General features: G+C 38.5%; 1 protein-coding gene and 1 pseudogene across 1 annotated transcript; both read right to left on the bottom strand.

Annotated features, from left to right (window-relative positions):
• Nucleotides 1–12723: 12723 nt before the first annotated feature.
• LOC593409 lies at nucleotides 12724–17946 on the bottom strand (annotated as a pseudogene).
• A 7305-nt stretch (nucleotides 17947–25251) lies between these two features.
• Nucleotides 25252–33521, bottom strand: LOC115920259 (NFX1-type zinc finger-containing protein 1-like). The gene is made up of 4 exons (XM_030975673.1): nucleotides 32647–33521; nucleotides 27744–32285; nucleotides 27251–27359; nucleotides 25252–26088 (listed from the first exon to the last, which is right to left on the bottom strand). Exons 1-4 carry the CDS (start codon nucleotides 33519–33521, stop codon nucleotides 25252–25254), a joined length of 6363 nt encoding a protein of 2120 aa, XP_030831533.1.
• Nucleotides 33522–72089: the final 38568 nt, after the last annotated feature.

A 72089-nucleotide genomic window follows, 5' to 3' on the forward strand; every position in this document is an offset into this window, starting at 1 on the left:
TTGCTTCGTGAATAAGAGGTGACAGTTGACAGAATATAAACAATAAAGATTCCACAGTGGTAGAATAATGTTCGGGGATAATAATCATAACAAGATTATTTATATTGTGATTCGCTACATGATTCTTAACAACAGAATAAAAACCTCGTGAGTTATATAGTCATGCGATACCATTGTACAGTCATGTTAAAACTGCCAAGGAGCAATCGGATATGATATTGAATATGCTATGAGGTTTGAAACGATCACAATTAAAAGAAAATGCTCAAAATTGTTGAAAATCACAAGCACCGCACACGAAAATGGGTACAAGGGATTGCAAACATATGGCATGAAAGTTTGGTCCAAACGAAAATTAGTGAAGAAAAAGAAGAAAATTTGTTACACTGTTCTGTTTCATGAACACTGGTGAGTTTACACCTAAGTTGAATAGATCTCCATTTTGAAATTGAATACCTATGAATTATCCGTGAGGATACAAAGTCAGTATTACACTATAATGCCAAACTTTCTTCCCGAATTCTGAAAAGAGTCATTTCTCCATATCTTAGTACCTGTCAAAACTTTTAATAAAAATCTTGATATCTATACATAGTAGAAATATTGTTATTATATTTATGTTGTAGTGCTTATATCCACCAATTAATTAGTTTTTAAGTACTAACAATGTATTGCGGTCCTATCTTATATTTTTATAGATACGATATATATTTTTCACCAGCTGGATAATGCAGGAGTATGCTTTTTTTTTTAAATATCTTAACAATATCATCGCTTATAATTAAACCTATCGATTACAAGAAAAAGCATCAGTAGTCAAATAAACTTTAAACATGAAACGTGACTGCATGAACTACTGCTCTACACAAAATACCCTTCATGTACATTTACTTTTCTATTTACATCTTGGGGATATAATGGGAAAACCGTGAATTTTAACAGTGCTTCATATTCTATATAAGTAGGATGGTGGATTATGTAATACCAACCAAGAGACAAAATTCATGTCAATTATCATAATTCGCCTTTTTAAGACACGGTAAAGAGTACACACTGTATAACCCTAATATCAACATTTCATATTAAACACAACAACATTTTCTCATGTGTGTCATCTTAAAGCAATACTGAACTGATGAACTTTCTGTCTTGGCATTCTGTTAATTGCACAGCACCATCTCACGGTCAACGTGCCAACACTAAGTAACCAAATAAGTAATTTCCACTTCGCAGACAGAGGACTAATATGGCGAATAGCAATTTTTATGAATAACCGATAATCTCGGTTGATTCGGGGTCGATTGGGAATGGGTCAATAATATGTTTCCGGTGGGGATTCCTACATCCTTGAAATCCCTACATAATTTGTTGGTGTAGTGATTCTCGGGGGCCTAATAAAGATAACCGATACCCATTCTCCTCCGCAGGCGGCGCATATTTTTTTTTACACAACTGTTTAGCCATTTTCGCGAAAAAATTCCAAGAAGTGCTCTGGTGAAAGAGTCTAAGTAGTCAGCGCACTATGCCGCAAGCACGCATCCAGGCAAGTGAAGATGATAGAAAGGGGAAACTTACAAGGATAATGGAGAGGATATGGAGAAGGAAAAACAAGGAAACACATAAGGAAAGAGAAGAGGATAGGTCAAAGGAAGATCATAGAAATACATAATTGAAGAGCTAAGAGGATCATAGATCTAGACTAAGGAAAAACAGGGAAATACATAAAAGAAGGTCGAGAAGGGGAAACTATATCAAATTAAAACAAAGAAATAGATGACGAAGGAGAAAAGGATAGATTGAAGGAGAAACAAAGAAATACATAAAACAAAAGAGAAGAGGTTAAAATGAAGGAGAACAAAAGAAATACATAACGAAGGAGAACTGGGGGATATATTAAAAGAAAAACAAAGAAATATACAACGAAGGAGAAAAAGGATAGATTGAAGGAAACAAAGAAATACATGACAAAAGAGAAGAGGATAGATTGAAGGAGAACACAGAAATGCATAATGAAAGAGAAGAGAGGATAGATTTAACCCGAAACAAATAACGAGTATGTAGACATGTACAGCTCCAGCAATCCAACAAAACTGCTAAGGGTAATGCTAGACTCTGTCTCTATTCGTTTGCACAGAATATTTGACTGAAGTGGCTAAACAGTTGTGTAAAAAAAAATATGCGCCCGCAGGCGCGTAGGCAGGGGGAGGGGGTGTTTTGGGGTTAAACCCTCTCCTCAATTTTTGTTTTTGCTGAATAAAAAAAAATAAAAAAAATTGTGTTCCTTAACCCTCCCCCCCCCCCCCCCCCCCCCCCCCCCCCAACTGAGCGAATATCGGTTGACTCGGGTTTCCCATTGTCCTGGGAACAAACAAAAACAGTGCTCACTACCCCCCCCCCCCCCTCTTGCTGTTCGGACAATGGATATATTGATTAATTCGATTCATAAACAAAGAACATATTTCCAATGTTACGTGTTTGCATTAGTCTCATGCTTCTGCTTTTTGTGATATTTTTATTATGCTATTTGGAAGATTTATGGTACACTTATCTTTATTAACTTTTCCTCGGTGTTTATTCTTATTTCCTTATTTCCTTTACAATTTCTCTGTTCATACTTTTCTGGGTGAAAAACATTAATATAAGCAATCAAGTAATGTGTTATGGTGGGTGAATTCAAAGTACTCTAGCCTCATGAATAATCAACATAAGAACAGTAACAGTACGCCATAGCTAAAACGCACTCCAGCAAAGCATAGAGTCATTGCTAATGCATATTGGCCCTTCAGCGTTGTACTACGTGCTGAGAGGCAGCAATTACACACAATACACACAATTGCAAACGAATGTACACAATGGATACGATGTGGCTGAGCGGCAAGTTTGAAAGTAGATTCACGATTTGAATTTTCAAATATATTCTTTCTAGCATCGGTAAGTTGAAAATATTGTATTTTACTGCTATTTAGGTGTCGCTTAGGATGGATGCCTATTCAGACACGTTTCCAGTTTGGACGTGCAGTGATGATGTATAAATCAATGCATAACATGGCACCAACATACTTAAAACAATATTTACATCATGTTAGTTCACTACATGATCACAACACAAGACATGCTGTAAGGGATGCATTGTGTGTATCCAAATTTAGGACGGACACTTTATAAAAATAGTCCTCTAATTTCTGGAATTAGAGTATGGAACCAACTTAAAAGTCCTGTCAAAATGTCACCTACTTTGAACAGTTTTAAACACGCTCTAAAAGCCCTGTTATCTGTAGATAACGTGTAAGTGAACTTTTGGTGGTTTCGTGCAAAGGTAACCATTTTTTTCCTATTTGCAAAATTATGAAATTTGGCTGTCATGGTTATCGTTATATCATGTATTCATACATGTAATGTATCCATTTTCAGCTTGTAAACAACCTAAGTGTATTAGTTACAGAGCAATTGAATGTAAATATGTATACAGTGCGTCCCAGAAAAAACGAAACCGAGAAGTATCGATGTTTTATCATAACTTAATCACAACTATAATAATGAATGATACATATTTGGAAAGCTTAGAGTCTCCTCTTTCATGTGATGCTACTCAGATGATGCATATTTTACGCATGAGTGATTAAAAGCAATTTGAAGGAAGGAAACCAAAAATACATTTGGCGGGCGGTATCTAAATTTCGAAGAAAAATTCACATTTCTAGAAAGTTGAGTTTCTGCTCTTTCATATGACACCTCAATCAGGAAAAATGAGAGAGGAATAACAAAGTTCTGTTTGCTTAAAGTAGCCCTTACATTTTCATAATTTTAACAAACGAATTCGTTTTCAGTGGGTGCCTGCCGTACCAAAAAGCAGATTTGACAAAAGACTTGACTCCGTTTCGTTGACAATCAGCCATACATGAAGACTCTCGTCTACGGCTAATTGTCAACGAAACGGAGTTAAGTCTTTTGTTAATTTCGTTTATTGATACGGCCCCCCCCCCGTAAAAAAACAATTGCCCATTATGCCACCTGGTAATTCCCCCTCCCCTTAAAGAAATGTTTGCTTCTTACAATATATACATCAGGTTCGGGTTACGTAATATATATATATCATTGTCATAAGATAAACAATAATAAGAATGATACTAATAATATATCTCGTTTACCCGGAGTTACCTTATTTCCCCGTACATGTCGCTGCGATGTTCTTTTTTTCTATTCCTTCACACTATTTCTTTTGATATTCAAGATAACAACTCATAACTGATTATAATCTTAATCCTTAGAGAAATTGATTAAAAAAAAAATTATGTTTCTCACCGATCACCAACACTCTGATGACATCAGGAGCGTCCTCCCTTTTGATTCCGCACTTGCAACAGTTCAAACGGCGAGTTCCGTAGCGCCGTGATTCACAGGAAGGGCGATGACACTTTTTCGGTTTATAATGTAGTATTATATTCGGAGCCTACAATTCAGAGTTATACGTACTGTTGGACATATAAAGAGACGGCAATCGACGAAGTGGTGTGACATGAGAATGGGAGTGTAACCGTCTGTCCGATCTATGACGTGGCTAGCGTATCACAGACACGCTTTATTATTAGACCTGGGGAATTCCACGTATCAAAAATCCCCGGTGTATACATGTCAATACTAGTAGTCACGAAATAGTTTTAAAGCATAAAGGCTGTTCACAACAATAATTTCACATACTATCATGTCATTGTCTCAAAACAATAGTTCGTTCTTGTTAATTCTACTTGCAATTAATCTAACATGACTAGCACAAATAATGATAAACACAGTATTGAAGGCGAATAAAAAGAAGAGAAAAAATGATAAAATATTGTACCCATTTACACCTAGGTTTGAGAATGGCATGTGTGGATTAACATCTTGTCAAAAGACATTAATGCTGGGCTGGGATTCGAACCCTACGACAAGCAGGCGCGGATCCAGGGGGGGGGGCCGAGCGGGCCTTGGCCCCCCCCCCCCTCCCGCAAAAAAAAAAAAAAAAAAAAAAAGAGAGGGAGAAGAAAGGAAAAGAAGGGAAAGGGAAAGAGGAGAGAAAGGGAAAGAAAGAAGAAGAAGAAGAAAAGAAAAGGGGGAAGAAGGAAATCGGGGGGGGGGGGACCGAAAGGGCCTTGCCTCCCAGGCTGTTGACCCCCTCCCCAATTCAAAAAATAGGAGAGAAGGAAGGAAAGGGAAAGAATAAAGGAAAAAAGGAAATACTGGCGTACTAATAGGGGGGAGGGGCTTTGGAGAAATCAAAGTTCAAACGTGGTTTATTTTTAATTCCACAACGGTGGATTACAAATAATGCTGAAATGACATAATTTCCCAGATTTGTCCTCATTTTTTAGTAAATTATACGTTTGTATATGTGTTTGTTGGAAAATGACAAATTCCTGAATTTACAGCCAGGCACGAAATATGATTCTTGAGATTCCTACATGTCAGGGCCCGAGGTACGGCAGGGATCGGGAGCCTCGAGCTCCCCCCCCCCACACTTTATTTGAAAAAGTATATTAAAGGTATTACAAAGTTTTGGGAAATTTTGAAAAATGGGTGGATAGTGAATCTTTACAATTTTGATATATTTGGATGCCCCTGTGGGTGTATTAAAAGCACTAGAAATTTTAGCCCCTAAAACACTTCTGCTTTTGAGAAAAATTGAATATAAAGATTTACCGGTGCTCCCGGTAAATGTTATTAAATTTCAAATAGCTCCTACAATGGTAGTTGCGACCATGGAAATCTCAGAATATGTAGTTGTGGTATATAATTACCGAACGGGAATAGCTAATCGGTCGATTTTAGTCAAGAAACATTGTTTTATTGCTTAATTAATATCTTGACCTTGAGAGGGAGCTATACAACACAAAGTGTTTATTATTAACAATTTCATAATTTTTGAGTCGATTTCGACCGCGACAACGATCAGTGAATATTGTAGGATCGCATATGCTTCCAATATGTTCATTTGAACCAAATTCACGACCCCATACCAAAACTTTGTATTACCTTTAAAGAGAAAAAAATAGAATGAGAGCAAGAAAGAAAGAATAGTTAACTGCCAGTGTTAAAAATGAGGCATCAAAATATGCTCATCTGCCCCCTGGATTCCACCTTGGGTGCTACGGCGGGCCCTTAGATGCTCATCTGACGGTAATTTAATGCCTAAAACCCCTCTTTTTTTGGGGGGGGGGAGATCCGCCCCCCAAAAAGTGACCTGCCAGTGTCACAAAATAATAGGTATTAAAAAAAAAATGATCATCTGACCTTAATTAAACGCCTAAACCCCTGAGCTTCCGGGGCCGGACAAGTTATCAAAATGTGTTTATCTGACCGCAGGCGCGTAGCCAGGGGGGGGGGGGGGCGGTCCCCCCAAATCGGAAGAGGACGTAGGAAGTAAAAGGAGCAGACAAAGAACATCTTTGAAATTCAGACAAGGATTAAGAGTATAGAGAACGGTACAACGCATCGTCTTCTTTCTCTAATAATTTAATGAAACGTCAAAGCTTCGCGCAGGAGGGGAGGGGGGGGGCTGAATTCAGACAAGGATTAAGAATCGAGAACGGTACAACGAATCGTCTTCTTTCTCTAATGATTTAATGAAAGGTAAAGCTTCCGCGCTTCGCGCGGGAGGGGGGGGGGGACCTGAATTCAGGCGAGGATTAAGAGTCGAGAACGGTACAACGAATCATCTTCTTTCTGTAATGATTTAATGAAAAGCTTCCGCGCTTAGCGCGGGAGAGGGGGGACCTGAATTCAGACGAGGATTAAGAGTCGAGAACTCTACAACGAATCGTATTCTTTCTCTCATAATCTTATGAAACTTAAAAGCTTCCGCGCTTCGCGCGGGAGGGGGGGGGGGACCAGAATTCAGACGAGGATTAAGAGTCGAGAACTCTACAACGAATCGTATTCTTTCTTTAATAGTTTAATGAAACGTCAAAGCTTCCGCGCTTCGCGCAGGAGGGGGAGGGGGGGTACTGAATTTAGACGAGGATTAAGAGTTGAGAACGGTACAACGAATCGTCTTCTTTCTCTAATGATTTAATGAAACGTAAAAGCTTCCGCGCTTCGCGCGGGAGGGGGAAACCTGAATTCAGACAAGGATTAAGAGTCGAGAACTCTACAACGAATCGTGCAGGAGGGGGAGGGTGGACTGAATTTAGACGAGGATTAAGAGTCAAGAACGGTACAACGAGTCGTCTTCTTTCTCTAATGATTTAATGAAACGTAAAAGCTTCGCGCAGGAGGGGGAGGGGGGGTACTGAATTTAGACGAGGATTAAGAGTTGAGAACGGTACAACGAATCGTCTTCTTTCTCTAATGATTTAATGAAACGTAAAAGCTTCCGCGCTTCGCGCGGGAGGGGGAAACCTGAATTCAGACAAGGATTAAGAGTCGAGAACTCTACAACGAATCGTATTCTTTCTTTAATAGTTTAATGAAACGTCAAAGCTTCCGCGCTTCGCGCAGGAGGGGGAGGGGGGGGGTACTGAATTTAGACGAGGATTAAGAGTTGAGAACGGTACAACGAATCGTCTTCTTTCTCTAATGATTTAATGAAACGTAAAAGCTTCCGCGCTTCGCGCGGGAGGGGGAAACCTGAATTCAGACAAGGATTAAGAGTCGAGAACTCTACAACGAATCGTGCAGGAGGGGGAGGGGGGGGGACTGAATTTAGACGAGGATTAAGAGTCAAGAACGGTACAACGAGTCGTCTTCTTTCTCTAATGATTTAATGAAACGTAAAAGCTTCCGCGCTTCGCTTGGGAAGGGGGAACCTGAATTCAGACGAGGATTAAGAGTCGAGAACTCTACAACAAATCGTCTTCTTTCTCTAATAATTTAATAAAACGTCAAAGCTTCCGCGCTTCGCTCGGGAAGGGGGAACCTGAATTCAGACGAGGATTAAGAGTCGAGAACGGTACAAGGAATCCTCTTCTTTCTTTAATAGTTTAATGAAACAACAAAGCTTCCGCGCTTCGCGCAGGAGGGGGAAGGGGGCTGAATTTAGACAAGGATTAAGAGTCGAGAACTCTCTAATGAATCGTCTTCTTTCTCTAATAATTTAATAAAACGTAAAATTCGCGCGGAAGGGGAAAAACTAAATTCAGTGAGGATTAAGAGTCGAGAACGGTACAACGAATCGTCTTCTTTCTTTAATAGTTTAATGAAACGTCAAAGCTTCCGCGCTTCGCTCGGGATGGGTAAAAACTAAATTCAGACGAGGATTAAGAGTCGAGAACGGTACAACGAATCGTCTTCTTTTTTTAATAGTTTAATGAAACAACAAAGCTTCCGCGCTTCGCACAGGAGGGGGAAGGGGGCTGAATTTAGACAAGGATTAAGAGTCGAGAACTCTCTAATGAATCGTCTTCTTTCTCTAATAATTTAATAAAACGTAAAATGCGCGCGGAAGGGGAAAAACTAAATTCAGACGAGGATTAAGAGTCGAGAACGGTACAAGGAATCGTCTTCTTTCTTTAATAGTTTAATGAAACAACAAAGCTTCCGCGCTTCGCGCAGGAGGGGGAAGGGGGCTGAATTTAGACAAGGATTAAGAGTCGAGAACTTTCTAATGAATCGTCTTCTTTCTCTAATAATCTAATAAAACGTAAAATTCGCGCGGAAGGGGAAAAACTAAATTTAGTGAGGATTAAGAGTCGAGAACGGTACAACGAATCTTCTTCTTTCTTTAATAGTTTAATGAAACGTCAAAGCTTCCGCGCTTCGCTCGGGATGGGTAAAAACTAAATTCATACGAGGATTAAGAGTCGAGAACGGTACAACGAATCGTCTTCTTTTTGTAATAGTTTAATGAAACAACAAAGCTTCCGCGCTTCGCAAAGGAGGGGGATGGGGGCTGAATTTAGACAAGGATTAAGAGTCGAGAACTCTCTAATGAATCGTCTTCTTTCTCTAATAATTTAATAAAACGTAAAATGCGCGCGGAAGGGGAAAAACTAAATTCAGACGAGGATTAAGAGTCGAGAACGGTACAACGAATCGTCTTCTTTCCTTAATAGTTTAATGAATCGTCAAAGCTTCCGCGCTTCGCGCAGGAGGGGGAGGGGGGGGGGACTGAATTTAGATAAGGATTAAGAGTCGAGAACTCTACAACGAATCGTCTTCTTTCTCTAATAATTTAATAAATCGTAAAAATTTTCGCGCTTCGCGCGGGTGGGGCAAAACTAAATTCAGACGAAAATTTTGAGTCGAGAACGGTACAACGAATCGTCTTCTTTCTCTAATAATTTAATGAAACCTCAAAGCTTCCGCGTTTCGTGGAGGAGGGTGGGGAAAACTCGCCCCTCCCTGCACCGACCCCCCCCCCCGCATTACGTCACTGTTGGTCACCATTACGTACCAATATTTGGCTCGCATAATTTCAAATTTGGGCCCCCCCCCTAAGAAATCCTGGATCCGCGCCTGGACGACAAGTCACTGAGAGTCGAGTGAATGAACCACTATACCGCAGCACCTCCACAGTTTATGGAGGTGTCGTAATTTTAAAGACGTCAATTTAATAGGCCTACCACGATTTATATATTATGAATAATGTTATAAATTCTTTGTCACCCCAACTCCTCTTTGTTCTTGAAAGTGTACTTATTCTCCTTTTGCGTTTTCAAAGGTATTACTTTTTTATTGATATTTCTTTATTTCAAATGCAATACAGATGTGTATACATTCCGCATAGTATTTACTGTTATGAAATTTGTATTTTCTTGGAAATTAGCATCACTGAATGAAATTGAAAATGAAATTAGGAACCACTAGTGAAGCAAAAACGTAGCTTAATCTACATAATGCATATGTTTTTAATAAATTAATTTTTCCAAACACCGTGAGGTCCTTCTGTTTCTACCGTCCGAGAAGTCTTTTAATCTTGCTTAAAATCTCCTTATAATTCAACTCCTCTCTTATTCTGACGTCTAACGCAAAACGCACTTTCAAAGTCTTCATTTCTTTAACCAAATTTTGGATTTGAGGATAATATGACCAATTTATGATCAAGTTTGGGTTTGCTGAGTGAAATTTGTGGTTTATGGGATTAACATTTTATACATGAGTGAACAGGAATTGCATTTGTTATTACCGTATAGCAATTTAACTTTCTATGGTAGACTCAGTGGTATGTTCATGGGAGTCAGGACGGGGTGATGGTACGTGGTGCAGGGGAGGTGAAATGAATTTGAATAATCAATTTACATATTTCCCATCTGGTTATTAAGTAAATCAATGAGATGTTCAACTAATCTTACAATAACTGAAATGTGGGGTGAAGTTTTTTATTTAATGTCACAAATGTAAAAAAATAACAGTTTGTAACATGGACATTATAACATGTACCATCATCCCACCCTGACTCCCATGTACACACCACTGGGTCTACCAGGGAAAGTTACAATGCTACAATAAAAAATACAATTCCTGTACACTCATGCATAAAAGTCTGGTTCAATAAACCATGACATTCTCTCAGCAAATCATGAATGTATCATATCGCCCTCAATTTGGTAAGCTCCAAAGGATTTACCTCTCACAAATTGGAAGGCTAATTCCTGCGTAACCTAATATTCATACCCTTTACAAAAGTGAGCAGTTCTCACCCAAGCATGAATTATTTTCGGACTTTTTGGTGTCTAATGAAAGTTGAGTTTAGGAGCTTTCCATACATATAAAACTTTCCCCCCAGAATCATATAATTTGTTATTCGGCAGCCATTTCAAAAGTGAATAGTTTTTTTGGGGGACGCACGGTATGTTAGGGTAGCCGCACGGTGGATTTTGAATTTTGGAGACAGAAAATCTGCGACTGCCGTATGGCCATTGAAGTGATGACGCACGGTCGTCTTAGGGCGTCCCTGAGGCGGCCATAGCTCTTTGACAATTACTAGGGTAGACGCAAGGCAGCCGCAAGGTGCCCGCAAGGCGGCTGAAGGGGGTCCATAAGGCGACCGTACGGCCAGACTGATGCTACCACTTCACCCTGCAGTATATAAAACGCAAGGAAACCGTACGCCCGACGTACGGTCGCCGTGTTATCGTTCTACGGCATGGCTGGACCATCAGCTTAGAGGGAAGGTGATTTCCACAATCTCTTCGTCCATGTACACCGTAGAGTTGGAAGATGGTAGACAAGCATGTCGCCACGTGGACCTTATGGGACACTACTAGTATACTCTAGCAAGAGAAGCATATACACCCGCCACGCTAGAAGAAGTGATTCATCAACCGCTTTGTCCACAGACAGAGGTTTAGCCAGAACAAGCACATAATTCAAGCCAAAAAGAAACGTATACAGCAAGTAAATATATTATGCGATGATGTCCCATCGCCTTGATGATAAACACTCTAACTTTGAAACTGAAACAGTTGACCATCCTGTCCAAGCAGAGCCACTCAGTAGCGCTGGAAGTGATGTTGCCCAGGGATTTTCAAAAACTGATAATTCCATGTCGGGAAGGAAAGTGTCGAACAGACAAAAAAGACACCTTCAAAATGCCATGATTTTATTATATACAGATATATGTCAAAAAAAATAAAGACACGGAATTTGTAGGTTTTTGCTTGGTTGCAGACATGTGCAGTTTATTGATTTTATAATCACTATAAATCCCCATAACATGTGTACACAAAATAAATGTACTTATAGGTGATTACTTTACAGATATGAATCTACAAAAGCATCATTTGTGTTAGTAATGATGAAAAATTACAAAGATTTGCGATATGCATTATCAAGTTTTTTTCCAAGTAAATTGGTTTGAATCTATGGAAGGAAAATTTAAATTTGATTAATTGGTTCAAAATGACAAGATATCTCATATCGTTAGCTCAATATGAAAATTATTAATTAATTTATTGTCATATTTGCTTACATACTGAATTTGTGTCAGTTATATATATTGCATATCAATGTGTTTTAAAATTGTTTGCAAAGTTGTATAATTACATTTTCAAATGTGTCATTCTAAACCTGTAAATTAAACAATGGTTCAATTGACAGCCAGTGTTGATTAGGGATCATATATGCATCTATATCTATCAAAACAAAATCCGTTAAAAGTTGAAATATAGGTATATTTTATCTAAGATATGCATCTATAAATTTGAAACACTAAAATATATGACAAAGTGAGTCATTGTATAACAATCGCATTGTTTAGGACAGAAGAAAAGTTATTGGAAAACCGGTCTTTGAATTTGTTATCCTGCTCCCATTTTAGGAGGGAGGCTTGTTATGTATCAATATGTGTTATGACATCGTTGTATTGAGCATTGCTTGCACGAATGCACAAAGTTGAGACTTTGCATTAAACATGAAGTTGGAAGTCAACATTATGATGGTAAAAATTGTGTTTCTGCTTACAAATCCACATACCTAAAAGAGAAAGCCATAGAGATAAAGTGATTTTCTTTGTCGATATCAATAGTAGGTCTAAATATGATTAGTCTTTCATAGCCAATCATTCATTGACTATCACCTTTCTTGATATCTATGGCAAAATCAATAATCATATCAATTCATTCAGTAATCAGTCAAAATACAACAATGGAAGTGGCGACATGAAAATAACATGACGGGAAGAAAAAAATTCATTCTATACTAACATTTTAACCCGTCACTAAAGACTTATACTCTAAAGTTAACATGATGAAATCAACTATTTGTTTTTTTTAAAGCTAATGCTTACTACATACAATTATCGTAAGGTCTTCACTTTCTTTGAAAACATTGCAACATCATCGTGTTTCCTACACGACAATTTGCTTTCAAGTCGCCATAGATCCCTTTCCACAGATCGCATTTCTCAGAGTAGAGGGTGAAATTTCCTATGCAATACATCCCTTGCTTTGCTCTGGACAGCGACACGCACACTCTGTTTGCGATGCTCAGAAAACCTATCTTGCCATTTTGACTGCTTCGTACAAAGGACAAAAGAATGATGTCATTCTCTTCTCCTTGGTAGTTGTCGACTGAAGCCACCGTGACTCCTTCAAATGTACTTCTGTCCATTTTCTCTTTGAATTTCAGGAGTTGTCCAGTGTAAGCAGTGAGTATGGTAATCTGCTGGGGCGTGTAACCCTGGTTCAGAAGGTACTTACACAATGCCACCGTAAAGTCAACTTCATGGAGATTGTAGTGACTCATTGTCTCGCTTACATGTGACTCTCTCTCTGTGTGATCGAGGAAGAAGACGTTTTTCTCCACTCCTTTTACGTCTTTGTACGAACACACTGATTCGTGGTCTTCCAGCTCCGGGTAGAAGTGTTCTCTCATCAAAGATGATATTTCAGGCCTCATACGATGTTGCTGCTTGAGTTTCTTGTAGGGGAACCCGTTCTTTACCAGTCGTTCAAACATGGACACATCGAGGTGAAATCTTGTTGCTAGTTGGTACACATGTGGCTTTGGGCGAAGTTGCTGATGATCACCAATCAGGATAAGCTGCTCACAAGAAGAATGTAGCGATGTGATAATGTGCGACTCTAGCACTTCTGCAGCTTCCTCAACAATGATGATCTTCGGTTTAACTCTTTGTAGCACTTCGCGGTCATTAGCAGCCCTTGTAGTAGTCATACCGACTATTGTAGCTTGCTGTAAAACCAAGCATTTCTCGAGGTCATTAGTTTCTCGTAGCTCGGCACATAATTGAGTGTACTCATTCTGGAGTACTGGGATCTTTGCTTCGAGTAACGTCATATACTCGCTTAACCAGTAATGATACAAGCCCCAACGTTGGTGAATATCAAGCCGCCAAACGTCCCTAACGTTTGGAACTTGATTCGCGTGCATTTTCTTTTGCATGGTAATCTTTTCCCTCAGAAATCCCTTCTCTCTCCTGTTCATGTCGTCCGATGACATGAGATCGTCGAAATAAACTAGCGGAAAGACGTTTTTGACTACCTCCACTTCAAGAATTTCATCATCTTGTAGATCATCATCGATCACTCGCTGTGCCTCAATCCATTCTCTTTCATTCTCCACGTCGATACTTCCCACCATTGTTTCATCTTCCTGTGTTTCGTTTCTTTTCCTTTCCTCTCCTTTGTTGTCTCGTGTGGTCTCTTCCTCTTGATTTTGAACAAAATTCTTTACACTCTCATCATCAGGAACAAGCCATTCTATCATCCATGAGTCGGCATGCCCGAGTTTCTCCATCCTCGTCATACTGTTGAAGTGTTCGTCAGACATAATATGAAAGCGCTTGAACTCTTTCTCTTTCAAAATACCCTGGGAACTCAACTGGATTCTGGTTTGGAAGCCCTCTAGAGCCTTCTTTGCCAATGCGGTTTCTTTTCTAATGGTCCCAGCTCGGCGTCTGATGTACTTATCGCTCATAGCCTTCTTGAAACGTTGCTCTCGAATGACTTCCTTCAGATTGTGTTTTTCCAGTTCTATGCATTTGCTTCGACTTCCAACTCTAATGATGCCTGTATCCTGGAATTGCATGATACCGAGTAGGAACTGATCCAAAGCATGGTTTGTGTAGCATACCAATAGGATAGGACCTGTTTCCTTATCTGACCAGCAACTCATTTTCTTAATGAGTGTTTCCACAATTTTTAATCCGATGTACGTTTTCCCCGTCCCAGGAGGTCCTTGAATAAGGGACAGTTCCTGTGTGAGTGCTGCTTTTACTGCTTCTAGCTGAGATGGGTTCAGAATGGTTTCCCCGGATGCAGGCCAGGCATATCCATTCAGCACTGAAATGGGAAAGGGTCTACGTTTGTGCTGGGACTGGACTCGAGATGCAGTCTTCTGATGTTTGGTCATAGCGATGTCACAAGCTTTGTTCCTCTGTTTTCGGTCAACCATTAGATTTGACCCGTCAAGTTTGGGATGGCTCAGATGCATTAGGTAGGTTGGGGGGGTTAATGTCGGACTTAAGGTCAATAATATGCTTTGCCATTGGAAAGGCTGACGGGCTTACCCGTTGTAGGCCGACCAAGACATGTCGATATGCCTCGAAGAAAACTGTTGATTCCACCATGACAAATGTTTTGTCAACAATAAATGACATTCCTGTATCTATAGGGCGTAGGTCAACCAACCCACGTGCAAGTTGCTTTGCTTCGCTGTTTGCTACAGTGGCTGGAATGTAGGTCTTGAATTCATCTTCCGAAAGTAGGACTAGTGAGCCATAAATCAAACGCTTCGATATTTCCCATCTGACATGAGGTAGCCTTTTGAATGACATCAAATAGGAAACACCAGAATTGTCCGTTTTGGGTCGGACCAGTTTCAAGTTCTCATAAATCCTGATATCATTGACCTTAACCCTATTCTCTGGACGAACTTGCTTGTTGTGAAGGTATTCCCCCAAACCACTTCTTAGAGGCTGGATGAAATCCTCCTTCATGAGCCTGAAGTGCACGTCAAAGTAATGATCCGCGTTCGGGTAAGCTCCATTGACTATATGGGGCCTCAAGTATGGTCGGTAAGAGGGTTTCAGCTCTTGGTAAGTTGGAAGAACACTTTGTTGTCGGAAGTCATCTGGCGGTGGTTTAGATGAAGCATTCAGCTGCTTCTGGCGCGTGAACTCTTTCTCCGCTTCAAGAGACTCGATTAACTGCAATATGGCAACAAAAGATGGCTTGACGTCCTGCGTCAATTTTTCATCTATGGCATTAATGACGTTTGTCATGAGAACCAATGGTACCTTGATTTCTGCCGCCCGGCTGGGTATGCAGGAGATCATCGATTCAAATACTGTGACGAGTACAGCAATAATACCTACACAATCGCGTGTACCCCTTTGGTGTGCGCTGTCCCTCAGATGGATCAGACGAAGTGGTAGGTGTGTGTTTAAGAGTTTAGAGCCAACAGCCACTGTAAGTAGCATAACGACAGTACTGGCTACACAAACATTGTCAGAAATATGGGCGAGAACATCCCAAAATAAGCGCTGTTTCTTTGCATCCATGTTCTTCTCTTCAAGACCTGCCGTAAAACTTCCCTTCAGTGAACCAAGTTGAATTGCTGCCTCTGAAGGCTCCATTAGAAGGAGGTGGTATAAGAACGTTGATGTAATAGGTAGACATGTGCGCATGTCCTTTGATCCTGGGGAAAATTCCCTAGTAAATAATTATAAAATTGGGGATTTAATAGAAAAGGTAACAAGTTATGTATACATGGAGAACTTTTGTTTGTTTTTTGCTGGAAAAAATATCATCAAAATTTTGTCTGTGTCTAAAAGTAAATAAATAAAACAATAAAAAGTAAGAGAGTACGATACCTATTTTGTTTTAAACAAGATCAAACTATAGACTGATACTAGAAACAAGTATAAGGACTTTTGATCAAGATACACAATTAAGCTAAAATACATTTATATTAAATGCACCGTTGATCATAAGGATGAATCTTTTTTTTACCCCAATTTATGGAATGATTTTGACAATGATTTATTCTTATTGATCTAGATAATAGTATACATTCTCAAATTTTATTGAATGATAATTGACGAGTGTTTGTTTTGCGTGACTGCTAAAGCAAGTGTTTGCTACTATGCTTTTAAACTAGGTCATCTACGTCCTTAAGTCATAACTGACATTAATGAGGATTAATGCCTCACCAAAAGGCACTAATATAACACATCAACACGGTTTTGATCATGAGGCCTCACAGTTACGAGGCTATTGCTTTGCCACTCATGACTGTACGCACCGGGGAATAGGGTAGGGGCAACCCCCACAAATAATAAAGGCACAAAGAAAATGCAATAAGCTATATATAATTCATCGCATTTCCCCCCGGTCCCCAACAGGAAGTATTCCTCTGTTCAACGCATGGCCACTCAGATGAATCCACCTTTATGAACAACAGTGTACAAATAAAATACCACAAGAGGTCAGTATTTTGAGACCCATTCCCTTTCCCATTAGTATTTTTATGATGGCCTCATTCTATAACTCGTATAATATTTAGAGATTAACATTTTTCAGAACGATATTTATCTATTCATTAAGGTGTCTCGAGCAGAAAATATGACTTAATGATATCATTACTATTATAACTATGATGATTTTTTTTAGTTCAAGAAAAGGCGATGACAGTTTGACTTTATAGCTGCATATTTCCTGAAATATGTGACGCTTCTATTAAACTCCTGTCGATCCAGTCATTGATGTCGTCTCTAAAGAGATGTATTTGGTAAAGATAGTTCTGACATCACTGCTTGAAAGATTATATAGATTCAAACAACAGTTGCAAAGACAATTTTCATAAATATTGATCCTCCCAAAGAGAGTCGTTTTGAAAGGAGATCTTTTAAGATAGTAATGTTGAGTACGTCTTAACCTCAGAAAGGCGAGCGCACCCCCCCCCCCCTCAAAAAAAAGTGTTTTTATGGATATGGTCAAACATAATTGCGTTTGTAAGGTAGAAAATAGGTAACAGAATACATAAATATTTTCAGCAGATGTTTTGGACTTAAAAAATCGACCCGCCCGTGTTCTCAGAGGATAGTGACGTTGAAATGAATGAGAAACTTACAAGCGACTGCCACGTTGTGAAGGCTGAGGATTGGTACCGACGCTGCAGCGCGCTGGTTCCACAACCTCTAACCTCTACCGCCCTTCCTCTTGACCCTGTCTTTGATGGTGTTCTTGAAGAGTGTTGTCTTCCTTTTGCCCTGCTTCCACTTTGCTGCCTTTGGCCTCCCTGTCCATGTTGATGTCTTCCGTCTTGCCTTTTTCCAAAGTGGCCAGTAATGTCTTTCGGACCGATGTAATGGGTCTTTCCGGGTGAACGGCTCTTCGTAATCTTCTTGCTGTCCACCTTCTCCTTAGGTCGCACGCTTCTATCCTCATGACCTTTGGACACACTGCTGGTATTGGGTTTGTTCGTGTGACCTGGTGTACGGTCGGTGTCATCACCCTGGTATCGACCTGTAGATTGTAGGTTGGTTTTATCGTTAAAAGCCTTCTCCGCCATTGTTCATGTCATGCAATATCACATTGCAACATAGGGAAGCATCTGTAAAGTGTCCTAATATGGAAATATTAAATTCAATAAAGGTTTAAATGAAAAGAATGAAATAAATGGATCCGAAAGTAAGAATCACTTTTAAAACTTCGGGTTTTTGCATAAGATAATAATGATCACATTAAGGTTCAATAACAACTGATGAAGTATTACCAATAATAAACGGATTATTGTCAGTTATTTAAGGGACATATTCCTCTATCTTGGTGTGTTTACAATATGGGTAGCCTACACATGACAAATATACCGTAATATATTCAAAAACATAAATATATTTAAATCAAAATCACGGCAGCATGGGGAATAGCAGATGCCCACTAAATTTTTTGAAAGAGAGAAGTTCTCAGAAGTCGCAAAATCTGATTCGTCGGTTTTGTCAAACCTAGGAAATGTAGTCATGTGATACACGAAAGCGGCATGTAGGTTTCGCGCCCTTTTGTCTCGAGAACCCTCAAATATGTCATAAAGCCCACAAGGCCGACGTTGTAGGTGAATTGAACTTGTTGGTTTCATGGGTCATAATATAGTTTGTTGGTTTCACCAGCCACCTGACAAATAGTTACTTGTCTATTGCCACAAATGAACGCACATTTATCACGTGATAAAATATAATTTACTATTAAAAACAAATGTCTGCCAGAGCGCCGAATATTTATCACTATTTTTCCCTGGGCAGAACAGCGCATGCTCTCTTTTATATTTTCTTCCAAGGCACTTCTGCGCATATGCTCACTGTTTATTGACAAAAAATTGTGTCAAATTCGAACGGTCAGACGACCTGCGGAGCGAGTTCTTACAGGGGTTTATAGCTAATCCTTCTTTAATGCGATCCATACAAAATTAGGTATTTTCATAATTTGCAATGCAAGATATCACACAATCAGTTGGTACCACTTCATACCTAAAATTTAGCGGATATCTGTTTGTAGAATGAAGATTTTTCAAACCCTTGTCGGTAAGTCAATCATGTTTCGGAACGGACGCAAATGACTTCAAAATTTACCGATTTGTTGTCAATATTTTCATAATTTCATTTTCAGCGTGAATAGCGCCTGTACAGACCATTAAATTGTACTTCTGTACTACTAGTCATCCTTCTACACTAGAACGTATCAGTACTGTTGGTCTTTGGTAATTCATATCCTGTTCTCATGCATGTTCAATAAGTATTGTGCAATGTCAACATGCAGATTTGACGTGTCGGATTGGTCTTGCGCAATCCACTTACATTCTGTATCACTTAGTAAAAGTATTGCAATATCATGTAAGTTTGGGACACTCATGTTAAAGATTGATGAAACTAAAATCATTAAAAATGTAGCGTTGCTAATCTTAGAAGAAAAAGATCCTTAGTGAGTGATCAGCTACTAAACCAATATTAGAAACTGTCAATCAAGGAGTCAACAATATTTATTCATTTTAAATGAGAAATAAAATCATTAGAATTGAATCATTAAAGCAGTCGATATCTTCAAGAAATAGCCTGTAATAAAATTTCAAGCGAAACCGAAACTGAACATTGCAATGTCAGCATGCAGATGTGACGTGTCGGATAAGTCTTGTGCAACATCCGCCTACATTCTGTATCACATAGTAAACATGTTGCAATATTATGTAAGTTTGGGACACTCATGTTAAAGATTGATACAACTAAAATCATTTTACAAACTGTAGCGTTGCTAATCTGAGAAGAAAAAGTTCCTTAGTGAGTGATCAGCTACTAAACTCATATTAGAAACCGTCAATCAAGAAATCAACTTCAAAGAAGTGGTTGACTTTAATAGCGCCAGTGTGAAAAGATGGAATGGACGGCTCCAGAATTATGTATGAGAGAGGTAGGGGCATGCAGTTACGAGAGAAATGTGCAAATAAATTATAAAACATACACCCAATGGCCCTCTTCAGCCAAACTAAAAAGTGGGTGCAGTTGATTTTGACCCACCCATCACCCCTCCCCCTCCAAAATCCGCCCCTGCATGGGTCTAGTAAATAAAGGGCACTGCCATATTATGGGGCCAACGGTCTGACTTAGTGAATGGAATTCGAATTAAACGTCTAGCGACTGGGAAAAGGTGCGAGAAGTGTCATATCATCTTCTTTTCACCGAACACACCCCCCCCCCCTTCTCTCTGTCTCTCTCTTCATTGCCTATGCTATTCGACTGGGATAATGCCCCCCCCCCCCCCCTCCCCCCGTATACTCCGATAGACTACGCCACCTGTTGAGTCCCCTGTTGCGCCCTCGCCCACATTATGGGACCCATTACAATAATACTATGATTTATAATTTCTCAATATTTGGAAGAAAAAAAGACTCCATGCAAATTCGACAGGAGCCCCCCACCTCCAGAAAAAAATTGTATAGACAGAGCAACTTGGGGAGAAGCTCGCGAGATATTTCACAGTGTTGCCAATTTATGTTTGATTGACCTCACCTTCACATTCATAACTTTAATATTTTTAATCGGAATTTGCTGAATTTGCCATAGATACAATTTTTGCAAAATAGTTGTATGCGATTGGTATGAATCACTTTTTGTGGGGGGGGGGGGGGGGGGTGAGAGGAATCTATCACGTACATCGGTATGTTACTGTCGTATTCAACCTCTTGTTATCGTCATACAAGGACCACTATACGATTGACTTAGTGAGGAAAAAAAAACTCACATTCGCGTATCCAGGCATTGGTAAAAAGATCTAGAAATGTACCTTGCTTGCCCATGCTCCCGGAAGAAAAGTGAAATATGTGCACCATTGTCTTTCGTTTCGTCAACTGCTATCAATAATATTGGAGGGTTCTTAATTGATTTTCTGAGCATGAAAAACGAGGTGAATCCATCCCGCACTATCTTTTCCGTGATGTTCAGATATTTTATAATTGTCTTGCTTTTCACTCAAAACTACCGACCGATTGTCTAAGGTGCAAGGTGTCGCACCCCCCCCTCCCCCCCCCCCCCCCCCCCCCCCCACCGCCCCATATATGTTGTAAATGTAAATTTTTTGTGGATAATACCGCTTTCCGTTCAAACATTCATCTTTAACATTTTAACGCGTCAGCAGCGTCGGTCTTTGGTAATTCATACCCAGTTCTCATTCATGTTCAAAAGGTATTGCACAATGTCACCATGCGGATGTGACGTGTCGCTTTGGTCTTGCGCAATTCGCTTACATTCTGCACAACTTAGTGAACATATTGCAATATTACGTTATTGTGGAGCACTCATGTTAAAGATAAATGAAACTAAAAGCACTTTTTTGTTAATGTGGCGTTGCTGATCTTAAAATTAAATATCTCTTAATGAGTAAGCTTCTAAACTCCTTTAGGTATTGTCAGTCCAGTAGTCAAAATAAAAGAGGTGGTTCAGTTTAGCGGCGTGAGGTGGAATGGCCGGCTCCAGAATTCGTCCTTGCATGGGTCTAGTTAATAAGGGGCACTGTCATTGTTCGGGGCCAATGGTCTAACTCGGTTGATGGAATGCAAATTAAAACGCTTAGCGATTGGGAAAGGTGTGGAGAAGTGTCATATTACCTTATTTTAATCAAACAACCCCTCCTTCTCTCTCTCTCTCTCTCTCTCTCTCTCTTTATTTCCTCTTACATTTGACTGGGGTCAACCCCTCGCAACCTGGTATGCCTCTTTTTCTTTAATTACTAGTACTGTACTGCATTAGTATTTTGTTGTTGTAATACTGTCATTATGTTCATTATCACGCCTATCACAACTTATTTACCATAACGACCATGTCAGATCAAGACAAGTTTATAGCACAATGTAGAATTTTGTCCTGGAAGGAACTATCGGTAAAATATGATGCAAACGAGAAAGAGACCACATCGCTTCGTCAATATGAGTTGACAATTGACAGAATATTTGGAAGTTTCCATGTTGGAATGAGCTGGAGCCTCTAAGATTCCCTCCCCCAAAACATACACGCACACACACACACACACAGACACACACATGTTTTGCCGTTTAAATGCCCCCCCCCCTAATGTAGATGGATCAACACCCATGCAAATGAGAAAAAACACTTACTCGATAAAACAGTACAGCTACCACAGTGGTACAACAATGTTTGGATATAATAAGCATAAAAAGTTTATTTATATTGTGATTCGTTACATGATTCTTAACAACAGCAACAAAAAACATAAACTTGAGTTCTATAGTCATCCGATACCATTTTATGGTCATGTGAACGAAACCGCCAAGAAGCAATCGGAAATGATATTTAGTATGCAGTACATATGACTTGATGTATGCTGTCCAAACAAAAATGAATTAAAAAAAAAATTGTTTCATTGTTCTATTTCCACTAGTGAGTTTACACCTCAGTTGAATAAATCTCCATTATAAATTTGAATAACTATAAATCCTACTATTTTAATAAACGACCGTGAGGATACCAAGTCAGTATTATTCTATGATATCACCATTTCTTCCTGAATTCTGATAATAAGAGTAATACATTTTAGAACCTGACATCAGCAAACATTATTCAATTAGGAAGTATATTATATGATCGGCTTTCATCTAACAACGTTGATAGAAGATCACCGGTATTATATAATGGAAATTTATGATACACGTAATGAAGAATTCCCCAAAACCTTTAATGAAAATCTTGATATCTATACATAATAGAAATGTTGATATTGTATATATTTAAAGTGCTTATGTCCAACAATAAAAATTGCTTAAAGTACTACCAATATGTCACGATTCTATTTCATATTTCTATAAATAATATACATATTTTCACCAGCTGAATGACGCAAGAGTATATATATATATATATATATATATATATACATATCTTTTTTATCCTAACAATATCATCACTTCTAATTAAACCTATCAATTACAAAAACGCATCAGAAGTCAAACATCTTTAAACATGAAATGTGAATACTTGAAGCATTGATCTACACGAAGTAATCTTTATGCACATCTCATTTCTATTTACATAGTACGGAATAAAATGGGTAAATTGTGATTTTTAACAAAGCTTCATTTCCTAAGTAGGATGGGTTTCTTTTATGTTAAACCTACAAAGATACAAAATTACTATATAACTTCTCCTGAATTGCCTTTAACAGACTCGGTTAAGAGCACAGACTGTTCAACCACATCAACATTGCATATGTAACACTACAACATTTTCCTATTGTGTCATCTTGCAGCGATACTTAACTGATGAAATTACTGTCCCAGCGTACTGTTTATCTCACAGCACCATCTCACGGTCAACTTGCCAATACTGCATAACCAAATATGTAATTTTATCTTAAGCTATGGTCACAACTCAGAGCGGCAACCGACCGATTTGTAGCCTGCTGGGTCGCCGCTGGAATTTAGGTATCGCCCAATGATTTTTGGAGAAGTCGAGCAGGCTGTAGAGCCCCAGCGATGCCTGGGCGGTGCCCTGTCGATTTTCCGTCAATCGTCGGCCGTTTTTAGGTCAAAAACTGGGCAAAATCGGGGAGCTTCTCCGGGCCGCGTCCCGGCAGTGACCGACTAATGGCCCACCGATTCTCGAGCTGTCTCCCACCGGCCACCGGCTGATTTAAAAGAAATTGCTCGGCGGCCGGCCGGTAATAAGCGGGGCACCAAAATTCGCTCGATGTCCGGGCGGTCGCCGCCCGGCCCCGACCTAATCGAGCGTTCGCCGTCGAGCGATATAGGTAGAAAATCGAAGCTGCGAGGTCAAAGGCTGCCGACCGATTTTGAACTCACCGCCCAGTGACCGGCTGATCTCTCAGCGACGAACGGAAAGCGACTGGGCGGCGACCGCTCGGCAGCATTTGACCTAGCGGCTTCGATTTTTGACCTAAATCGCTCGACGGCGAACGCTCGCTTGGGTCGGTGCCCGAGCGGCGACCGTTCGGGCACAGAGCGTATTTTGGGCGGCGAGTGAAAAGTGAACAGGCGCCGCAGAATTTTAACTCCGCGTTCAAACTTCAGCGGCGACCGACCGATGCCCTAAAAACAAGCGATGCCCGTGCGGCTGCCGCTCGGTGCCCTGGCGATATTGGCTAAAAACTTGCCGCCCGGCCGCCGAACAGGCTACTTTTGGGGGTTGTGACCATAGCTTAAATTAAAAGACGACTCAGTGTGTGTACCGACATCACTACTAACGAAGCAGCGGGCTACAGGACCATACTGCTACATATGGCTTGATATTGCGCTAGATTGGATTTTGCGATAGGGTTTCCGAGTATAGTATTTTTGTTCTTAAAGATATTTTTTATTATTTTCTCTCAATTCAAATGCAAATTGTACAATTCATTATTATTAAAACTGGATACATTGCACATTAATATTTTGGATTAAACATAAATTGCAACAATAAAACAATTAACAAAAGTACATTTTCATAAACTGTTTCGAAAATATTTTCATATTATGATCAAGAATATTAAAGTATAATGTTTGTCTATTCTCCAATACCCTCCCTTGATAGACAAAATCCCATCACCCTGGCATTAAAACAACTTTGAATCGTTAGGATACGATCAATATATCTTAAAAATTCTAATTTTTATCTCCAATTGTGATACTCTACTCCTGATTGATGTAATCTAAAGTACGCCTTAGTGCGGCTTATGCCGAAAGGGTGCGTAGCGTCGCGTCGCATTGACTTGAACGCGACCATTCGTCCAAAGCCCCCCCCCCCCCCGGTTTTGCCAAAGGGTACGTTGGGAGTGTCGCGTCGCCTTGACTGGAGCGCGACCATTCGTCCAAAGCCCCCCCCCCCCTCCCCGGTTTTGCCGAAAGGGTGTGTTAAAAAACAAAGAAAGACACGAATGTGGACACACACGCACATAAGCCCATGCATACATACAGGTGTCGGTTGAAAATGTCAGAGGAAATAATGCCAGTGACAAAAATGCCAGTGGTAAAAATGCCAGCGGTAAACCGTAAATAGCTCGTAACAAAACTTAAATCGATCGTAAAAATGGCCAAACCGTTAGGATCGGTGAAAGATCCGTGAATTTGTGCGATCCTTACGGACTCGTAGGAAAAATCTGTGTATGTGAAGGGGATATTTAATAGTGCATGTAAATTGAAGATCAAGAAAGTGGAGACGTATTTACAACATATTGATACGAGTTTGTTTTTCTGTGTTCTACTTTTTGAGGTATTATTCAAGTATGAACAGAGAAGAGGCGCGATAGAAAACACATCTCTTTCTGCGCCGGTAGGATTGAAAAGAGACCTCAATTAAAAAGTTCCGATTGTCTGATAGCATGGTCAGCGGCGGAATATAAATGATTCAAAAGGTCCCGTACCCCGATGGAACAGCCTACCACCAAAACCTCGCTCCTCAGGCACATTCTGTCGAGGGTGTCCTACATCTACAGAAGCCTCGGATCGGGCTCTCTCCTGCCCAGCCTTCTCCAAGTCGCAGTCCTCGCACGCGCCCTTCTTGAGCTGATGTTTCGAAACGGGATGTCCTTTGGCACAAATAAACCACATGGTTATGTCGAAGGAAAGACGCGGAGGGCGGTTGAAAGTCGGTAGGCCATTGCCAGTATGGCTGATTCCATTAGCAGTGCGAATTCCATTGAGGAGGTCATGTGCTAATGTCATATTCATATCCCGGCCTAGGATGTGTAGAAGTCTTGGTACTTCGGTTGAATCTGTTGCTCCTCCCATCAGTACTTCGGCCAAGTCACACATGATTGTCACTCGATTCATCTCATTCCAGAGGTGGTTTGCGAGCTGATCTTTGAGTACATTCGGTGCCGACTTGCCATGTCTCCGCAGTTCCTCTGTTGATGCCTTTAGTAGTTCATGAAGCTTGTACAAAAATGGCCGGTTCACCAATGACTTTCTACTCTCTGCCAATTCCCCAAACAGCGTTGAGTGAATCCCTGTTGATGATTTGAGTGACAAAAGCCGAATGGTTTCTCTCGCCGACTTGAAGGCTGAGTGGACTTTACGGAGGAGTTGTTTGTCGTCATTTCTATTGCGAGCATCCTGTACCTTTTCCACGATTCGCGACTTAATCGCTGACGATTCTCTTAGGATATTACCGTAGCGACGACTCAACTGGATGTTTTTTTCGCATCTTGGACAAGTTTTTACCTTGAAAATGATACACAATAAAAACCAATATTAATTTCAGAGTCACAAGACCGAAGTGACTGATACATAAACAAATTAGGAGTTAAAAGAATGTATTATTTTAACATGAATTATATGAACAACTTTTAACACATTTACAAATACATGTACCTTTTTATTTAGAGGTCTGTCTAGAGTATATGCTATTTATCTACGATAAAGCGTATAAAAGTATCGTGATATGATACGAGTGAGAAGAGTATAAAAGACAAATCAATTGATAATTAAAAAAAAAAAAACTTTACAGACAATTTTTTCTATTAAATGGGATTCTCTGTGGTTACTTAAATTGAAATACGTTCGTGATCATTTTTTTTTTGGTAAAATGAATTTATTGATAAATATATGCTTTTGAACAAACCAAACAATCATACACAATCAATTAAAATAACATCGTAGCATCTTAACATAGCTCAAATAAAACATGTTTCGTTTTCTTGAATAACAGTGTTTTCAAAAATGCATAGATTTTTTGTTTTACAGTTCCTTTCGATCTTTAATCGGTTGTGGATTAATCTTTTGAAAATACAAAGAATAGAGACTTCATGAAACATGAGTTTGCGATGTTCGTGATCATTTTTGATTCAATTTTAAATTTATATATAATATATTACCAAAACCTGTTAATTAAGTCAAATGGAAAATCAAATAAAAGGATTTATGTTATTCCTGTAAGAAACCATGTACTTTTTTAGTGCAAAAAGATTTATCCATTTTGAAATGTTATTGAAATATTATTATGTAACTCTTTCTGTAGAAATTTTAAATTCTCACCCATTCATGTTGTATATGGATTCATGACGCAAAGGAAAATGTTACATATATTATTTTACTATTTCATTATGCTTTATTTGCAATTTATAAAGCGAGTATTGTAAAAAAAAAAATGTAGCAACGAAAATAATAAGCAAATATATTTTGTTTATGTTAAAACATAGACTAGAAGTTGAGGAAAATTAAACTAGAACAGATGTAAATACTACTAAGTTGATAAAGATAATGTTTAACAAAGAAACGTTTGATTAAGTGCGGGTTATAAATAAAATGTATTATTATGTGATTTTGTATCTGAATAAAAAAAGTAGTTCAACAACAACAACAAAGAAAACAAATGTAGTATTACCGATAATTTGGTAAATGTTTCTGCACCGTCGGATTCTGTGCTGAGTCCAAGGAACTTGTCAAGCCCTCCTACCTCAAAGTAATGTCCACAGTCTTCTAGTTGAATGTACCTATACACATTGCAAAAGGCATTTAGACATTTTTAAAAGCATGCATCTTGCTATGACGTTGAAAAATTCTCATATAGTTTTAAATTGCTCGACTTCTTGATAAAGTTTATCCTCCAAGGAGCATGACGAGCAATATAAATCTAGATGTATTATTGAAGTAAAACAAAAAAAATTAAGACATTGAAATTTTCTTTTACATATGCATGTAAAGGTAATGATGAAATATAGGCTGGAAAATTACACATGGTAACCTCCATATTGTATAATAATGTTTTTATGGAAAAGTGGCAATTAGATTATCCAAAGTCATTTCTTTTCATAAGTATTGTAGGCGTCTTCCCTGATTTATCTTCTAATAGGCTGGTTCCATAAAATTCAGCTTACCTTGCCGTCTGGATATCTTCGGTCCCGAAGAAGCGTTGCTCCAAATCTTCTTTGTCGCAGATGCGACATTTATTGGGGCAGATCTCACCACACAGACCGATACAAGGGTGACCGCATTTCTGTATCTTTGGACAGGGCTTGTTGCATGGGGGTCTGTCACAAGGCTCGCAACATAACGTCTTGCACTCGTAATGCTCACATTTCCAGTTGCAACGTTTCATACAAACATCACATGGCTCACTGCACGGATGCTTGCACTGCGAGTGACGGCAACGCCGAGGACATTTCTTTTTACAGGAAAGACATGGTGCATCGCACTTGAGGGCGCATTCGTGTCCGCATACCAGCTTTTTCTTACACGTCTCAATGCAGGGGTGGTGATAACGACCTTGTGAGCATTTTCCACAAGTCCCTTTGCACTTGTGCCCACATATCAAGATCTCCTCACAAACGATGTAGCATGCGTCGCTTTCATCGCAGCATTTAACGGTTACCTCATGACCACATGGCCAGTCATTTCTGGTGATCATCTCTGTGCAGTTCTCAGTGCAATCCACCCCACACCTTTCCTTGCAAATGTGGTCACATGGAAGCTGCTTACTGCATCTTGCTTTACATACTTCTGTTTCTACTTCGGTGGAACAAATAATCTTCATTTTGTGACCGCAAGGCAAGGTTTTCTCAACATTTTCCTTGCATTCGATGTTCTTTGGATCGTTATGGCACGCTGCTTGACAGGTATGGTTACATCCTAGAACTTTCAAAACTATCTCATCACATCGACCTTTCCCATTACACTTCTCTATCTTTCTGTGGCCGCACTGCAGTTCCTTGTTGATGATGGCTTCGCACTTCTTTTCAAGTCCCTTGGTTGGCATGTGGCATGGAAGAAGATGGACGTGTGAGCAACCTAAAGTTTTTTCAACCTTTTCCTCACACTCGATGCTCCGAATGTCGGCCTTACACTCCCTTTTGCAGACATGACGGCAGGGCAGAATCCTCTCCACAATGACTGAACAAGTGGTCAAGCAAGTTTCCGAGCAGAGCTTTGGACATTTGTGGTTTCTCTCACAGATAACCTTGGAGCAAGGAGCCTTGCACTTGTGGATGATATATGTTGGGTGACACTTTAATCGACAAACGTGTCCACAGTCCAGCCTGGTATCACAGTCTCTACTACATCCTCCTAGTGGTACCTTCTTGAAGTCATCGGCAGTTTTCACCGCTGTCATCTCCTCTGGATGATTGGTGCATTGCAGCCTAAGGGAATATCCGATAGATCCCATTGATTCTAGATCTGTTACAATTCCCTTCCATAGCTCACTCTTTTCTGCAAAGAGGGTGAAGTTTCCAACGCAGTAGAGCCCTTTCTTTGCTCTTGACAATGAGACACAGACTCGGTTCGAAATCCCCAAGAATCCAATGCGCCCATGATTGTTGCTCCTCACAAAGGACAAAAGAATGATATCATTCTCTTCTCCCTGGTAGTTGTCTATTGAGGTAACTTTGACTCCCTCAAACTTGCTATGATCCATAATCTGCATGATTTTCAGTAGCTGACCTGTATAAGCTGTGAGGATTGTAATCTTATCAGATTTATAACCCTGCTGCAGGAAGTAGTAACACAACGCTACTACGAGTCTGGCCTCATGGAGATTGTAGTGACTCTGTGTATCTTCCATTTCATCTTCCGGTTCTGCGTGATCTAGAAAGAAGATATCCTTTTGAACTGCTTTCAAACTTTCGTATCGCTTCACCGTTTCATGGTCGCGAAGGTTGTCGTAGAAGTTCCTTCTCATCAGATCCGACAGTTCGATACGCATCCGATGTTGCAGCTCAAGCTGTGAGTGAGGAAATTCATTGTTGATAAGTCTTTCAAACAATGAAACGTCCAGATGATACTTCTTTGCCAGGAGGTACACGTTCGGTTTCGGTCGAAGTTGTTGATGATCTCCAATAAGAATGAGCTGTTGACATGATGCATTTAATGCCGTGATGATGTGTGCCTCCAGTACCTCAGCTGCTTCCTCTACTATTACGATCTTTGGCCGGACTCTCTGCAAAACCTGCTGATGATTAGCTGCTCCAGTTGTAGTCATGCCGATTATAGTTGCCTGTCGAAGGATTTGGTATTTTAATACGTTTTTTGCCTCATCTAGCTGACCACAAAGTTGCTTGAATTCGAGCTCATATGCTGGCAGTTTTCCTTTCAACTGTTTCAGGTAGCTCTGCAACCAACTTTGGTAGAGTGCCCATCGATCATTTGGATGCATACTCCAGACATCGATAACTGATTGGAGAGCACCTGGATCGAGAACATCTTTGCCAGACATCTTCATTTGGATGAACTTCCGCAAGATACCGTCCTCTGCTTTGTTTAGATCATTTAAGTCAAGGCCGAGAAAAGGGTAATCTTCGTCTTCCTCTTCATCAGAACTTTCCTCAACAAATTCGTCGTCAATCATTCTTTCAGACTCGAGGGCACTTCGTTCATATTCTACTTTGATTGTTGCTTTATTTGCCACAGGACCGCGCTTCGGGCTTTCTTTCCTTTCTTGTTCTTGCAGGTTATCTCTTTGTTCTAGATTATCCCGTTTCTCTTGCTGGTTCCAATCCCTGTCATAATGACGTTCACAGAGAAGCCACTCAACGAGCCAGGAGTTTGTGTGTTTCAGATGAGAAAGACGCAGGAGGCTGTTGTTATGCTCCAATATCATAAAAGGTCGTAGTTCGTCCTCGTTGATGATCCCTCTTGTTGCACCCTCTATCCTAGCTTGCGTTCTCTCTACACGTCTTTTTGCACCGTCAACCTCTTTCTTGACATGACGAACCCTTCGTTGAACGTACTCTCGTCCCCACCGACCAACCATCCGATTTAGTTTAAAGGGCTGCAACTTCTCACTCTTGCTACGGCTTCCAACTCGAACGATGCCAGTGTCATGGAATGTTAAGATCCCCTCCAGAAATTGATCCAGTGCATGATTCGTGTAGCTCACGAGTAAGATTGGGCTAGGGTTTTCTTCACTTGACCAGATTTCTCTGTTAAGGAGAAGAGTCTCTACGATCTTCAGACCTATGTACGTCTTGCCGGTACCTGGTGGACCCTGTATTACAGAGAGTTCTTTGGTGAGAGCTGTCTTGGCAGCTTCATATTGTGATTGGTCAAGCTGTACATCGTCAATATCGGGCCAAGCACCATCGTCAAGTACGTCAACTATTGGAGAGCATCGTCTTACGTCTTTCAGCAGAGGTGAGATATCGATACTACATGGATTGATGACCATTTCATCGTCTTTAGTTACCATCCGATCGTGGAGATAGCTGGGTGGCTTTACATCATGAAACGTGCTCAAAGTGTACTGGGAAAACGGCAAGCATGGGCCAGTCATTCGCTGGAGACCCAGGAGGACTGGGCGATAAGCTTCAAAGAAGACAAATGACTCTGCCATCACAAAACTCTTATTATGTAGACATGATGCATCTTCTTTGTCGACCAACGTTATGGCTACCATTCCCTTCTCTAGATCTTGTACGTCCCGTTTGGCCACTGTTGCAAATATGTATGACTTAAAATCATCCGTTGATAGGATGAGCAATGATCCGTACATGAGTCGTTTTGTCGAATGCCATCGGACAAGAGGTATTCTCTTGAAAGCCATGTAATGTGAAATTCCGAAGAAATCACGGACAGATTTATCGTAGTAAGCTTCCTCGTAGATTCGCACATCCTGAAGTTTGGCCCTTTTGTCAGGGTTGGTCTTCTTGAAAGATAAGTACTCTGATATCCCTTTGCGAAGAGGATAGATGAAGTCTTCTTTGAGTAGTCTGAATTGAACGTCCAGGTAGTGATCTGCATCGGCATAAACACCCCTCGTCAAATGAGGACGGAGAAACGGCTGGTATCCAGGTTGTAATTCCTTGGCAGTGGGAAGAATGTCTTGCTGGCGGAAGTCGTCAGGAGGAGGGTTCTTAGAAATGCCGTCCATCTGTTTCTTTCTTTCCCTTTCTTTTTCAATGTCCTCATTGTGACTACTCAACGACTTTATTGACTCCATGATGTCATCACGTTTGTCGTCTTCATCCATGTCTGCTACAGCATCGGAGATGAGAGTGACTGCAACTTTGAGATCTGAAGCACGGCTTGGCAAACTTTGCATGGCTGATTGGAAGACAGTGATGACATTCTTCAAAAGGTTTAACCGCCTTGCGTCGATGTTCTCTCCTGGACGCCTGAGATTGGTTAAAAACGTGAGTAAATGCTGACGACAGAGTTTGGAGTCAAGGGACATTGTCAGGAGCATGATCACTGTTTGTTCTGCACCTAGAGCTCCGCAAATAAATGCTAGAGCCTCCCAAAAAAGATGCTGTCGTACCTCATCCATCGAGTCTTCATTGAGACCGACTCGAAGGTTTCCTTTTAGGGATCCAAGTTCTGTAGCGGCCTCGGTAGGGTCTTTCTCAAGTATTTCACTGAGAAGTCTGGAACTAAGCGGTCTGAAGTAACCTCGGTTGTTCGGGTATTTTCCTTGGGTCTGTCCATATCTGAAATTGTAGAAATACCATGTAAAGCTTTTATTCATTTTTACCTACTCCCTTTCATAAATTTCAAGATTGATAAAATTGCAATTAAAAAAAAAAAGTCACCGTTATACAAGTGTGTCAACTCTTTGCAAAATAACTAAACTGACTAATATTGTAGCAAAAGTATATGTCGGCAAAAACCAAAAATATTGACCTATTTAGCTGTTGCAGACAAATTTATTGCAACGGATTATCAGGTGTAGGAGAAGAGAATATATCGGTTCATAAGGGTATATGGAAACAAAAATATTTAAATCTTGAAGGGAGGTGATTTATCCATTCTCGGATACGGTACTCACTCCTTTAGGGTTTGGTACTTTACCTAGTATTTTCCTGTGTTCGATAGCCCTTTCTCCTAGCTGCATTCTGATCCATGTGACCCCCTCTTTGACCGCGGCCTCTAGCCGGAACGTATCGAGGTCCGTCTTGTTGCCTGTCGTTGTAGCGCTGGCGGAATGGGCCTCCTGTGTTCTCAGCTCTCCTCTCTCCATCATACCCCTTTTCTCTCTCTCCTTCTGGGTCCAGTACTGCTCTTCGGAATTTATGTCCCCTGAAGCTCTCATCCATCATGGTGTCTCCTCTATCACGACTTCCTTCCCTCCAGTTCTGTCTTCTCCACTTGCTGTTATCACCCCAAATGCTTTCACCCATCATGGCGTTTCCTCTTTCACGACTTCCTTCCCTCCAGTTCTGTCTTCTCCACTTGCTGTTATCTCCCCCAATGCTTTCAGCCATCATGGCGTCTGCTCTTTCACGACTTCCTTCTCTCCAGTTCTGTCTTCTCCACGTTTCGTTATCTCCCCCAATGCTTTCAGCCATCATGGCGTCTGCTCTTTCACGTCTTCCTTCCCTCCAGTTCTGTCTTCTCCACGTGTCGTTATCTCCCCCAATGCTTTTAGCCATCATGGCGTCTCCTCTATCACGATTTCCTTCTCTCCAGTTCTGTCCTATCGACATGCCATTATCTCTATCCGTTACAGCTCCACTTGTCCCACCCTGGCGGAATGGGCCTCCTTTGTTATCGCCTCTTTCGCATCCAACTTCCCTTCCAGCTCCCCTCTCTCTATCAGGTTCCCTTTCTCTCTCTTCCTCTGTGTCCCTTTCTTCTCCTCGGAAGTCATCTCCCCTGAAGCTTTCATCCATCATGGCGTCTCCTCTCTGACGGCTTCCTTTCCTCCAGTTCTGTCTTATCGACATGCCGTTATCACTATCCGCTACAGGTCCTCTTCCTTGTCCTTTAGTCACACCCCTTCGAAATTCCCTTCGTCTACTCCTCCCACGGTCATCTCTCGAGTTAGGACGATACGCAAAACGTCATTCGTTGTCATCATCACCCCTATCTGTGCCACCTCCCAGCTATCTAGAGTATACAGAGAAACATATGATTAATTTCTATAAGAAATATGAGTTAGGTTATAAAAACATATTTGATTTGTTTTGGTTGAATTAATATATTAGCGTATAATATATATTAAAACAAACCTACCTAGTCCATTAATGGGACATTACCACTACTTTGTGGGGTGGGGGGCAAAAGTGTACATAAGTAGGACATTTTTGTTGTTGTAAAGATTGCATGCTGAATGCATATTTGATATAGGAAGGGCTGCAGCGTAAGCTTAATGTCATTTCGGCACGAATTTTAAATTGGAAAACAAATAAGAAAGGAAGAGAGTGACTAGCGAAGAAAGCTTGAAAATGGAGGAGAGTGCTAGTATTTTAACTTATAATCACCCTTTTTGTCGGTACGGCATGGCAGAGGTTCATTATTTATGATCGCAAGGCCTAGAAGATACTACATCATTGGACAAACATGTAAATAATAAATAGCCAGTGCGTATCAAAGAAAAATAATACCCAACTTTGATAGCTCAAATTAAACAGTCATTGTCAATGTAACCTAGAAATCTTTTTCACGGTAAAGAGTAAATTTGTTTCTGTCTTATGATACTATATGCATAATTTGTAATACCGCGGATGCCTGAGCGCAGGTTTTTTTTAAGTGTCGTCAAAATATCCTCGTACCAAGTTTAGGCAGATAAACCAAAAGTGCGTATAGCCATATATAAATGTGTTACATTGTTATCCAAATCATTTTTAAAGTTCTATTCTGTGCTGTGCTTTAGTGAATCTCTAGTGAGTTAATGTGATTGAATGTATCCAAGCTTTCACAGGATCCTATTTCAATATTTGAAACTCATCTGGCGGCCATTTTGGATTTGACCTTCTTGACCTTCTTGACATCAAATCAATGGAATAACATCATAATCACACTCCCTGGACCTAAATGCTCTACCTACAGAAATCGTATCATTCAAATAAACAATGACCTGAAATGGCGTCCATTTTAGATTTTTATCATAATGCCCTTATTGACATCCGAGTCTTTAAATTAACATCAGAATAAGATTCTCCATTTGTAAGCCTCGTAATTGTACACAATTTCATTATTTTTCTAGCCCTTTTCTCTTGAAAATACAATTGTATTCCAGCATATCTGGTGGCCGTTTTCAATTGTACTCAAATGACGGCCCCAGGGGCGACCTTTTAGGCGGCCATCAAATATTTTAAGAATATATTCTATGGTCGATATCTGCACCAATTGTGGTGCTTTAAGAACAATCTGAACCAAACCGCCTCTTTATTTCCCGACTAGACAGCATCCCAAGTAAGCTTTGTCCATTTCTAATGACTTTAAAGAGTTACCTTTAATAAACAAGGAGGTGCGAGAATAGAATACAATAAATTAGTCTTTTCTTTAAGTCTGAGTTGACTTTATAGCTTTTCTATCGAAGGGCTCAAAATAAATGCGAATAATTTGGTACAAGCGTATTCTGGCAACACTTTTAAGCGGCTGCTGGTCAGTCATCAGTCAGTAATGAAAGTGTTATCATTAGACAGAACATTTGCTAATATTTACAATTAAGAAAATTCCATGTAACACAGGGTATTATTCTAAAATGAGAATCTACCAAATTCGGGTATACGTTTTTTGTATACGCACTGAGGGTGGTGATGATAATAATGTTGGTGTTATTGTGTTTTTTTTCTTTCCTTTTTTTTAAATACATCGATTGTTGATCCACAGGAAATGAATATTTTATTGTAATACATGCCTGGCACGTGATTAGATTGTTTAACCTCGTTCTCACATTATGTGGTTATGACGCTGATTATTTTTCTAGTAAATTACATCTGGTAGACACATACAAGCTTCTATGAGTTGCTCATGGAGGGCTGGGTTTATGTCTTTAGAAAGATACAATAGGATAAAAAAATAAAGCGGGCTTTAATTGGCAAGGTCAGCGTATTCCAAGGTCAGCGTATTCCAGAATAATTTTTTCGTATCCCCGTATACATATTATAATTATCAAAAAACACGAAAAACAAATAATTATCACCCAAAAAAAAAATTATCAAAAAAATCATTAAAAAAAAAATTATATACAAAAAAATTATTAAAAAAAAAAAAAGGGAATTTTTGAAATCGCCGATATCGCATGCATCCAGTAAAAATAATTACATGGTAAACTGACCAATCAGATTGCAGGGATTCTTCTACCCATCTTATTATAACTATTCCTTTCTGTTTTTGCCTTTAAAAATAGTGAGGCAAAGCAAAATAATGAAAGACTAATTGGTTGCGAACTCTTTCCAAGCCGCTTTGATTAATCAGGGCTTGCCTAGGTTAAACAAAAACTAGGGCTCGACGTCTACACCTAGGGATGCACCACTGCTTCTTCTAGGGGGCAAGTTTGCATCCCAAAGCAGGATGCAGAATTGCACCCTATGGGGCAGTGGCGGATCCAGGGGGGCCGTTAATTTTACCTTTTTTTTTTAGATGGGCCACCCCCCCCCCCCCCGCTGGCGCTCAAGGGGGGGGGGGTGCGATTTTTCAAATTTTCGAGGGTCAAAAAATAAATTGCTCACTACCCGACGTCTTTGATTAATCAGGGCTTGCCTTAGGTTTAAAAAAAAACTAGGGCTCGACGTCTACACTAGGGATGCACCACTGCTTCTTCTAGGGGGCAAGTTTGCATCCCAAAGCAGGATGCAAAATTGCACCCTATGGGGCAGAGGCGGATCCATGAAGGCCCTTTAAGTTTACTTTTTTTTAAGATGCCCCCCCCCCCTGGCGCCCAAGGGGGGGGGGGGTGCGATTTTTCAAATTGTCAAGGGCCACAAAAAAAGGTGCTCACTACCCGCAGAAAGGTATCCTTTGGAGCTTACAAAATTCAGGGTGATATGATACATTCATGATTTGCTGAGTAAATTTCATGGTTTATTAAACCAAACTCTTATGCATGAGTGAACAGGAATTTTTTTTATTGTAGCATTGTAACTTTCCCTGGACGACTCGGTGGTGTGTTCATGGGAGTCAGGATGGGTGGTGGTACATGTTGTAATTTCCATGTTATAAACTGTTCATAGCACCTGATTAAATTATGTTTTAACAAGTTAATTCAAACTGAAAGTATATTTAAATTCATTTAATTTAATTTCATTTCTTTATTATGTCCATATAGGATAATTGTTTATATGCACATGAACAATCTTGCTTCAACATATGAACATAGGAACAACATATAATTGACATGCATAGGGCCCTGTTTTAGTATACATTTGATATAATATACATGGTCATGATAAATATACAAACATATACTTTTAAATACTCTTTCTTCTTCTTCTTCTTCTTCTTCTTCTTCTTCTCTCTTTCTTCTTACATACCCTCCATTTTTTTAAATTCTTATATGCTCTAATCTGAAGTAGGTATTTTGTGTTAATAATTATTTCTTGATATGGTATAACAGTAGGGGTACAACAGTAAAGTAAGTATACTAAAACAATATATATATTCGTGTAACATGTCAATGAGGGTGATAATCATAATAATATTGGACATTTATATAGTGCACATATCCATCATGCAAGGTGCTCTAGGCGCTCAAATATTACCCCGGCTCTGCTAGGCTACCGATTTTGACGCTCACAGCATTCAAAGAATCCCTTCTTATCGGTACCCATTTAACACCTTGGTGGAGAGTGGCAAATGTAGATTAATGTCTTGTCAAAGGACGTTGGATGTCGGATTTCCAGCAGCATTATTATATGATTTGGGTTGTATGAAGTGGATTTCCAAGTACATTGCATGTACACTTTGTAGCAAGACTGTATGGAAAACCTGATTTGAGCCGTACCATTTCGTCAATAGTTGAGTTGTGAAGCCAAGGCAAAAGGCTGTATACCCGTAACACTAGGGACTTTTAGATTTGCGTGGACTTATACGTGTGACGTACATTCAAGGCAGTGCATTAAAAGGACGTCGGCCGTAGCAATCCACATTGTCGTTGTGCAAATCTAAAAGTCCCTACTAGCACTAGTACGTACACATACAGTGCATGCAATGTGCAGTCGGGTGTTTTGCCGTTTGTAAATTGCAATGGAATATTGAAGGATGTATTGTATAGGCAATAACTCTCTAGTCTACGGTTAAAAGGTCATTGTACTTTGCATTTCAGTTTAATAAAAACAAAATATAACTCTTTTTCATTGGGACACCCCTGACCAAGCGAAATGGAAGAGGCCAAACCCTTGCACCATAGATGTTCACTAGTGCGTAAACGTTCCGCACAGAATATGTGGAGGCTGACTCTATGCTCGTTTTGCCCTAAAACTGTTTATTATGAAATACTATAAAACGAAAGCAAATTAAGATTTCGGAAAAATAAAAACTTATGTTCGTATTCTATCGAATTCAGTACCCTTTGGTATTGATTATACTATAGACACTGGCGTACTGATGGTTATACTTTTATATGTGTTTGTTGGAAAATGACCAATTCTAAAATTAATAGTGAGGCAAAAAAATATGCTTATTTAGTAGCCTAGATGTAACATGTAAGAGTAGGAGGTAGGATAAGAAAATGACGCAACAAGCACCGCAGTGGGTAATGACTAGCTAGTCACATATACACCGGGCCTCGTACAATTTCCCTACCCAGCGGCTCGCCGTGGATTTTAGAGACCGTACGGAACCCTTTTGGTTTTCATTTTTACGCATAATGTGGTAATGTGGTTCTCTGTTGCAAGAGCGAATTTTCAGAATCAAATTTTTAAAAGAACTTTTAAATTTTCTGATGTTTAATTGCATGCGCTCCTAAATTTAAAGGTATAGACCAGTTCAGTCATGCGATTGCACTGTGAAAGAAACGTTGTGGAATCGATCAGAAAAGGTTGATCATCTAGCATATAGGCTAAGTATTGGTGTGTACTGCTAGGTTCTGGAATCATCAAAATGATAAGAAATTTTGCCCAGTCTTGGTAAATTTACAAGCACTGTACACAGAAAGATGTACATGGGACTACACGATATATATCCAGGCCGGATCGATATGATCATTTACCAATTATATCAATTAGTAGGTGGTTTCCCGGCAAAGTTTGTATCACCACGTATTAGTCAAAACATATTCTTTCACATGATTGATAATAAGAGCTTCCATTTCATTTTTTGATAGTGGGGGGTGTCCAAAACTGGTCTATACCTTAAAGTAGGGTGATCACACTGCCTGTGCACACAGTCTGCCCCATGCAAATACACACACAACAGCAGTCAGTTGGTAGGAATAGCAATTTTCGTAAATTTATTTTTAAAAAACTGAACAATATTTTTAAATTTTTATTTCACATATCTTTCAAGCATACCTTTTACCACAATTCTGTGTCGTTACATTGTTATAGGCATATGTGAAATACGTTAAATTATTAATTAGAACATTGTCTTTTCAGCCATGTGTGACATGGCCCGCTGATTGCCCATCGACTGTTATTCTGCGTAGTGAAAGCACTTGAATGTATAAAACTCCCCTACAAAAATGCAATATTCTTATATGTTTCACTCATTAAATCAATTTGTTATTTACACTCAAGGTAGCCACAACTGTACTGGGATCACCAAATTTTGTTTTTCTCTAAAATTCAGCGCTTGTAGAATGTTATGGCCTGTTGAATTGAATGGTTTCTCGGAAAATCGTCATAAATCTTCAAATCTGTCATTTTTTTTAAAAGAAACTACAAGGTGAGTCAGAAAAAATGTCCCACTTTTTAAAAGTTGTATTGTTTGAAGTTTGACTATTTAATCAGGGGTTTCATGATATGTCTTGCTAGAGTTACCCTCCCAGTACATTTAGGTACCATTTTTATTTGAATCCCTTCACGCATGACTGAACATCAGACAATCTTTACAAGACTGCCATATTTCACTTGCGCCAACTTACTGGGTGAGGAATGAAACAGTGCATGAACAAAGACAGTCAGACAGACACACACACAACACACACGCACGCATACACTTTTTTTTTAATATTTTTAACAATTTTGTTTTATTTCTCCAGATGTGTAATACAAACCATGACATACAATTGAATAAAATGAACGTGTTCAATATTGATGGTTTTACATAAACATAATTAAACACAAACTTATTTGCAGTATAATATAACTTAGCAACAAAGTAAACGTATAAGTACCTAAACATAATATGTCAATTGTAATTGTTATTTACTTATATATTACAAAAAAAAAACTTAAACAAATCTGGAGGTAATTTTACTAAAACAATCCTGCCCCCCCCCTGCCCCCTCCATCACACAAACATACTCACCCTCTATCACACAAACATACTCACCCACCCACACACATACTCACCCACCCATCCACCCACCCACCCCCCCCCCCCCCACACACACACACACACACAGTACTCACTCAGTGGATGTCTGTCAACATTCTCAACTCAAGAAAAATATACTAAATAAGTTATCCAGGCCGCAAAATCGAGTTACGCTTTTAACAGGCTCACGGTGGAGAAGAAAGCAAATCTTAATTAATCTTAAGCTACTCCCACTTTAAGAAATGTGATCCTAGCTTTCCCATTTTAATTGCTATTTTCTTTTCCTCATCCCTATACTTAAAAATGCTTTTTTTTTTATCTTTTCTAAAGTTAGTACTCGCCCCCCCCCCCCGATCTTGACATAAATGTAACATACTTCACCATGAAAATGATAGTATTACACATTTGTATTCTATATGAACTACCTACCAACCCAACAAATATATCTCGCCATTCTAAATCTTTAATTTCATCTAACTCAAAAATTTGTATTAAAGCCTGCCATATCCTTTGAACGCTCCCACAAGATAAAAATAAATGTTTGTATGTTTCTATTTCCTGCTTACAAAACGAACATAAATTATCACCAACAAAACCAAATCTATGAAGATGCTCATTAGTGTATATGGCTCCATGCAATAATTTAAATTGAAATTCACGTTGTTTTCTAATGAATATAGTAATTCTTGGTCTAACAAATATTTCTTTTAATTCTTTATCTATAAAATCATAATCATTTTGCACATCCCTTACCTGCAAATCATACGTTTGTTGCAGTGCTTTGACAAAATAATCATAGATTGTTCTTGAACCCACATCCACAAACTGTATTTTTTTACTAGAAATATGGAAATAAGTATTAAAGCTTATCAAATCAACCTCGAGGAATTCTATTAACCCTGAATCATCCGTCCATAACCTGGGTATCGCATCATAAATATCAATAATCATAAGCAAATTATTACCTTTCATACCGAGGTTCATAAAATATTTAACAGACTTAACATGACCTTTCTCAACCAAATGATTCAGTTGAACAATTCCTCTTTCAAACAAGTATCTATCAAATATACTTTTTCCATTTTTACATATATTCTGATTATTAAAAATAATTGGATTAATATAACCCTCCAAATATCTTAAATTACTTGTCTCTTGCCATGCTTGCAACATTTCCATATAGTATGGTGGAATATCTAAAACGAGTTTAATCTTTTTTAAATCATAATCACATAAAAAAATAAATCTACCACCCACAAACTGTAAGCAATGATCAAAAAACAATTTCCATCCCAAACTTTTCTCTCCATATAAAAGACGTTTTATCCACATTATGCGCTGTATTTTAACGGACATTTCAAAATTAATCATTCTTAATCCTCCAAAGTCATAATCCTGATACATTATTGCCCGTTTAATTCTATTTTTCCCCCTCCATATGAATTCAAATGAAATTTTTGCAACTTCTTTATAGACCCAATGAGGGACAATAACGAGAGATGAAATATAATTTAATTTTGAAAGCGCATAAGTTTTTAGCAAATGTATTTTACCCATAATAGTTAAATCTCTTTGTTTCCACCATACAAGCAATTTTTTAATTTTACTTAGAATTTCTTTATAATTCAAGTCATCTTTTAATCTTCGATCTAATCAATAACTAACCCCTAAAATATGTATTTCCTTAACCAAATTTCCAAATAAAGGCCCATCCGGTTTGTTCTTATCCTCACCCATCCACATAAAACGTGTCTTTGTTTTATTCACTTTAAGACCACTAATTTGTTCAAATGATTCAAAAATATATTGCAACCTTCTAACCGAATCAATATCCTTCAAAAATATTGTCATATCATCTGCATATAACACTTGCCTAATTTCAGATTTTCCAAATGTAATCCCTTTAATACCGTTGTCCCTCCTTACTGCATGCGCCAAAATTTCGATGGCAACCAAAAACAAATATGGCGATAATGGATCCCCTCGCCTTACTCCCCTTTCTATTTCAAAATACCCCGTGGAGTGACCACCGTTCATAACACAACTACTTATCCCTTTATACAATAATTTTACCCGAGAGCAAAATGAATCTCCAAAACCGAACAATTTCAATATTTGAAATAAATATCTATGAGATACAGAGTCGAAAGCTTTCTCAAAATCCACTGCACACAAAAACCCTTTCCCTTGTTCCCCATAATGCATAGAATAAAATAACATGTCATCTATCAATCGTACAGCTTCCCCAATATTTCTATCTTTTATATATCCAACTTGATCATGATGAATTATTTCATTTAAAACCTCTTTCATTCTTTTTGCTAGAACTTTAGATACAATTTTATAATCTACATTCAAAAGCGTGATGGGTCGATAATTTTTTATATGGAGAGCATCTTTCGTTTCCTTCTCAATTAAGGTAATTACCCCTTGTTTTTGAGATGCCGTTAATTCCCCCCTTTCGTATGTTTCATTCAATACTTCTACTAACAAATCACCCAAAGCTGGCCAAAAAGTATAATAAAATTCAACTGTTAACCCATCATTTCCCGGGGTTTTATTCAATTTCATTTCTTTTAAAACTTTCAAGCATTCATCTTTAGTTAATTTACCTTCACAGATTTCCCTATTGTCTTCATTTAACTTTGAAATATCATTAAAAAAGAAAGGGTCATTTTGATTTATATCAGCCCTTAAAGAATATAAATCTTTATAAAATAGTTTAATTTCCTTTAAAATTTCCTCCTTATCTGTAGTAGTTTCCCCATTTTCTTTGTACACCTCCCTAATTACACTTTTTCTTTTATTCGATTTTAACAACTGTTCAAAATATTGCGTATTGTTTTCTCCATCTTCAAACCAAGGTGCTCTTGATCTTATTTAATAATGCCCTGTCGAGAAAAATCATACAATTTATTTAGTTTATCCCTTTTCTCCTCAATACAATCAACAATATATTTAGTGGGTCCCACTACCAGTTCGCCTTCTAAATCCTTGATTTGTTTCTCTAACAGTTCTATTTCAACCCTCCTTGCTTTTGCCTTTTTCCGCGAGTATGTTATAATAAATTCTCTCATTTTCATCTTTAAAAAACCCCAAAATACTAATTTATTCAAAATCTGTAATGGCCATTCAGCTTCTAATTCCTGTATTTCCTTATTCATCTCTTCAACAAAATCTTTATCCATACATAAACTACTGTTAAATTTCCAATATGATTTCCCAAAATCAAACTTATCAACCAGATCATTAAATTCTAGCCTAACGCCAGAATGATCTGGCGTAATAGATGTCAAAATCTCACACGTACCCACCAATTTTTCAACACTACAAGGTATAAACCAATAATCTAAACGGCTTTGCACCACCGGCCAATTTTGTCGAAAAGTAAATTGCTTTACATTCGGATTTTTTTTTCCTCCATTTATCTTCTAAATCGTATTTATTTAAAAATTCCTTAATCAAATCAATAACCCAAGATTTCACCGGTATTTTTGACCCCACATAATCTAATCTTCCATCCAATATACTATTGAAATCACCTCCTAATAAAACTAAATAGTCCCGATCACACTGATCAAAAATACTTTCATCTAACTTCTTCAAAAATTCCATTTTTAAAGTTTCTTTATCTCTCGTTGGAAAATAAACATTGACCAATAGCATTTTAACCCTTTGTATTTCACCTTTAAAAATAATGTATCTCCCCTCTTCATCTACTTTAATTTTTTTTCTTCAAAATCTAAATGATTAGAAAATAAAATAAGAACCCCTCTACTATGGTTTGACCCATGACTAAAAAACATTGGCCCTCCCCAATCTTGTTTCCACCGCTCTTCTATCTCTACTGTACTATATGTTTCTTGTAAGAAAATTATACTATTCTTTTTAGTTTTGCACCATTCAAAAATATTCACTCTTTTTAACCTATCTCTTATTCCTCTAACATTTAATGTCATGAAAGATAATTTCACTGCCATGTTATTTTATGTGTAATTGTATTCAAAACCTTACATCGATAAACTCCAAAGAAACTTCCACATAATCTATTTCCACCGTGAGCAAATTTATAGAAAAAACTATCTGCAGCCAAACATACATGCCTACTTATCGTCGAATTATATAAAAAAATGCAAGCAGAATCCACCCCGTACCACACAACCCAACGCATTCATACACACAAGCATATTCACTACACACACAGCACCCCCACACAAAACAACCCAAATCTGCTCTTCGGTGTACGTAAACATCCGAGAGCAAGAGCCTCCCCCTTTCCCTGTCAATTTAACTAGACCAATGACAGAACTCCTCATCTCAATTCTAAACATTTCTTCTTGCACAAGTCGATGAGAAATACGTTGTATTGTTATATAACCGTAATCTAATTAAACAAAAAAAAATAAATATATATTACAAAGAGCTTTGATCCCTTAACAAATGCCTTGAATTGTATTACGGAACCCGCTCGTCATAACTAAGTTAAATGATTTTCCTAAAATGCATTACAGTGAATTGACCGGCCCGCGTAGCTAATCACAATACGCACCTTCTAATTAAAAATAAAAACACGATCCCAATAAACCAAATTCCCCCAAACGACACCAGTTCGGCAACCTAATAAACTGTTCGTGCAAACCGAACCCATCATGCTATCATTTACCAAGTTCTATAATTTGCGTAAAATACTCACCCATGAATGAATAGACCGGCTCACGCACCTGATCATTTTGTATGCACTCCGTAAAAAAACTCCTAAAGGGCGTTCCCGACAACTCGAAAGAACACCAAACGTCAGCCCGACATAATGATAGGCAAGCATGCATACCGGATCTCAACACGTTCCTCCCTCTCAAAACATCACACCACCACCTGGCTTTAAAAAAATAGTTTTGGCTGGGTGAACAGATCGGACCATTATCCAGATACTCGAATTGTTTTCACTTTACAGAAAAAGTTTTAAATATGTATCAGTCATTTACTAAGATATGTGAATTTACATAGAATGCGTTATCGAAATAAAGCTCATTGTAATATAAAAAAAATTAAAAAAGCCGTCGTTACCCAGATACTATGGCATTGTATAAAGGCGTTGCAATATACATCGTGAAAGAAAGCGGACGTTCAAAAGAGCATCCAATCATCTACCCACCTATTTGAATTTTCATAGACTGTGTTTAAAAATAAGCACCTCGTGAAGGAAATGTCTCCTCTCACCTAAGGCGTGCCCAGGATTGTAATACAATCCTGCTGCCATTTTATATCATTATGCCAAGTTATATACTTTGCATATCATGAGTTACAAATGATGAACGGACAGGCCCTCTCACCAATCATAATTGCATACCCCAAAGAGAAAGGGCGTTTCCGACACCATTACCGACATTCCGAGAACCCTTTCAATAGACCAGTTCACGGTTAGCACCTTTAATACTGCAATGACCCCAAATATCCACAGATTTTCAAAACATGAAGAGGTCCCACTTTGTACATTTTGAAATAATCACTCCTACAGCGATGGAGGTGCTACATAAATAGCCTTTGTTCCCCCTTTTCAAAGAATACTTCCACCTGTGTACCATGGAGTGCACTGAATGTGCATGAATGAATAATGTTACATAACTTTCATGAGCATGTATCCAGTATTTCGTCTCCGTGTATTTCAAAATTTGTTCTGCAATGACCTTTATCTGCTCATGCTCAGACTGCAACCGTGAACTCGCTTATTCAGATGTGGTCTTGCATTTGAATTTGTAATGCTATGTTTACAAAGGTTTATGGAAAGTACCTTGAAATAAAGCTCATTGTAATACCAAGATCCGTGTTACCCAGATATTATGTTTTGCATAAATAGGCGTTACCACAAAGTACTTAAATATCGTGAAAGAGAACAGATCCCCCCAAAAAGCCGAAGTTTCCCAGATACTATGGCATTGTATAAAGGCGTTGCAATATACATCGTGAAAGAAAGCGGACGTTCAAAAGAGCATCCAATCATCTACCCACCTATTTGAATTTACATAGACTGTGTTTAAAAATATTGAACTAGTCGATATACTGTTTAAGCACCTCGTGAAGGAAATGTCTCCTCTCACTTAAGGCGTGCCTAGGATTGTAATACAATCCCGCTGCCATTTTATATCATTATACCAAGTTATATACTTTGCATATCATGAGTTACAAATGATGAACGGACAGGCCCTCTCACCAATCATGATTGCATACCCTAAAGAGAAAGGGCGATTCCGACACCATTACCGCCATTCCGAGAACCCTTTCAATTCAGACGTGGCCTTGCATTTGAATTTGTAATGCTATGTTTACAAAGGTTTATGGAAAGTACCTTCCAATAAAGCTCATTGTAATACCAAGAGCCGTGTTACCCAGATATTATGTTTTGCATAAATAGGCGTTACCACAAAGTACTTGAATATCGTGAAAGAGAACAAATCCCCAACAGACCAGCAAGGTTTATGGAAAGTACCTTGCAATAAAGCTCATTATAATACCAAGAGCCGTGTTACCCAAATATTACGTTTTGCATATATAGGCGTTACAACAAAGTACTTAAATATTGTGAAAGAGAACAGATCCCCAACAGACCAGCAAGGTTTATGGAAAGTACCTTGCAATAAAGCTCATTGTAATACCAAGAGCCGTGTTACCCAGATATTATGTTTTGCATAAATAGGCGTTACAACAAAGTACTTAAATATCGTGAAAGAGAACAGATCCCCAACAGACCATCAATACATTTACCCCTCTATCTGAATTTACATAGATTTGCGTTATAAAATAATGAAATAGTCAATATACTGTTTAAGCATGTTTTGAGGGAAATGTTTCTTCTCACTTCACGCATGCATGCTTAGGGTTGTAATACAAATCCTGCTACAAATTTTTTTTTTCTTAAATACCAAGTTATATAATTTGCATATCATGCGTCACAAAATGATAAACAAATGATGAAGCACTACTGCCAATTCGAAATAGCACCAGGGAATGTATCCGGACCGGTCCCCAAGCATTTTAGCCCCCTCAATAAACAACACCACCTGGCACCATTGAAATATTTTGGAAACCTCACTCCTACACATACTTAACCCCTTTATTCCACAAGTGGCAAAGCTTAGAAAAGTGAACTGAAACCAACAGCCCTTGGCGCGACAATCTTATTAAAATATTATTATTGCTTTGGTTAGAACAATTAATGAACAACCTCTGGCAAAAAAAAAAAAAAAAAAAAAATTGCCTGAAAAATCCCCCTTTTTTCTCAATGTTGTCACGTCATCTCCGATATTCAACATGTAAGGCATTATGGAGACGAAGTTGCACACAAATCAAACCTCGCCTTCCACATACCTAATAACGATGAGAAACCCGAGGCTTCGCTTTATATTTCATATACACTGAAGAAAGAAAAAAAAATGTGTGTGATATTAACTCTTGGTAAACGTACGATAATCTTCTCAAATTTTGTATCATTTTTTTTTTAAACTAAAGAAACGAACAGAATATGTATATATGTATATACATCCTTTTCTTCCTCTTTTTGAATAATAATTAACAAAAAAAAAACAAAAAAAACAAAAAAACATTGTCATATACGTGACAGGCTAGTTTAGCCCGAAAATTTCACATTGGCTAATGTGTAGTAAACATAAACAATACTTTATAACTAGTACTTTCCTTTTCTTCCTTCCCCCTTCATTTAATTATTTCCTCGCTTATTCCTTCTCTTTCCCTCCCTTCTCCTCTCCTTTCCCCATCTTCCTTCTTTTCCCCTTTCTCCCTCTTATCATTTCTCTTCTATTTTTCCTTTCCAAACTTCCACATTAAACCTGTCGTTTTCAATAGTATCCCCAAGTTGAAAGCACGTGAAATCTCCTCCATGCAGCCTTCATTAATGGGGAGGTAGATGGGGATAAAAAATAATTTCATCTCTTCCATACCAATAGATCGCTGACAGAGCAATAATAAACAAGCCCTGCCAAACAAACCATCAGCCTGAAGAATCTTTTATTTTTAAAAAGAACTCAATGTTGTCACTTCATCTCCGATATTCAACATGTAAGGCATTATGGAGACGAAGTTGAACAAAAATCAAACCTCGCCTTCCACATACCCAACAACGATGAGAAACCCGGGGCTTCACTTTATATTTCATATACACTACGATTATATTTCATAAATTATCAGGAAAAAAAATGTGTGTGATATTAACTCTTGATAAAAGTACGATAATCTTTTCAATTTTTGTATCATTTCTTTAAAACTAAACAAACAAACAAAATATGTAGGCCTATATATTTATATACATTAAACAAAGATCCCTCTCATATACCTGACAGGCTAGTTTGACCCTTACATTTCACATCGGCCAATGTATAGTTCACAATACTTTATAGCTTGTACTTTTCTTTTCTCAATTTCCTAGGGAAAAGAGAAATCTTAATAACATATTGATTGGTGTAACATTCTTGATTACATTACTCATCAGCTATTACCACACTCTTTTTTTTTGTTTACAAGAATGATATGAGAGGCATAAAGTAAATCTTGGAATATTATTCATCTTTGTCATAGGAACCTATTTTACAGTAACAAAATGGTCTTTGACCTATTAAATGGCTGCACATTATGTTATTCTGTGTCCATGCCTGACAATCACTTTGGAGTTTATAAGTCAATCCTGGTTGCAGTTACTGTCTGAGTTAGGGTGAATCTCGCTGCTCATTCGTACAATTCTACACAATCATAATATGCTCTTGTAGGTAGCGCTTGCCTTTAGTATCTTATTAATCTCTTCTTTTGGCTGAAAAAAAGTATTCACATTAACTTGCACATAATTTAATCTACAACTGATTTCCAGTGAAAACAATACATGTAGCTCGCTTTTTGCTTCTCACACTGTAAAAAATACTTATCTGAAAACAGATCGTGGTAGGTCTCCTTGTAATCACAAACAAAATCATGAATTAGGGGTAGCTGGAAGTTCAGGTTCTCGCGCACACACACGCACACACAGACATACAACCACACTCAAACACAGACAACACACACGGTATTAAATTGCCTCATAATTTCCCCTTTTCTGATTAAGCATTGCTTTTTTATCAAGATCCCTGAATGTTTTAGTAGCAAGTTTCTGACAATCTTTCCCTTTAGTACACATTCACTACCACCATCATATCATCATCATTGTCATTATCTTAATCTTAATCATCATCATCATCATCATGAAGTGCACATAAATCCTCTCGACTTCTTATTGTGGGGGGCATTTAAAGTCAAAGATCTTCAGCAGCCCACCTTTGAACATCGAGGGGCTTCGGAGGAGAATCGCAGACGAGACAGACGTGGTACGCCAAGATGGGGACATGATCCGGCGAGCTTTTCAAGGAATGTTTCACCTCACAACTTTGCATCAGGAGGAATGGCGGCCATGTCGAGGATTGAGTACGGAGGATGGAGAACTTTTGGGAAACAGATTCATCGTTGTACCACAATAAAATACCTTAACAAATACAAAAATTGTTTGTGTTTTTATTCACCGACGTTTGCGGTATTTATGTGTGAGTGTTTGCCTATTTACGTGTGCGTGTGTGTGCAAGTGCGTGTGTTTGTGCGTGTGTGTTGTGTGTGTGTCTGTCTGACTGTCTTTGTTCAATGCACTGTTTTATTCCTCACCCAGTAAGTTGGCGCAAGTGAAATCTGGCAGTCTTGAAAAGATTGTCTGATGTTCAATCATGCATGAAGGGATTTAAATGAAAATGGTACCTAAATGTACTGGGAGGATAACTCTATCGAAACATATCATGAAACCCATAATTAAATATTTATTCTTCAAACAATACAACTTTTAAAAAGTGGCCCATTTTTTCTGACTCACCCTGTATAATGTGATGTAGCTAAAAGTCTGCAGATTCTTATCATTTGTTCGGTTTTTCTGAATAATTTGTGAAACATATGAGGAAATAGCTGTAGCGGTGATCCAAGTAATTTCCATCGCCATATATTATTGGCATTGCAAAAATATTTGGAATTTAATGTTAATATTTGGTGTAAATATGATCTATAAATATATGATTTAAAAAAATGCCAACAACATGAACAGTTTGATTTTCCTATATATATATATATATATATATATATATATATAATTAGCTGAAATGACCTAATTTGCATATTTGATGAATATTCATAATTTTTTTTCTTAAAAAAAAATATATTTCCATACCTGTCTGATATACATAGGTTTCATTGATGTATCATGTTCGGTTTTGATTTGATTACATATGCGCATATTAATTAGACGGACTTAGTTATTTTCACAACTTATTCATATCCGCAGATTCGCAAAAATGGCAAAAATGACTTATTTTGTTTTCAAAATGGTAATAGATATGTGAATTTTCTTTTTTGTATTTTTTACCACAAAGATGATATTTGAGTGTCTGATAATTTAATTTATTATTTGTGTCCAAGAAAGTGATGAATTAAGTTGTCAACTTTGTCGAATTTTGCCATTTTTGCCAATTTGACCATTTCTGGCAGGTTTCTCGGTAATTTTGCGATATAAAAAGAAATGGTAAAAAATCACAACGCATTGACTGATTTCAATTCTGTTTTTGTTTTTTTAAGCTTTCATAAAGCTTGATCATTTGCAATCATCAAATAACATGTGTTTGTTGTACTTATTTTTGGTGTGCTATACCTACTTAAAGGGACCTAACAAAATGAAACAATATTTTGATTGAATTAGGCTGATATCAAGGTCACTATTTCCATCTAATGAAAATCACTTCATTAATGTAAACAACTAAGATACAATTTAATTGCTCCCCTCTTTTTAAATTATCCCGTTCGTCATGAATTAATCCCCACTGTTAAATGAAAGAGGCTTACGTAGCCTAATAGGCATAAACATGCTTATAGTTTATATATTAAAATAATAAAACATAAAGTCTTTTTCCTTTTTCTTTTTACCCATTCATCACTCTCTCCCCCCTTCCATCCACCACCTCACTTGCCCTATAAGATGTCATAAGATAACAATGATAAGAATGATACTAATAATATGTCTCGTTTGCCGGGGATTACGATTACGAACAGAATTGCAAATTTCCAATGCGCTGTCGTGCGTCCTCCATGCGTCCCCTATGTGTGACCGGGCCTTTAGTAACATTCGAGTTAACAAACAACTGATAACTGATTAGAATCTGTTTTGTTCATTTACCAAATCGGTCTCAATTCTTAGAGAAATTGATTAAAAACAATTATCTTTCTCACCGATCACCTATACTCTGATGACATCTGGAGCATCCTTCCTTTTGATTCCACACTGGCATCAGTTCAAACAGCGAGTTCCGTAGCGCCGTGATTCACAGTAAGGGCGATATGACTATTTTTCGGTCAAACAAATACTCTGTAGTATTAAATATATTCGGAGCCTACAATTCAGAGTCAGTGAGTTATACGTACTATTGGACATATAAAGAAACGTGAATCTACGAAGTGGTGTGATATGACAATGGGAATGTAACCGTCTGTCAGATCTGTGCCGTGTAGCGTATCAAGGCCACAGTTTATTATTAGACCTGGGAAATTCAACGTCTCAAAAATGCCGAGAGTGTGTTTGTCAATAGTCACGAAATAGGTTAAAAGCATGAAGGCTGTTCACATTGATAATTTCCCATCATATCATGCCATTGTGTCTAAAAATAGTTTGGGCTACTTGCAATTAGTGAAACATGACTAACACAAATTATAGTAAACACAGTATTGAAGGCGAATAAAAAGGAGAGGACAACAATTATGAAATATTGTACCCATTTACACCTATAGGTTTGAGAATGGCATGTGTGGATTAACATCTTTCCAAAAGACATTAGTGCTGGGCTGGGATTCGAATCCTACGACAAGTCACTGAGAGTCGAGTAAATGAACCACTATACCGCAGCACCTTCACAGTTTATGAAGGTGTCGTAATTGTAAAGTCGTCAATTTAATAGGCCTACCACGATTTATATATTATGAATAATGTTATAAATTCTCCGTCACCCCAATTCCTCTTTGTTCTTGAAAGTGTACTTATTCTACTTTTGCGTTTTCAAAGGTATTACTTTTTTATTTATATTTCTTTATTTCAAATGCAATACAGATGTGTATACATTCCGCAGAGTATCTATTGTTATGAAATTTGTATTTTCTTGGAAATTAGCATCACTGAATGAAATTGAAAATGAAATTAATAGGAACCACTAGTGAAGCAAAAACGTAGCTTAATCTACATAATGCATATGTTTTTAATAAATTAATTTTTCCAAACACCGTGAGGTCCTTCTGTTTCCACCGTCCGAGAAATCTTTTAATCTTGCTGAAAATCTCTTTATAATTCAACTCCTCTCTTATTATGACGTCTAACGCAAAACGCACTCCCAAAGTCTTCATTTCTTTAACCAAATTCCCAAAGGGCATTTTTTCTGATTTTTCTCTGTTTTTGCCCAGTTTCATAATTTATTTCTTTTCGCATTAACCCGTAAACCACTTATTTTCTTAAATAACATCAAAATGTCCTTTTACTCTTTCTACAGATTCTTTATTTCTAACAAATATTGTAAAATCATCTTCATATAAAACATGTTTGACTTCAATTTCCCCAATATTAACGCCTTTAATAACCTCATCATTCCTCGCTACTATTGCTATTTCAACAGCGACAACAAATAAATAGGGCGAGAGTGGATCTCCTTGCCTTAAAACCTAGCTTATGTCTAGGTCACATTTGCCGCGGCGGCAGTGCGGTCTAGAATATATACGGCCAATAGCAATTATAGAACTGCCGCAGCATTTCCACGGTCACATACGGTAGCGGTCACATACCGTACGTCCCCCAAAAAAACAATACACTTTTGAAATGGCTGCCGAATAAACAAATATATGATTCTGGGGGGAAAGTGTTATATGTATGGAAAGTCCAAACACTTAACTTTTATATGACACCAAACAGTCCGAAATTAGGTTGCGCAGGAATTAGCCTTCCAATTTGTGACAGGTAAATCCTTTGGAGCTTACCAAATTGAGGGTGATATGATACATTCATGATTTGCTGAGTGAATGTCATGGTTTAATAAACCAGACTTTTATGCATGAGTGTACAGGAATCGCATTTTTTATTGTAGCATTGTAACTTTCCTGGTAGACCCAGTGGTGTGTACATGGGAGTCAGGGTGGGATGATGGTACATGTTGTAATGTCCATGTTACAAACTGTTATTTTTTTTTTACATTTGTGACATTGAATAAAAAACTTCACCCCACATTTCAGTTATTGAAAGATTAGTTAAACATCTCATTGATTTACTTAATAACCAGATGGGGAATATGTAAATTGATTATTCAAATTCATTTCACCTCCCCTGCGCCACGTACCATCACCCCGTCCTGACTCCCATGAACATACCACTAAGTCTACCATAGAAAGTTACATTGCTATAGGGTAATAACAAATGCAATTCTTGTTCACTAATGCATAAAATGTTAATCCCATAAACCACAAATCTCACTCAGCAAACCCAAACTTGATCATGAATTGGTCATATTATCCACAAATCCGAAAGCTCCAAAGGATTTACCTCTCACAAATTGGAAGGCTAATTCCTGCGTAACCTAATACTCATACCCTTTACAAAAGTGAGCAGTGCTCACCCAAGCATGAATTATTTTCGGACTTTTTGGTGTCTAATGAAAGTTGAGTTTAGGAGCTTTCCATACATATTAAACTTTTCCCCCAGAATCATATAATTTGTTATTCGGCAGCCATTTCAAAAGTGTACAGTTTTTTTGGGACGCACGGTATGTTAGGGTAGCCGCACGGTATGTTAGGGTAGCCGCACGGTGGATTTTGAATTTTGGAGACAGAAAATCTGCGACTGCCGTATGGCCATTGAAGTGATGACGCACGGTCGTCTTAGGGCGTCCCTGAGGCGGCCATAGCTCTTTGACAATTACTAGGGTAGACGCAAGGCAGCCGCAAGGCGGCTGAAGGGGGGTCCATACGGCGACCGTACGGCCAGACTGATGCTACCACTTCACCCTGCAGTATATAAAACGCAAGGACACCGTACGCTCGACGTACGGTCGCCGTGTTATCGTTCTACGGCATGGCTGGACCATCAGCTTAGAGGGAAGGTGATCTCCACAATCTCTTCGTCCATGTACACCGTAGAGTTGGAAGATGGTAGACAAGCATGTCGCCACGTGGACCTTATGGGACACTACTAGTATACTCTAGCAAGAGAAGCATATACACCCGCCACGCGAGAAGAAGTGATTCTTTAACCGCTTTTTCCACAGACAGAGGTTCAGCCAGAACAAGCACATAATTCAAGCCAAAAAGAAACGTATACAGCAAGTATAATATATTATGCGAAGGTGTCCCATCGCCTTGATGATAAACACTCTAACTTTGAAACTGAAACAGTTGACCATCCTGCCCAAGCATATTCCATATGTATTCCATATGTTTTCCATATGTATTCCATATTCCATATGTATTGTAATTTGTATGTCTCTAACTTTGAAACTGAAACAGTTGACCATCCTGCCCAAGCATATTTCATATGTATTCCATATGTATTCCATATGTATTCCATATTCCATATGTATTGTAATTTGTATGTCTGTTTGCATTTTTAGTTTTGTATAAGATGTAATTGTATATCATTCTATTTTGTGTGTATAGCGCTTAGAGACTTCGGTGGTAAGCGCTTTATAAGTAACGTTTTAATTATTATTATATTATAAGCAGAGCCAGTCAGTAGCGCTGGAAGTGATGTTGCCCAGGTATTTTCAAAAACTGATAATTCCATGTAGGGAAGGAAAGTGTCGAACAGACAAAAAAGACACCTTCAAAATGCCATGATTTTATTATATACAGATATATGTCAAAAAATAAAGACACGGAATTTGTAGGTTTTTGCTTGGTTGCAGACATGTGCAGTTTATTGATTTTATAATCACTATAAATCCCCATAACATGTGTACACAAAATAAATGTACTTATAGGTGATTGCTTTACAGATATGAATCTACAAAAGCATCATTTGTGTTAGTAATGATGAAAAATTACAAAGATTTGCGATATGCATTATCAAGTTTTTTTCCAAGTAAATTTGTTTGAATCTATGGAAGGAAAGTTTAAATTTGATTAATTGGTTCAAAATGACAAGATATCTCATATCGTTAGCTCAATATGAAAATTATTAATTAATTAATTGTCATATTTGTTTACATACTGAATTTGTGTCAGTTATATATATTGCATATCAATGTGTTTTAAAATTGTTTGCAAAGTTGTATAATTACATTTTCAAATGTGTCATTCTAAACCTGTAAATTAAACAATGGTTCAATTGACAGCCAGTGTTGATTAGGGATCATATATGCATCTATATATATCAAAACAAAATCCGCTAAAAGTTGAAATATAGGTATAATTTATCTAAAATATGTATCTATAAATTTGAAACACTAAAATATATGACAAAGTGAGTCATTGTATAACAATCGCATCGTTTAGGACAGAAGAAAAGTTATTGGCAAACCGGTCTTTGAATTTGTTATCCTGCTCCCATTCAAGGAGGGAGGCTTGTTATGTATCAATATGTGTTATGACATCGTTGTATTGAGCATTGCTTGCACGAATGCACAGAGTTGAGACTTTGCATTAAACATGAAGTTGGAAGTCAACATATGATGGTAAAAATTGTGTTTCTGCTTACAAATCCACATACCTAAAAGAGAAAGCCATAAAGATAAAGTGATGTTCTTTGTCGATATCAATAGTAGGTCTAAATTTGATCAGTCTTTCATAGCAAATCATTCATTGACTATCACCTTTCTTGATATCTATGGCAAAATCAATAATCATATCAAATCATGCAGTAATCAGTCAAAATACAACAATGGAACGTGGCGACATGAAAATAACATGACGGGAAGAAAAAAAGTGATTCTATACTAACATTTTAACCCGTCACTAAAGACTTACACTCTAAAGTTAACATGATGAAATCAACTATTTGTTTTTTAAAGCTAATGCTTATTTCATAAAATTATCGTTTGGTCTTCACTTTCCTTGTAAAAAGTGGAAATAAAGTATCGTGATGATAGCTATTAAATGTCAGTGCCTATACTACTCAAGCCGATTCGAGATCTTTGAAACGTGAATTGTATGACGTATAAAGTGGATGTGTCTTACAAAGCATCCATAATATCTTAAACAATCTTAACACATGTAAACAAAAGACTTTGATATTAAATATCAATATCACTTCAGTACGATCCTCAATATAGAAAATTGAAGACAAAATAATTCAAACAACTTTTTAAAAATCAGCCGCGGCAATGGGTTAATAAAAACTAATATATACTCTTATATTATGTTGTTCATATGCACTATAAATGTAGTGAGTATTTCCAGTGGCGGGTCCAGGCCCCACACTTGTCAGAGAATAAACACACGACAGACCGAGAAACATGTTGACCTTCTTTTCTTTTTGTAATTTTATCCGGACTTTGCTCCCGCCACTGGTTACATATTAAACATCTTTCGTTGATATAGCTTATTTTCGTTTATCAAGATAAACGGTACTTTTATACATCAACGAAAAACATAGAATAAAACAATGTTTTTGATAACCTCTTTATCCAAATTGATTTAAGATTAATCACATTTCATCTTGCAATCTTTGTGTTAAGTCAAATAAGTGTGAAGATGCAAAAACATAAAATTAAAAATACCTAATTGACTTTAATTACTCAAGTTTGTGTATTTTCTTCAATAGTACACAATTGATAAATATCAGCACTTTTCAATTCAAAGTTATATGGGCTATCAAGTGCTATCACGCTATCAAGCAATCGCTTAGTGTAATAGCCCTTTCTCTTCTGCAACTTTGTTAATAAACACTACTTGGTTTTGTGTTATCAGTTAAATTTTGATTTAATTTCACCATTTATTATTTATTCGAATTTTAGAATTAGAATTTTATTGACTCTTTGACTCCCTCTCGGGGTATGAGAGTACAAACAAACATAAACGTATAAATAGCAATGCATGACTTATGAATACAATTCACATACATTATACATAGATAATGACACAAAGATACAAACGATAATAGGTATATAGTGTATGAAAGTACAAACATGAACAATGAACCAACTAGTAAACACAAAGTAAATATACATGTACAATGTAGCTAGTGAAAATAATACAAGGATAAGTATAATGCAGTCTATTTACAAGCTAAACAGGAAACAAAGTAGGCTGTTTCACTATCACTATAATGTGTACACATTACAAAAACTTGTTACATATTGGATATGTTATATTGCTGAAATGTAATTCGATCTGTTTGTTGCAGAAGAAAATAAATTCAATTCTATGCAATATGAAGTCGTTATTCACATATTCACTTAAATATTGCATCGTCGAGATCTATACCGCTACGGTTTTACGATCATGCACTTGTGTAGGAAGGCTGCAGTGTATGATTCTGAAAAATATTTCCGCGATACTGAATATTACATTTCTAAGACTACAAAACTTGGATATCAAAAATACGACATTTGTACAAATCAATGTTTTCTTAATAGTTAAGTTTCCTGGTCTTGTTGATACATTATGGCATCTCATTTCATAATACTAATATCCTTGATAACGAGATGAGTCAGAAAATTAAGCAATTAGACCAAGGGCATCGCACAGTGTTATTTCGAAATACAAACGTGTCTCTGGCAGGTTGCACTAGACAAGATAAAGGGTATACAAGAAAAGGAACATTTACATCTCATTGACATTTGAACAAAAAAAGAAGATAAATATTGGAAGCTTTCGAAGGTTACAAGAAAGCCAAATATTTGCGTCCTACATGCGTTTAACCAAAATATAATCGACATTTTAAGAACGAACATAGAAGAATTGTTATCGTGCTATTCTACAAACAAATATCCTTAAACCGAATAATAGTAGGCCTATAGTAATACAGCCTACAAATGATACGCACTATGATATAAAATTTGGAGTGGACTATTAGGCTATTATTATTATTATTATTATTATTATTATTATTATTATTATTATGACAAATATGGATCCAGGTTTGTGTGTAGGCAGCCGAAACCGGCGAAAATCCATGATATCTATTTACAATGTCAGCTCCTCATTTTTATATTTATTTTGTTCACGGGGAGGGAGGTCTGTTTCCCCCCTTTATTATTCAGTTCATGTCACAGATATCACATTTAATAATCCAAGCCATATCAAAAATATCAACAGGTGGGGGGGGGGGGTATTTGGGGACTTAAGGAAGATAAATGAATTTAGAAATATATTGAAGTGAAATTTTCTTAAAATAGTCAGACCTGTCTATAGCGACCGCCCAAGCGAAACAGAAAATATGGTCTTTGTAGGCAGGTTCCATTAGTACAATGAGAAAAAAATTCAAAAGGAAACTAAAAATGTGGCCTTTGTAGACAGGTGGTCAATGAAGCAAGTTTGACTGTATGCACTTATTCATTTTCATTATACTTTTTCCTGCGGTTTCTTCGACGGGAATTCGAACTGTCCTGTTCCCCTGTACCACTACGTTCTTGAGCATCACCAGACCTTCCAGGCCTACTCTCTTGATCATCAACCTGGCTGTTTCCACCGCCTCCCCCACGTCCTCGTCCACGGTTTCGTCTGTGAGAGGTTCCATGCTGGCTCTGGTCAGCTGTGGCGCCAGCACCTGTTGACTTGGGAGTCTTAGCCTTCCCTTGACTAGGCGTCATCTTTTCTTGTGGCTTTCCCTTGTTCTTTGGGGTGCTATCTGATTTTCTTGTTGTTCCTCGACTTGCTCCGCGAGTTTTAGATGTGTCCTGAAAAGCAGTTGAACCAGTCTGCGGTGCCCAACCTGGCTTAGACAGTGTAGCTCTGTTCATCTTGCTACCCGATGTTTGGTCTTTGGCACATGCACCCTGAGAAGGTTGCCCTGCTCTTCTGTTGATAGTGGTACTTGGCACACCAGCAGATCTGTTATCTGCAGTACCTTGAGCATGTGTTTTACCAGTACCAGCACTTTTATTATGGCGCGTGCTAGGTTTTTGTTTCGACCCCTCCTTGGAAACTGCGCTGGCTTTGGGTTTCGTACTTGCAGTCGGAAAGGTAGATTGTCTTTCATTTCTTCTGCCCTTGCTTTTTCCAGTGCTTGTACAACCTTGCGATGAGCTCTCTACTTTTCCTGAACCTCTGTTGAAAGACCTAGGGTCATTTGGATTCATCGGAGAATTCTTAACACTTCGCTTATTGTCGTACGGCATTCGCTCCGGTCCCCGTCGTATCCCACAGCTTGGAACGGCAATTGCCAGACGACGAAATTCACCCTCTCTCAAGCCCTTCGCTCCTTGGTCCTCAGTAGCAGGGGAAGCAGTTGTATGCCTTGGTGGGCTTTCTTGAAACGCTCCTACAGGACTTTCTCTTGCTCTGAAACGCAAGCATATCTCACAGTCCATCTTAAGAAGACTATATTCATCCTCTTGAATCATGAACGTGTGACCCTTTGGGCATCGACACCATCTGTCACGGGCAAAGGTCATCTCACGCCGTGGGTGAAATTCCGGGATGATTTCTAGCAGTTTACTCTTTGTAGCTTGATAGTATTCATTGAGTACCGGTCGTATCTTTTCTAAGCATTCATTGCGGAGGGAGACCTTTCTCCCGAGTGCCTTGATAGAATCTTCAAAAAGCTGGATACCTCGGCCACCCTTAATCTTTACAACCCGGATCAGTTGGAGTACCATGTACATGGTCCTGCACATTTCTCTGTGGAGGTCATGAGCCTCTTGGTACGAAAAGCTGGCAGCATCCCTAAGAAGTGCATTCCCCAGCTCTGCTATCTGTTCTTGCGTTTCATCAATGTGTTCTGTCCATACAGAATGTTGGGCATTGCGACTTGACTTATCCCGACGTGACTCACCGGGCAATTGGGTATCCTTGGTTCCCTCGCTTAGTGTTGTTTGCAGTTCCATCAACGTACGTATTAGTTGCAGTCGAGACATGATAGCTGGTTCATGTTCCATTCTAATCTCCTGGTGTATACGTAGCCATCTCCCTATTGCCTGTTCCCCGATCCCTAGGGGTCCTAGATTCCTTCGGGTAAGAGTGCTCTCCATCCTCTGTTTTATATCACCCTTTCCTGCCACTACTTGCATTTTCTTCGCTTCCAGTTTCCTCTTGACATGCAACACATGTCTTTTCGCCAGCTTCATGACGTTTCCATAGCGTCTACTGTGTCGTAATGGCGTGTTGCATTTCGGGCATTTCTTCAACTGTGAAAAAAATAAGAAAGATTGATCGGTCTAGGTAAAAACATTGCAATATATCACAATAGTCTGGTATTCATATAATTATTCACCCATATATTCAAAGTCCTTTGGAAGATTTTATATCATGATGTTATATGCACTACCATACATAAATTGTACAATGATAATAAAAGGTGTTATTACTATTGTTGTTATCATTATTATTATTGTCATCATTATCATCATCATCATAATCATTATTATTGTTGTCATATTCATTATTGCTATTAAACATTGTTTAAATGAAATTTAGTACAATTGTCTTTCAAGAAAATTTACTATTCTGATCGCTTTATAGCTAGATGCATGTCATTACAAAACACAGTGAATCTAATGTTGCAGATATGTAAGTTGATTTTGTTTTACCGAAATCAGTGTGTTAGTGGTTTTCGGCTGGTTGAGTCCCATGTGCCTATCAAGACCAGTTACCTCAAAGACGTGCCCGCATTCCTCCAATTGTATGTATCTAAATGACAACAAATGACAAAAGCTTTAATACCATGATTTCAAAATGAATGTAATCGTATAATATCATCATATATTTCAGAAGACAGTGTTTTATTTTCATTGTAATAACTACTGTCTTTTCGTCAAAGCGGACCTCTTCAAGTCGATTCTTGAATACGAGAAGAAACAGTAACATGATTAAAACAAACTAGAAAGAAGCAGTTAGTTGAAAAGCATTGAGAGATATAGTTTACTTTTTAAAGTGATAGTCACAGAGAAATAGAGTATGTTCAATTACCTCGATTCCTCTGTATCCTGTGATCCAAAAGAGGTTTCTTTCAGCTTCACTTTGTCGCAGATACGGCACAGTTCTGGGCAGATCTCCCCACATAGACCGGAACAGAGGTGGCCGCACTTCATCAGCTTCTTCAAACACGGTTCATCACAAGTGGGTCTGGAGCATGTTTCGCAGCAAAGCGTTCTGCATTTGTGATGTGGACACTTCCAGTTGCATTGTTTCGTACAAGGAGGGCAAGCTTCTCCGCATGGGTGATTGCATTTCATGTGGTCGCAGAAGTTTTCACAACTCTTAGAACAAGGAAGGCAGAGACTGACACAACTAAGGGTGCATTTATGTCCACAGACCAGAGTACGATCGCATTTTTCTCGGCATGGCACGTGGTATCGCCCTCCCATACATTTTCCACATGTCCCCTTGCATATGTGTCCACATTCAAGTTCCGTCTGACATCTGACCTTGCAAGAATCCGGTTTATCGCTACACCTCGCTGTAACTTTGTGGCCACATGGCCAATCGCTTCGGGCTACGAGCACATTACATTTTGTAACGCAGGTGTCTCCACATATCCTGGAGCATCTGTGGCCGCAAGCGAGGTCCTTCTCACATTGTTCTTTGCAGAATACCTTATGCACATCTTTACAGCATTCCACATCCTTCTGATGACCACACGGCAGACTCTTGCAGACAATGTCGGAACAATCACTTTCTTCTGAGCATTTCTCTGTTACGAAGTGACCGCATGACGGACGTGTCTTTTTCACAACTTCAAGGCAACGGAATTTGTCTGGCTCAATGTTGCATTGAAGTCTTGCTGTATGAAAACATGGTAGAATCTTCAGAACTATTTCAGTACAGATAATGTCAGGCTGTTCTGTCAGGGAGCACTTCATCATCTGAATGTGCCCACATGGTAAGTCCGTGCTCACAATGACTGAGCACGTCCCATGCTCACTGCACTTCTCAAATTTGGTGTGACCACACTGAAGGTGTCTTTGAACTTTAGTTAGACAGTCAAACCTGTCGACATCCAGATGACACGGTAGGGTGTGTAGGTGTTTACAAGGAAGCTTTTTCTTTTCAACCATCATATTGCATTTGACTGATGTTGGGTCCCTAGAACACTTCATCATACAAACGTGTCCACAAGGCAGTTTCTTTTCCATCGTTCTGCGGCATGGTGGACATTTGTTTCCACATGTATCAGAACATGCATGATCTCTTTCACATTTCTTGGTGCAGGGGTAAGGACACGTGTACTTTTGATGCAGCTGATCCGCTGGGTGGCACAATTTGTTACATACATGCCCGCAGTCGAGTAAGGTGTCACAAGGAATTCCACATCCTCCATCAGGCACTTTCTGAAAGTCAGCTGCTCTTGCCACTTCTGTCTTGTTGTTTGGATGGTTGTAGCATTGCAACATCATCGCGTTTTCTACACGACAATTTGCTTTCAAGTCGCAATAGATCCCTTTCCACAGATCGCATTTCTCAGAGTAGAGGGTGAAATTTCCTATGCAATATAGTCCTTGCTTTGCTCTGGACAGCGACACGCACACTCTGTTTGCGATGTTCAGGAAACCTATCTTGCCATTCTGACTGCTTCGTACAAAGGACAGAAGAATGATGTCATTCTCTTCCCCTTGGTAGTTGTCGACCGAAGCCACCTTGACTCCTTTAAATGTAGCTCTGCCCATTTTCTCTTTTAATTTCAGGAGTTGTCCAGCGTAAGCAGTGAGTATGGTAATCTGCTGGGGCTCGTAACCCTGGTTCAGAAGGTACTTACAAAATGCCACCGTAAAGTCAACTTCATGGAGATTGTAGTGACTCATTGTCTCGCTTACATGTGCCTCTTTTTGTGTGTGATCGAGGAAAAAGACGTTTTTCTCCACTCCTTTTACGTCTTTGTACGAATACACTGATTCGTGGTCTTCCAGCTCTGGGTAGAAGTGTTCTCTCATCAAAGATGATATTTCAGGCCTCATACGATGCTGCTGCTTGAGTTTCTTGTAGGGGAAGCCGTTCTTTACCAATCTTTCAAACATGGACACATCGAGGTGAAATTTGGTTGCTAGTTGGTAAATATTGGGCTTTGGGCGAAGTTGCTGATGATCACCAATCAGAATAAGCTGCTCACATGAATAATGTAGCGATGTGATAATATGCGACTCTAGCACCTCTGCGGCTTCCTCAACAATGATGATCTTCGGTTTAACTCTTTGTTTGCTTTGTTCGCCGATTTGCACGGACGTAGGCGTGCCAACTTCGCATTTTTGCACAGATGTATACGAGTCAATTAGACATTCATAATACCGCTCGCAGTGTGTAGCCACGCGTTGCGTTTACTATTGTTTACATTGTATACATCGCACACTTTCCGGTAAACTGTTTTTCTTCATAGTGTTACATTCGAAATTACCGTGTATTTAGTGGTTTTCTTTGGATTTTTTTTTACTGATGTTACGATGGCACCTGCTGGAAAACGTCAACGTGTGTTTAGTGTAGAGGAGGCTCGAGATCTTGTTACTATGGAAGCATGGAGCATGGACTCTGATTCCGACGAATCGAGCAGTGACGAAGACTCTAGTGATAAAAGTGTTCCCTGAGAGTAGACTGATAGAATAAGAATGAATAAAAATTAATGAAAGAGCTAGAGATGACAGCAAGAAAGAGAGTAGACTGATAGAATAAGAATGAATAAAAAAAATGAAAGAAGGAGATAGAGATGACAGCAAGAAAGAGAGTAGACAGTGATAGAATAAGAATGAATAAAAATAATGAAAGAAAGAGATAGAGATGACAGCAAGAAAGAGAGTAGACTGATAGAATAAGAATGAATAAAAATTAATGAAAGAGCTAGAGATGACAGCAAGAAAGAGAGTAGACAGTGATAGAATAAGAATGAATAAAACTAATGAAAGAAAGATGTATCCTGTCTTGCCGTCATCTTTATATCTTTCTTTTATTATCTTTATTCATTCTTATGCTATCAGTGTTTACTCTCTTTCTTTCCGTCATCTCTATCTTATTATTATTATCATTTTCCTATCTATATGTACCCTATGTCTTGCCGTCATCTGTATATCTTTTTCTTATTATCTTTATTCATTATTATGCTATGAGTGTAATACTCTCTTTCTTGCCGTCATCTCTATCTCATTATTATTATCATTTTCCTATCTATATGTACCCTATGTCTTGCCGTCATCTCTATATCTTTCTCTTATTATCTTTATTCATTCTTATGCTATCAGTGTTTACTCTCTTTCTTTCCGTCATCTCTATCTTATTATTATTATCATTTTCCTATCTATAATTATGTACCCTATGTCTTGCCGTCATCTCTATATCTTTCTCTTATTATCTTTATTCATTCTTATGCTATCAGTGTTTACTCTCTTTCTTGCCGTCATCTCTATCTTATTATTATTATCATTTTCCTATCTATATGTACCCTATGTCTTGCCGTCATCTGTATATCTTTCTCTTATTATCTTTATTCATTCTTATGCTATCAGTGTTTACTCTCTTTCTTGCCGTCATCTCTATCTTATTATTATTATTATTTTCCTATCAATATGTATCCTATGTCTTGCCGTCATCTCTATATATTTCTCTTATTATCTTTATTCATTCTTGTGCTATCAGTGTTTACTCTCTTTCTTTCCGTCATCTCTATCTTTTTATTATTATCATTTTCCTATCTATATGTACCCTATGTCTTGCCGTCATCTCTATATCTTTCTCTTATTATCTTTATTCATTCTTATGCTATCAGTGTTTACTCTCTTTCTTTCCGTCATCTCTATCTTATTATTATTATCATTTTCCTATCTATATGTACCCTATGTCTTGCCGTCATCTCTATATCTTTCTCTTATTATCTTTATTCATTCTTATGCTATCAGTGTTTACTCTCTTTCTTTCCGTCATCTCTATCTCATTATTATTGTTATTTTCGTATCAATATGTATCCTGTCTTGCCGTCATCTTTATCTCTTTCTCTTATAATCTTTATTCACAGTAAAGTCCTTTCATTTCATATCACTATTTCTCTCTCATAATGTCTCTCACGTCCGTTCTCCATATTTTATTCATTGCATACTCCACTCGTCAATCATTTCTGATAATAAGCTCTCTCACAATAAAGTAAATGGAAAACAATGCAATATAGTTTATATTTTAAGATTGATTCATTCTTTCTTTGTATATCTATGGCTGTGATAAATGTACTTGAAATCAATTTTATTGAGGGGTAAAGAAGGTGAGAGAACAGATGCGGTGAACATTCATAATGAGACATTTCAATAAGATGCTGATTATGTCATGTATATCACATATAATATATTATGCCTATACCATTTTTACATGCTCATACCAGTGGGCAAAATCAATAACATTCTCTTATTTCTTATTGACTTATCATGGCACAACAAAGAAAAACATCCCCACGACGTCCCTTTTCATGCCCCGCTAAACCGGACATTGACAATAACCTGGGGTAATAGGGATTTCAATGGGCAGATTAGCCCATTGTCAAGGGTGGCTGAGCGGGGTACTTTCAAGTCTCTCCCTATTGAACTTCTTTTCTTCAACAACCTAAATACTAACCTTCTGAATTGTTAGAATACTTGAGCAAGGTATGTAAAGAAAGGTAAGAAGTCCACCTTTCTAATAGATTCGATTTGAAGATGTCTTATCATTGCTAAATAAGAAATTCTAGAGGGATAAAAAACTGCCGTAAATAAGAAAAATTAAACATTATATAATTATGATTATTATAAAAATGATAATTCAAAATATAACAAATGACGGTTCATCGAAAAGCACGTTTTCCGGTCTACAACTTTGCTGCACAATATTTTTCATCATGATCATCCAGTGAAGAGTTATAGCCTCTTGATTCAGCAGAGTCAATAAAGATTCCCTCGAAATGTGTGACCCTAAAAGAATGTGGCACAGGGGGGTTTTTTAAGTGGCGCATAAAGAGTTAACCCTTTGTAGCACTTCGCGCTCATTAGCAGCCCTTGTAGTAGTCATACCAACTATTGAAGCTTGTTGCAGTACCAAGCATTTCTCGTGGTCATTCGTTTCTCGCAGCTCGGCACATAATTGAGTGTACTCATTCTGGAGTACTGGGATCTCTGCTTCGAGTAGCGCCATATACTCGCTTAACCAGTAATGGTACAAGCCCCAACGTTGGTGAATATCAAGCCGCCAAACGTCCCTAACGTTTAAAACTTGATTCGCGTGCATTTTCTTTTGCATGGAAATCTTTTCCCTTAGAAAGTTCTTCTCGCTCCTGTTCTTGTCGTCCGGTGACATGAGATCTTCGAAATAGACTGCTAGCGGGAAATGGTTCCCGACATCCTCTGCTTCAGGAATTTCATCATCTTCTAGATCATCATCATCAATCACTCGCTGTGCCTCGATCAATTCTCTTTCATTCTCCACGTCGATACTGTCTAACATTTGTTCAACTTCCTGTGTGTCGTTTCGTTTCGTTTCCCTGTCTTTGTTGTCACATATGATCTCTTCATCGTGATTTTGAGCAAAGTCCTTCAAACTCTCATCATCAGGAACAAGCCATTCTAACATCCATGAATCGGCAGCCCCAAATTTCGTCATCCTCGTCATACTGTTGAAGTGTTCGTCAGACATAATATAAAAGCGCTTGAACTCTGTCTCTCTAAGAATACCCTGGAAACTCAACTGGATTCTGGTTTGAAAGCCATCAAGAGCCTCCTTTGCAAATGCGGCTTCTTGTTTGACGTTCCAAGCACGGCGTCGGATGTACTTATTGCTCATATCCTTGTAACGTTGCTCTCGAATGGCTTTCTTCAGATTGTGCTCTTCCAGTTCTATGCATTTGCTTCGATTTCCAACTCGAATGATGCCTGTACCCTGAAATTTCAAGATACCGAGTAGAAATTGATCCAAAGCATGGTTCGTGTAGCATACCACTAGGATAGGACCTGTTTCTTCATCTGACCAGCAATGCATGTTCTTGAGGAGTGTTTCCACAATTTTCAATCCGATGTACGTTTTGCCTGTTCCAGGAGGTCCTTGAATCAGGGACAGTTCCCGTGTAAGTGCTGTTTTTACTGCTTCTAGCTGTGATTGGTTCAGATTTGTTTCTTCAGCTGCAGGCCAGGCATCACCATTTAGAACTGATATGGGAAAGGGAGTATCAGTGTCGTGTTGTTCTGGACCAATACGTTCCGGACCACGTTTCTGCTGGGACCGGATTGGAGATGCAACCTTAGGAGGTTTGATCGTAGAGATGTCACAAGCCTTGTTCCTCAGGTTACGGTCAACCATTAGATTTGACACGTCAAGTTTTGGATTGCTCAGTTGCATTAGGTAGGTAGGGGGCTTTATGTCGGGCTTAAGGTCAATAATATGCTTTGCCATTGGAAAGGCTGCAGGGCTTACCCGTTGTAGGCCGACCAAGACATGTCGATATGCCTCGAAGAAGACTGTTGATTCCACCATGACAAATATTTTGTCGACAATAGATGACATTCCTGTATCTATAGGGCGTAGGCCAACCAGCCCACTCGCAAGTTGCTTTGCGTCTCTATTTGCTACAGTGGCTGGAATGTAGGTCTTAAATTCATCTTCTGACAATAAAACTAGTGAGCCATAAATCAAACGCTTCGACATTTCCCATTCGACATCAGGTAGCCTTTCGAATGACATCAAATAGGAAACACCTGAATTGTCCGTTTCAGGTCGGACCAGATTCACGTTCTCATAGATCCGGATATCATTGACCTTGACCCTATTTTCTGGACGAACTTGCTTGTTGTGAAGGTATTTCCCCAAACCACTTCTGAGAGGCTGGATGAAATCCTCTTTCATTAGCCTGAAATGCACATCAAAGTAATGATTCGCGTTCGGGTATGCTCCATTGAGTATATGAGGCCTCAAGTATGGTCGGTAAGATGGTTTCAGCTCTTGATAAGTTGGAAGAATACTTTGTTGTCGGAAGTCATCTGGCGGTGGTTTAGATGAAGCATTCCGCTGCTTCTGGCGTGTGAACTCTTTCTCCGCTTCAAAAGACTCGATTAACTGCACTAGGGCACCGAGAGATGGCTTGACGTCCTGTGTCAATTCTTCATCCATGGCATTAATGACGTCTGTCATGAGAACCAATGGTACCTTGATTTCTGCAGCTCGGCTGGGTATGCAGGAGATCATGGATTCGAATACTTTGACAAGTACAGCGATAAAACCTACACACTCGCGTGTACCTCCTTGTTGTGCTCTCTCCCTCAGATGAATCAAACGAAGTGGTAGGTGTGTGTTAAGGAGCCTAGAGCCAACAGCCTCCGCAAGCAGCATAACTACAGTACTGGCTACACCAACACTGTCAGAAACATGGGCGAGAACATCCCAAAATAAGCGCTGTTTCTTGGCATCCATGTTCTCCTCTTCAAGACCTGCCGTAAAACTTCTCTTCAATGAACCAAGTTGAATTGCTGCCTCTGAAGGCTCCATCAGAAGCAGATGGCTTAAGAAGTTTAAGCTGATAGGTTGAAAGGTGCGCTTGTCCGTTGATCCTGGGGAAAATGCCCTATTAAATGTGTTTAAAATAGGGGGTTTAATAGAAAAGGAAATAAAATAAGTGGCGAACTTATGCAATCACCACAGTTCTGTCTTTGTCTAAAAAGTTAGTTGGAAACATACATCTAAACATAGACAATAAATAGTAAAGTAGTAAAATACATAATCATACAAAACGAGAACACAATTATAGACAAAAAATGGAAACAAGTTTTAAGACTTTTGATCAAGATACACAATTCAGCTAAACATACATTTATATTGATACAGATCGAATACCACAAGAGGTCAGTATTTCGTGGCCCATTCCCTTTGCCATTGGTATTTATATGTAGGTCTCTTTCTTTCACTTGTATAACATTCAGAGATTAACATTTGTCAGAACGATATTTATCTATTCATATACTGTTTTAAGCAGAAAATATGACTTTATGAAATCATTACTCTTATCGTTATAATGATTTCTTTAGTTCAAGAAAATTTGATGAATGTTTTACTTTATAACTGCAATTTTCCTGAAAAATTCTAAGCTTCTATAAATGATGTCGTCTCTATTAAGGGGCGTCTTCTGTACAGGCACGTAGCCACGGGGGGGGGGGGGGAGGCACGTGCCCCCAACAAAATTCCAAGATCGGTTGAACTTGTTCAGGCCCCTTTTCTGACCTCGATCGATTACATGTATGTGCCCCCCCCCCCCAAAAAAAAAAAAAAAAAAAAAAAAAAAATTAAACTCTGGCTACGTGCCTGCTTCTGTAAAGATAGATCTAACCTCAGTGCGTGAAAGATTCTATTGGTTCAAACAATAGTTGCAAAAACAGTTTTAATGAAATGAATCCTCACGAAGAGAGTCGTTTTGAAAAGAAATATTGAAGATAATGTTTTGCACTTCTTCAAAAAAGACACGTTATCTAAAAAAAAATAGTTTAAACGCTCCCCCCCCCCCCCTCAAAAAAATGTGGATAAGGTTAAACGTGATTGCATATGTAAGGTAGAAATAAGTAATAAAGTACAGAAATATTTTCGGCAGATGTTTTGGACTTAAAATCGACCCGCCCGTGGTTACAGAGGTCACTGACGTCGAAATAACTGAGAAACTTACAAGCAATTGCCACGTTGAGAAGGCTGAGGATTGATTCTGTCGCGATGCAGCAGCGTCCCGCAACCTTCAACCTCTACCGCCCTTCCTCTTGACCCAGTCTTTGATGGTGTTTTTGAAGAGTAATGTCTTCCTTCTGCCCTGCTTCCAATTTGCTGCCTTTGGCCTCTCTGCCCATGTTGATGGCTTCCGTCTTGCCTTTTTCCAAAGTGGCTAGCAATGTATTTCGGACCGATGTGATGGGTCTTCTTTGGTAAACCGCTCTTCGTAATCTTCGTGCTGTTCAGCTTCTCCTTCGGTCGCACGCTTTTATCCTCACGACCTTTGGGCACGTTGCTGGCATTGTATTTCGTGGTACCCGGTGCACGGTTGGTGTCATCACCCTGGTATTGACCTGTAGATTGGAGGCTGGTATCATCGTTCAAAGCCTTCTCCGCCATTGTTCATGTCATGCAATATCACATTGCAACATAGGGAAGCATCTGTATAGTTGAAAGATTGAATTGGATTATAGTTTAAATGGAGGGAATGAAATGAATGGATCCGAAAATGAGAATAATTTTTGCAATTCGGGTTTTGCATAAGATAAGAATGATCGCATTTAAGTTCAACTGCATATTAAAGCATAGCCAATATTGCATGAGTTATTGTTAGTTATTAGGAACAAATGCCTCTATCTTGGTGTGTATACAATATGAGAGCACATGGAAGACTTTACCATAAGATATTCAAAAACATATATATATATATATATATATACCTATATTACAAATCACGGCACCATAGGGCACGGCAGATGCCCACTAAGTCATATGAAAGAGAAAAGTTCTCAGAAGTCGGAAAATCTTATGTCGATTTTGTTAAACCTAGGAAACGTATTCACGAGGTACAAAAGAACGGCCCGTAGGTTTTGGGAGCCGTTTGTCTCGAGAACCCCCAAATATGTTATACGAGTTTTTGGTCTCATGGGTCTTCGATATTGTGGTATGTCGGTTTCACCAGCAGTCGGTCAACTGGTTACTTGCCTATGCCTATGACAACAGATGAACACACATGCAAATGTCAAGGTATTTAAAGTACACTAAACCAAATTGAAAAATCGTTTTTTCGATGTCAGTTCGCTTATATATATTCTAGAAGGCGAGACCTTGTAAGGTTAAACAAAAACAAATAACTTTATCTTTAAATCATACACATCTGTCGTTATTCTAGGCTATTTTAAAACCCTTTTCACTTTAATCTTATATATGGTTAACGACGTACCATAAAGTCATTTACTGTGTTGATGGCGTGATATGACGTCATAACTCTCCATGCTAATGAGCTCGGAGTGTCGCCAAATGTGATCGGATGGAAAAGATTAATCTTCTTACTTTTTCATGGTTTCCGACAAAGTTCTTAGACCAATCAACTTGATTTTGATATATGACAGAGAGGGATAAATTCCGCGTTGGAAAATGAACGCACTGTATGCGTAGGGTAATCCGTTGCTGGGATACAGAGTCTCGAACACGGGGTAATCGATTATGTTTCCTGCTTCGAATTGTGCAAGTACGTGCATTGCTATGGAAGGGTTGGTGTCAAAATTCACTTGAAAATCTCTCTTTCGAGGCCTTTTCCGACGCGAATACTTAAAATTATTTTCTCTATTTTGGAAAATACAAGAAAAAATAAAGACAATAGAATACCGTTCGCGCCAGCCTTGTATTTTGCAGCATTGCAAAGTTACACCAATATCTTTGACAAAAGAACGGTTTTTTAAGCCTGTGCCCATTGGTTTTAATACATGCGCGCGAGCACTTTTCCATATGCGGCAAAATAGGTCGATCTTGCTGAAATACCCATTGGTTCACGTGTTAAAATCTGGTTTGAGCGAGCGCGGATACCATGCATTGTATGTGTGCGAATTTGTCGCTAGCTCAATTTGTAGCTTTCTAATAAGACGTCCGATGTCGATCGTACTACTAAATCCGGCCTAGATTCTACTTATAGTTTCCAAACAAGGCAGAAATTGCTGAAGAAACTCTTTCTAGAGTTCAACTTCATGATGATGATCAATTGCAATATATGATTAATTCTGCTGACAGCAAGAACACCAAAAGGGTACGTGAAGTTTTCCATATTCTCTAGTCTAGATCTAGGTTCTAGGCTACCTGCAAGTTATCAGCAGAGACCTCGATAGCGTAAACAAACTTCCAAATTCGGAGTTGAACAACGTAGATCTAGGTCAACGTTTACTATTAGATTCGGAATTCAGCGTCATTTCCTC

The sequence above is a fragment of the Strongylocentrotus purpuratus genome, unplaced genomic scaffold (genome assembly GCF_000002235.5).
Source record: "Strongylocentrotus purpuratus isolate Spur 01 unplaced genomic scaffold, Spur_5.0 spur5_scaffold_8, whole genome shotgun sequence".
NCBI classification, from domain to species: Eukaryota; Metazoa; Echinodermata; class Echinoidea; order Camarodonta; family Strongylocentrotidae; genus Strongylocentrotus; species Strongylocentrotus purpuratus.

Bases quoted from the DNA above. Each gene is read 5' to 3' on its own strand.
- LOC115920259 (XM_030975673.1), bottom strand. From the start codon at position 33,521: ATGTCGATAAGACAGAACTGGAGGAAAGGAAGCCGTCAGAGAGGAGAC. The intron at 32,286-32,646 runs GTAAAGTACCAA...CTACAATTTCAG, and splicing joins CGAACACAGGAAAATACTAG to ATATGGACAGACCCAAGGAA. The intron at 26,089-27,250 runs GTAATACTACAT...ATCATTTTCAAG, and splicing joins AAACATTTACCAAATTATCG to GTAAAAACTTGTCCAAGATG.